The sequence below is a fragment of the Pteropus medius genome, unplaced genomic scaffold (genome assembly GCF_902729225.1).
Source record: "Pteropus medius unplaced genomic scaffold, Ma_sr-lr_union100, whole genome shotgun sequence".
Classification (NCBI taxonomy): Eukaryota; Metazoa; Chordata; class Mammalia; order Chiroptera; family Pteropodidae; genus Pteropus; species Pteropus medius.
In genome coordinates, this window is record NW_024355205.1 from 3,447,849 (window position 1) to 3,519,937 (window position 72,089).

At 34.0% G+C, this 72,089-nt stretch overlaps 1 protein-coding gene across 1 annotated transcript; it reads right to left on the minus strand.

Annotated features, from left to right (window-relative positions):
• Positions 1 to 4,868: 4,868 nt before the first annotated feature.
• Positions 4,869 to 37,887, minus strand: TMEM170B (transmembrane protein 170B). Its single transcript, XM_039858079.1, has 3 exons — positions 37,235 to 37,887; positions 19,690 to 19,860; positions 4,869 to 13,180 (listed from the first exon to the last, which is right to left on the minus strand). The coding sequence occupies exons 1-3, from the start codon at positions 37,545 to 37,547 to the stop codon at positions 13,050 to 13,052; spliced, it is 615 nt and encodes a 204-aa protein (XP_039714013.1). The 5' UTR covers positions 37,548 to 37,887; the 3' UTR covers positions 4,869 to 13,049.
• Between the last annotated feature and the right edge of the window lie 34,202 nt (positions 37,888 to 72,089).

Sequence of the window (72,089 nt, forward strand, 5' to 3'; positions counted from 1 at the left end):
CCACAGAATTCTTTGAGGTGCACATCATGAAACTGGAACCCTATCAAATGATTTGATATATTTCTCAAGTTGACATCTAATATTTTCCAATATTAAAAACACTGAATAGGTATTTAAGAAAAAAACAATTTTTAGTTATTAACTTGATTGTCCTCATATTAGCTTATGGAAAAAGCCCTGCTTTTGTGACAGAACCTATTTCAAGTGCTTATTTTTTTAACTTTTGGAAACATTCTTTTGAAAAAATCTTATCTACTTGATCCATCTCGATTCTCTACTCTGCATGTAAAGAAATCCTTCAGCACTTGACCACTTTTGCCTCCTTACAGGTATGGTGAGTGAAGACAAAGTTTATATATATTTCAGAAAGAAATGCTTTAAAATATAAAGCGATATTTAGAAGGGGTATAAATTTCAATGTCAGAAAAAAATTCTCTTGGGGTTATTCACCAATTTATTATCTCTGCCTTTTGTCTCTTCCATTGTGGAGGGGTTGACACAATGTTGACCTGGTCTTTATTTATGGGCACTGTTGTAATCTAAATTTTGTTTCAAGCTTTTAATAGTTTCCCCAATATAGTTTCTAATGCCACAGATTTCTGATGTCATGGGTGGATATGTTTTAACTTGATCCTGATTCTGAAGTTAATCAACATGTTATTCATTTTTTCAATCATAGCCAACCAACCTGCTGCTGACATACTGCAGGCCCTAGTCTACAGATGTTGCTAAAACACTGCTTCCTATTTCTATGATACCCAAATTACACTTTTTTTCTTTCAACCACTTTGGACTCAAAATGTCCAGGAACTGTTAAATGTCTTCTTTGACTTGGTAACTTTTCCTGTCCAGATGATTGGTGGCGTGCATTGAACCAGTTAAGATGAAACTAGAATCTCTGAAAATCATGCTGTTTTATTTATGAAAGAAATAATCTGCTTAGTTAAGCTAATCTTGGAAAACGTTAATTAAATATGGTGGCGTTTCTATTGATATGAGCATTCTATCGACACTGGCATATAATTCTTACGACTGAAGACATCCATGACAAGTAAAATATTCCTGATAGAAGAGAACAGGTTAATTCCCCAATAAGATCTTGCGAGAACACATTTGGGCCTCTCTGTGTCCTTTCTTAAAGATTCTTAAGTCAAAGCATTATGTCAGGACAATCGGTTAGTCATGGGTTACCCAGGAAGCAATCAGTTTCCAAGGGTAGCTCTTCAGGCCTCTGGGAATTACCTGAGTCCAGGCAACTAGGCTGCTGTGGCCATTTCAGGTCTATTCTTAATTATTAGCATGTGTCCAAACAGTTGTTCAGGTCTCATAAAAGACCCGTGTTTAATCAGGTATAATGCTTCGATTTTTTTTTTCAAGGCATTTTACATTTTCCCCAAATAAGTACAAATTGTGAGGATAAAATGAAATTATTGATGTGAAAATGGTTTGAGGGTAAAAGTTGAATACTAACATTACCTATTTCCTAAAGATACTAATAAAAAACAGAAGTTATGGTTTAGATTTGAAATTTTCATGCCTTTCATTCATCTTGCAAAAAGTCCCCAAGTTAAACAAGCTTCAAGTAAGAAATCTGAAGATGGACTAAAACCGAGAACTATAAAGAATATGGCAAATGTCAAGTTTATGATGCCAAACTGGTCCTGCTCTAGGAAAGTCCAAGAATAATAGACCTATATTGATGTTGTCCCATTAAGTTTCAACCTACATTTAAGAGAAGACAAAAGGAGCTAATCCATTTCCATATTTATTGCAGAATAAATTGGCATATGGGGTCTCATGCACACCAGGGATCAGAACAAGAGAGAAGACCCAGGTCTGATCCCTTCTTCACTCAGCAAACATGCACAGGGTTTTAAAAAGTCTGAAGTCTTCAAAATTGTTCCGTTAACCCTATGTCTCCCACCCATCTCTGTACCTTCTCTTATTTTCTACATCAAAGATAACACAAGTGTCTTCTTGTATTACACCTTAAGAGTCACCTACCAACACCAAATCACACACACACACACACACACACACACACACACACACACACAATAAAAATAAGCAAAAGGAACAAGAGAGGAGTTATGAAAAATCTGTCTTCTCTGATCTCTTAAGTTCAGCCTTGATGTAAGACTTAGAGTTCATGGGCATGTTTGCTTCCATGGCTGCCATAGACCATGCTGTGTAATGAGACTTGTGCTTTTAAGGTCAGAAACTCTGGAGCTGAAAAGACCAACACTTCTCTGAATTTGAACTATCGGCTGTCTCCCAAGAACAAAAAACAAAACCAAGAAACCCACTTGCAACAGGATCTGAGCTGGTTGATGACTGTACACAGCTGACAGGCGAGTCACGACCATATTTTGGGGGATTTAATTTACGCTGGCTGTTTTGGCTTCCTCATCTTGGACATATTAGGTTTAGAGAATGCAAAGAATTTGCTAGCCGAGCAAATTTATCCATTCTGTTTTCTAACCAGCTCTTTCCCGCTGAGGTATGTTTGTAAAAAGTTCCCTCAGCAGACTTTGCTGCCAAAGCAGCATACAATTCAATGGGACAGTTTAAACCTGAAATAAATCCTCTCTGAAAATGCACTGTGTGCTGTATGGAAACAGAATCTGGCTCTTTGAAATAGAGGTGTCTAAACTTAGTACCAAAATATATGGCAAAATCCAGAACTACATCATCCTCCCATGGCCACACAACACAGAGGAAGAAGTCAATGAGATAAAAAAAAAAAAAAAAAGAGGATATGCTGAGTACTCATTACATGTGACATATTAACCCATTTACTGATGAGAAAACTGATGATCACAGAAGTAAAATAATTTAGTCAAGTTCAAATCCTAAATGGCAGAACAGGAATAAAACTGTCTCAAGATGCAACAAAGCTGTGTTATGTTGTCTTATTTCCTTTTTTCTTAACAAGTTGATGCAAATGTGTAACAATGTTACTAAAGTATAAACTATTTAACTAGATAAAACCCACTCCACTATTCATTAAGAATTCGAATGACAGATTTAAGAAAAAACATATAAATCAAGGTCCGGATTAATGACTTACCAAAATCATACAATTAATGTTATTTTCTAATTCACAAACAAACCTTGAACACTGTATTTTAACATTCTTTGGGAAGTTAAATTTGTTAGTGATAACATGTAGAAAGTTTTGATTTTTCTTGAATTTCATTTCCTCATGCATATTTTATTAGAAAACATTAACATTACATATATCAGAATATATATGTAATATATAACATTACATATTCTGTACATTACAGAAATGAAGTACAAACTGAGTTAAGGATTTTAGCTAAGAATGACCAAGACAAAAGGGGTGAAAAAAATAGAACCACTACACCATCTAGTGATGAAACTCTTGCTTTGCAAGAAAAGCATCTGAGTCAATTCAATTTTGCAAATTAGTCTGAGCCTGAAGAATATTCATGAAATAGGCCAAAAGAAAGAAGTCTGATAACAATGAACAAAGGAAAATTAAGGGCAGATAAACAGGAACAGTGGAATGGGATCAATCTCTGTCAACATTCCATTAGAAGCTGGATGTGAACCCAAATTCTGCTCCTCAAAGATGTCTTAAGTCGCTTTTTGCTCGGTACTCTAAAACTTTAGGTACTATTTTATGAATTAACAAGGGTTCTATTTCAAAACATAGATAAGTATCTATTCAGTAAGTCTGAGATATTCTTCTTCCACAAGTCAAACTAGGAATCATTCTCCACCATAAAGCCAGTGTTAAGACCCGAGCATCTTTCTTCTTGATTTCATTTCCCTCTGGTCTTGATCTACCTAAGTGGAAATAAATCTGAAATTCAATGCTTTCTTTCAGTGCCCAGTATCAAAATACCCAAAGATAGCTTACCTATTACAAAGACATATAGAAGTATTACTTGAAGAGCCAAAGATAATACAATCAAAATAGAACATTTCTTTTTAATCTCAAGATTTACATTTTGTTCAAGAACTTTTTCAGAATCATGGTCAGGAAGGAAACATATTTAAAAATTTTATAATTCTATGGTTAAAACACCCACCCAGAAAGAAATACATTTCAACTTAGTAATTACATAAAATATGTCAGTGTATGTGAAAAAAAAATGTTTACTTCCATTTTGCTTGCACAATTTTTAAAGTGAGGCTAGTTTTTATTCCGGCAGGGTTGTAATACATTGATTGGTTCTGTCAGTTCCAATCTTTTCTCAGGCAGGAGAATAGTTAAGCTTAGTTGTACCATTCCTTAGAAATCCCTAACAAAAATTCAAAATATGATAAATATGACAATACAAATCCTGAGTTGATAATTCTTTAAATCTCCCTAATGCCAACCTATCTTCAATAATAAGATCTCATCTCATTACAGGTTAAGAGCTCCCAGAATATGCTGTAGAAACCAACATTGCATGGTAAGAACACAGTAAGAGAGTAAGAAAATCCCAGCTCAGGTCAGCACTATTGGCTATGTGACCTTAATAAGTTTCTCATCTTCTCTGAACCTCAAATTCTTCATCTCTAAAGTGAGGATAAAACACTTAACTTTAAGGATTACCATAAGTACTAAAGAATACATATGAAGTGTAATGAACACTCAATAAGTGGTAGTCATTTTTTATTAAAAGAGACAGTATACATTTTAAAACAGTAACTCTTAGAAGTGGATGATTATGTGGCCTAGGACTGGTCCAAGGTAAAACTATAAACCAAGCCAAGTTTACCTTTTCAGCACTACCTCCAAAATTGATATGCAAAACTGGTCCAGAAGAACTGATAAAAGGGTCAGAAAATATTTGAGTCTACAGTGAATGAGCTGAAAAGACATGTCATCAAGAATCAAACACCCCATAAAGCTTTTAAAGACAGGTTTATTTATATATAAGTGCATGAAATTGAATACAGAAACTTTATTAAAATACTGTATATTACAAATTTTTAATCCAATAAATTCTGTGTAATGACATTTAAGTGCTGGATTCACTTTTAACAGTTGTTTATGTATCAGTAAAGAGTTCACCCTGTATGTTACAAAGAGGAGAGACACACATGGACCTCAGAAACGGTCCTGTGATTAGACAGAAGATGATGTGAGTTGTGTATCTTTTTTTGAAGCAATAAATGGGAACCTAGATCTTGTCTTTGCATACCAACTTTCCATAATCAAAAATAACTTGCATATGTTTATTGCTGCCCATTTAAACAAAATGAGTGGTAAAAATAATTTAAAACAAAGATCAACATCTCTAAGACTAACCTGATGCTTACTACAATTAAAGTAATTAAAATCCACTGCAAAATTTGTTCTCCAGGAAATTATGCTATATACACAATGAGATTTATACATGAATTGGGAAATTATAAAATTGCTTATATAAAATTAAAAATCAATAGTATACAATATTTACAGCTTGTTAGGTATTATACATAAACATAGTTTTTAAAAAATAATCCTTCAAAATTAAACTGTATTATGTAAACATGCAGTACACATACTCATACAGTGTAGTTTATAATCTTAACAGAAGGGGGAAATTGTGTTCACATAACGCAGGGTACTTCATCGGATATACCTTTGTTTTTGTGCGTTATCCCTCCAACGTTTATTCTTCCTGTCTTTTAAGCTTCACAGTACGTTAAATATTTCAATAGTAAAAATAAATCCCTGATGGTAAACATATTTCTAAAGGTTACATCGTGTGTCTGCCCTTGTACTACAATATAAAACTAACATTGTTCACACTAGAATCTCTACAACAAAAGTAAATTTTAAAATCCCACATTTGTCTTGACTACATTTTTCCATTTCTAACTTACTTGAAAAAAAAAAGACAAATACATCATGAAAATGTAATGAAATTGTCATCTGTCATTGTCAATGGCAACATATCTGATTTTTATTAAATCATGAGGAGCTAATTCAATTACACCATTCCTAAACTCTGAATCCTAAATAACAGATGTACCAATCCTGAATCACACTAAATTCACTTTGCAAAAGTATCTTAACTTCCAAGGCATCAAGACATCACTTAGCTTTTAAAAACTGTACTGTGGGTAACTAAATGATTCATCAGTGGTCTGAGAGTTAACATAATTTGAAAGTGAGTCCTTTAATACCTATCTGGTAAACTATGTTTTTGATATTTAAATAAATACATCTTAGTAGATTAATTTTGAGATAAAGTTGATCCCCTAATCCCAGGATGACTAGATTCAGGGGTTAATACTTTATGGTAGAATGATATACATTTTACCAAGTTATATGACTGAAATGAAAAATACTGTGGCATCTGATATTGTTCATCTAAATGTGTAGAGCTTGTGTGTGTGTGTGTGTGTGTGTAGAGGGCAAAAATTTAAAATTCCTCCATAGTAAATGCATCCGATATCACAAAGTACTAAGAAAGTGTCAACAGTCAGACTATCAACTCATCCAGTATTGAAAGTCAATTACTTTTATTATTATTCAAACACATGCCTCTATTTTCCTTTCTTTAAAAACTTTAAAATGTTCTTTCTCACAGATACTTAGTGATGATGTGTAAATACTTTAAAAACAAAGGAAACTTTTCATCATCAGTAGTACTATAAAGTTAACATTCATTTATACAAGGCGCTAAAAAAAAGTGATGCTTTTTAGAAATAACCGATATATAACATATTTTGGAGAAAAGGTGTTACTGTTACAGTAATTATGCATTAGAGTTCTTCCTATATATTTATATTATACTGCTTTCCAGTTTCAGTTCCATATCTAAATGCATTCCCAAAAAGGGGGCAGTCATGTTGTCACTGAGGGGAGATTCATGTGGGTACAGTATAGAATCTAAAAAAACATGTAAGAGGTTCATGCTCTCTTGACTTGCCTATAGTATTTATTTTTCAGTAAGATTATAGTTGCATAACCATAAGGTGTTAAGAACATTCTCTTCTAAACTAGGACTTCTGATTCTATCAACAAACTGTACATATGTTTAAACTATAACATATGACATCTGAATGGAAGGGGGAGAGAGATTTTTAAGAAAATGCTAAATTAGTTCTCAAAATCAAAAAAGGGCTATTATAAGTAACTTCAACATATGTGCAATAAATGTAAAGAATATGAAAATGAGTCCCCAAAACTCAAGGGAAAAGATGGTTACAGTTCATAGCTCAGTTCACTCAGAAATTTGGGTGTTTCCACTAATTTAATAAAGTATTAACTGGTACATCTCCACATTTATTGAAAATAATTTATATATTAAGCACTACTTCCTCCAAACATTCACAGATACAGTTTTAGATAATTTACTCAGCAACCTCCTCAAAAACATTATATTGCCTATACTAAACAGAGATCCTTAAGTTAGAAAGGCAAACCTACCACCACACACACACACAAATGTAATACGATTTCGAAATGCTTTGTGGTAAGTTATGTCTCACATATAAAAAAAAACACAGCATTTTGTAAACATGCAGTACACATATTCATACAGTGTAGTTTATAGTCTTAATGGAAGGGGGGAAACTGTTCACATAATGTAGGGTCCTTCCATCAACTATGCCTGTATGTTTTTGTGATACCCCTCCAATATTTCTTCCTGTCTTTAAACTTAAATCTACTACAAAATGCTACCACATGTTTAAAAATTTTTATCATTTTTAATCAAACAATGTCCTTTTTACCCCGGAGAGTCTCCCATAAGACGTTATAAAAAGGACTGAAAACTGCCAGCACTTGTCTGGGAGAAAGCCACCCTTCCAGCCCTCGCCCTGAAGCCAGACAGTTTCGTTCCTCCCCTTGTGTCCCTGGCACCTTTCAAGCTGCTGCCCCAGCACTGGAGCTCAGAGTGAGTGAGTCCGTTAGTGAGCACAAATGGCACCTCAAGAAAACTTAAGAGCAGTTAAGAGAATAGTAATGCTTCAATAACAAGTGAAATGGAACTCAGAATTAAAGATCTGGAATCTGAACTTCCCAAAATAAAAACTCAGGAAGATTCTAATAAAATAGAAATAGGAAAATATAAGCAACTCTACCTAGAGGAATTAAAAGTTAAAACATCGCTGGAAATAAAACAAGAATAAACGTAGGATAACAGAGATCAGTACCGATGTCTAGTGAAGAAACAGCAGAACAGATCTTTACTCAGCACTCATTAGGTGGTCTTATTATTGACCATTTCCTCTAGGATCTATTGATGAGTCAAGTCGATATCAAGATCTAGTTTTGAAACCAGGACAAGTTTTTACTATTTTAGAAATAATAAAAATTTATATGCTGTACTCTTTACATAACATTTTAATTGTTTTTTATTAAACCTGACATGTAAAAATCATTATTAAAGGAAAATATTGTGTAAAACAAAGGAGAGGTAAGGGAAATTATGAGACCGTTTAATTGCTAGTTAGTTTTAACTACTGAGATTCTCACTCCAATTATTAAAAGAAATAGCAATTATTAAAAGAAATAGCAATTTACCCAAGCGTTGCCAAACTTCTCTGCAATCGAGGTCTATTAGAATTTCTTCAGTAACTTGCCACATTCTTCACATTTTAAAAATGACTCTTTGAAGAGATTCTGAATAAGACGTTCTGAGAGAATTTGTAATAGCTAAGTGAAGTACTTTGAAAATATTTCAGAAAGTACTCTTAGCATCTTGTTATTTCTTGAATTGTAAAATGTACATAAATTTAAAATAACATTATTTCTTTTAAGTTAAAAAAAAAAAAACCACACAACCAAACAAACAGCAACTAGAGCTTAAGCACCTTGGTCCATGGAAAGAAGGACCTGGTAGACACTGAAGCTCAGCTTTATTTCCCTAAAAATTTACACTACATTGTGAAACCAAAATCCAAGGTGTGGAAGAGAGGTGGACATATGGAGAAGACACTTCTCCAAACATTAAACAAGGATAATGAGCTGCATGTAGTAGAGATTCAATGAATGTTGGCTGAATGAATCTAAGAGAAGTAGCAGGATAAGGTAAAGGAGTAAATGCTGGCTACTTCTACCTTTTTCCTATTTTGACCAGTGGTAAGCACAAACTGTAATTTAATCCTGTTTGTTCTGGCCATTTCCACCACCACCAACTCCCAAAAGTGCTCTTAGATAAATATCTACTGATTAAAAAAAAAAAGAGGTGGAGAAAAGTAAAGGAAACAAGATTATAAGAGAAATATTTTAGTTTTCTCTTCTTAAAATATATGGAGAGAAATGTGGAAATGGAAGAAAATAGACAAATTTTATAAAACAACTTATCAATATAATGATTGGTATTGTAAAATATAATTTTAAAAAATTCTAATGACTATTGATCATTTACTGTCAAACATATACTGCTTTGCCATTCATAAACAAAAAGGTCAACAAGTGACGGTGCCTGGATTCAAATTTATGCGTCTGGCTTAGATTCTAGTATTCTCTTTACTATGTCACAGCAATGCTATCTCAGTTACTGAAACTCCATTTGGTGAATAAACTGGGAAAATCAGAACTTGGTGGGAAAAAAACAGGACTTGAACTCTCAACTAGAATCAGAAAGCAAAATGTTGTCCCAATCTTTTTAAGATTTAAAATCATCTTGCTAGCTCTTGGTGGACTCAAGGGCAGGAATCCTATCTTAGTCATTCTTGTACTTCCTACAGGAAATACTTGGTACAACGCTTTGTACACAGTAGATCCATCAAAAATGTTTAAAAAATTGAATTAGTTGGTTTGTTGATTATCATTGTGGGCATGGTAACATGTCAGCTCCACTCTCATCTAAATTAAAGCTCTCTGAAGACCTTTTCCAACAATGTTCTTTGATTTCAAATTATCCCTGTTCTTTATATCATACATACAGGGCAGCTCATTTCTTTCTCATTTACAGTATAAACAAAACCCTTTTATAGAGTAGTGGAAATATATGCTACAAATACTAAGACAGTACATTGGGTAACAAACTATATATTTTTGGTAAACATTAAGATCTAAAGTAAGAATAAATAAGCTGCACGCATTGAACACAGTTGCCATTTAGGACTTTCCGTGTTCTAGGCAACCAATGGAATCATTCCGTGGGACAAATTACTTCACCTCCTCCATTTAAAGGTTCTAAGCATTATTTGTAGCTTAAATGAGGCCCCCTGACTAAACTCTGATCTATGGACTTCTAACCAGCATGTTAAATAATAATTAGTTTGGGGAATCTTTTCTTTGGAGAACTGATTTCACTGTCAGCAATATCTAACTAAACATTTTTTTAAAGTGAAGAAGTGTTAACTGCAGAGGATTCCCCCTGTCTTTTCTGCATTTATCACAAAAAAAAAAAAAATTACTGCTAAATCACATACACATTTTAAGAAGGTGTAACACAAATATATCAATAAGGGCTTTTGTCATAGCACAAACAAGGGTTTCCAGCACTATTAAACCAAGAAAAATCTCTCCAAATTAAAAAAAAATCTCAAACATCCTCAAAACTATTTAAAAGATTCTTCAAATAAACAAATTCTCCACTAGAACAAAAGCTTTCCAATTAGACTGCATTCATATATAGCAGCTTTATATATCTGTATATAATGATATATATGTGTGTAGATATATATCATTAAACGTTTCTTGTCTCTATAGGAAAACCATCAACTTTTAAAAACATCTCAGCATAGAAATAGCTATTCAGATAATTTCATCAATTCACACTATTTAACTGTATTTCAAAACATCGAATGAGTGACAGTTGTACAAAATCTCAATGGAAATAACTTCGCTGAAAACAGTGAAGAAACCAAAAAATTCCCCCAAAAGTTAAAAGTACACACGTACGTGCACACACACACACACACACACACACACATTCACAATTCATAACAGAAAGCAACTTGATAATGAGATTAGGACATTCTACAAACTAATTATACTTCCATTCTAGAGTAAAAACAGAAATTTAAATCTCTTTGGTCCATGCACTCAAACACTTAATGCATCCATGCTATTTTCTGGTTAATTCTGGATTCTGAATCATGTATTCCATATTACCTTATCATGATAATTTCCTTAAATCATGACATAACCATATGTTAAAATAAATATTCATTTTGTAGATCTTCAACATATTATTCTTAATAATATCTTGAACACTGTTATTAACAGAATAGCCAAAAAGAAGAACACAATTCAAGTCTAACAAAAAAGGAGAAATCAAACTGATTTAGAAAATTAATGCCTAAATTTAATTTGGGAAAACATCAAGCATATAAAAACACACAAAAATAATTTCAGGGTTATATATAATAAAAAAAAATCAATTTTAAGGTTTAATTCAAAGATCTCTAAGAATGCATAGCTGCTAATTGTTTTTCCTTAAAACAAATTTCCAAGCCACAGCATTAGAATACCCCACACACACCAAATTGGCTTTTCCTCACTCTTCACTGTTGAGTTGTTGATATAATCTGCTTTTTAGTGAAGGAAAAGCGGTGCGGGTAACAGAGGTCTTAAATTTGAATGAGACTGAACAGAAACCTACTTTTTTTTTTTAATTTTTTACCAAATCAGGTTATAAAACAGTGTGCTAGAGTGTACAGATTATTTTTCTGGATTGTCCTTAACTTTATATTCTCTGTGGTGGCTCTTCTAGTTATAATTGTACCTGGTCCTAAAAAGATCTCGGTAAGAGATAAGTTCAACCAGGTTCTATTTCCCTTACTTCCTGTACTCCTAAAAACAAGTATATATTGCCAAAACCTCTTAAAATATTTTATACTAAGGACTTTTTCATTTCTAATAAATGTTGTCACACATTCTAAAAAACTTAAATAACAGCATAAATCAAGAACTGAACAACTAAAATGAATCACTCAAATATATATTCAGTACTGTTTTGATACACTGAGCTGTGTTGTCAAATTTTAAAATTATTTACTAAATTCCCCAATTTTTACTTAGTGAAATTATGTTACTGCATGCCCAATGTAAGATAGTTTTTATTACTCTTCCTATATGACTTACTTATCTACAAACGAGGCTTTTTGTTTTCACAGCCTAATTTAGGCCACTCTTTAAATATAGTTAAAACTCCAGAATGAAAGATTGTTTACATTTTGTCAAAAGTCAAGAAATATTCAACAGGTAATATAATCCCACTGAGATACTAGTTATAAAGATGTTTTCTTCATGAGATACATGACAAAAACTTTCTTTAGAAGGGTCAAAGAATGCAACATGCATTTTAGACTTCTTTTCTAACAAAATTTATCAGAAAATTTTCAAATTACATTTTTATGACTCACAAACTATCATCAATGTGTGTGACCCATAAAGTTTTTGAATTCATATCAATAGAACATTTATGTATGAGGGAAATTATTAAAAGAGTGTTATTTAAGTGAAAAGGATGCACCCTATAGATCTACTTTGAGTCCTTAAGAGTTTAGCTAGTTTTCCATTAAGTATTATTTTCCACATCAATTAAATAACAATAATGCCTAAACGTATTAAAGCCCTAATCCCAAAAACATTCAACATCAAAAATCAAATAATTTATCTCATATTAAATGATTCGGTATTCAGCACTCATACAGGATTTAGCGTTACCAAACAAAAATCTCACTATATTACCTGAATTCATGTCAAACATGTTCACAGCACTCATCTAAATCTACACTTGCAAATATTCACATGATCAATTTATAAAAAAAGAAGAGAGTTTGGCACATATTATCAATTCCTCAAAACATCCCTGTAACTTAACACAATACTGTTAAAAACAATGATTCAACACCAATGTTAACCTGATTTGGCAGCTAAACAAGGTGCTTTTTCTTGTAGCTTTTCATAGTGTAATTCGCCTTGCCTGGGACAGAGGCACATAAGGTGCAGTGCGGTAGTGCAATCACTTGAACACCAGAGGGCAATCTTTCCACACAGCTCAAGGCCTTATGTTCTGACCTGCTCCTTCCAAATTCTTGGACAATTTCATGCCTGCTTGTTAACAATGCCATTTTCAGAGAATCTGTACATCTGTTTCCTTATGTGAAGTTAAGACATTCCCACAGAAACCTCAAAGTGTGGCGAGTATCCTTGAAAAGGAGATGATTAATGTCAGTACAGTCTGTCCAACACCCCATACCAGCGCTTCCAGAGGCGCCATGTTCTTCCCTGCTACTCTGTAAATGCCCGCTACTGCTGCACCTGGATGAGAAACGAGGGAGAGAAACAATAACATGTTCATTCATTTTATAATACACTGCATAGTCGTAACTTAAGAAAACAGATTTCATTTTATAAATTTTCTAAGCAGTTTCTATATAATTGGTAAAAGTTATACTTTACCATACATTTACCCACTAAATTGAAAAACAGCATTTTCCATTCAACCACAATATACATAGTATATGTTGCTTGCTTGATATCAAATATGTTCATTAAAAAATGAGTAATTCGTTATTTTATGTAATCTCGCCTGGGCATTAAACTGACCAGAATTCAACAGCATTTTTATAAATATATGATACACTGATAATTATAAATAATAATACAGAAAATTACATTTAATGTAATTTCTAAATGATTCTTCCAGTAAATTTTTAAATGTCATATAAACTATCAGAATACTGGATAAATTCATTTCATAATGTAGCATGTAAAATAGTTTATTAAGCTTTTTAAAAACATTTTTATTAAAATATAGCTAACATACAATACTATATTCATTTCAGGTATACGGCAGAGTTATTCAACATCTATATACCTAAAGAAGTGATCACCATGGTAAGTCCAGCAACCATCTGACATCGTATAATGCTATCACAATATTATTGACTATATTCCCTATGCTGTACATTGCACCTCCATTACTTATTTGTTTTACACCTGGAAATTTGAATCTCTTACTCCCTTTCACTTTTTACTCCCTTTAAAAGTTTTTTTCAATTACAATTGACATTCAATATTATTTTATATTAGTTTCAGGTGTACCACAGAGTGGTTAGACATTTTATTAAGCTTTTTAATAAAGCATAAACTGTAAGGTTATTTGGAGACTACTATTATGGCATCTAATAAAAATGGAAGATGAACTTGACCTCTATTTTAGGAAAAACATTTTAGATAATGTGCACTTTTGAGAGTGAGCAGCTCTCAGAGCTACAAGAAGCCTCAGAGCCCATCTGATTCAAGTCTTCTTATTAATACAGCATACACAGTGGTGTGGTATTCAGGTGGCTAATTTTAAAAGTATATTCAGAAATCATAAAGGAAGAAACATTTAAATTATAGTATTCCACCTCACAGCCTGAGATGGCCTTAAAACTTTTTCTAGGAAAAAAATGTCTACATATCCTAGAATGGTCAAACATATAGAATTAAGAACAGAAATGAATTATTCAAAGGCACTGTATTGACAATTATTTAAGAAATCTATTCATAAAAATTATCTAAGGATTCTATAATTCGCTTAAAATCTCCTAAATCAAAATTATTATATTCCTCTATAATAGCTATAAATGAAAAAACTAAATTATTAACTAAGCCAAGGGCCTTCATATGTGTATTTTAAGAAAATTAAAAATGAATAGTGTATTTACTGTACACTATGTGTCTTAATAGGAACTTTAATATTATCCTATTGAAATATCATACCACCCCTGAGTATTATTACTTAATTTAAAGATGAAAAAAAGGAAGTTTGGAGAGGTTCAAATACTAGCCTAAGGAAATATAGTAAGTACAAGAGCTTGAATTTCAATCCAAGTTAGTCTGTACATAAATCCCCCATTCCACCATTTCATATTTATACCAAGTAAAAAAGAGCACAAGGAATTCAGATAATAATAAAGTAACTGATAATCATCTCGACATTAAATAAAACTTCTACTGGCACCAATAAGCTTCACTTATATAACTGCTCATACCCTCAAATTTTAGAATTGGATGACATTCTTCAAAAAATTCAAAGATCTCATGCTTTCTTTTTTATCAGATATTATGCTAAAATAAACCTGAGAAAATACTGTTTTTATTCAGATTTACCCTACATTTCCCTGACTACCTTCAATTTTAAAAATCACAATTTGTTCTCCATCTCTCCAAGTTCTCCAGCTCTAAGTTTTAAAAGATGATCCAAGAAGTAGAAAATCTAAGCGATTACTAGCTCAGGCTGCCTGAGAAATGACAAACAAATTTATCAGTTCAAACATCTCATGCTTATACAAGGTTAAAAGCATGGGTTTTGGATTAAAACCCAAGCTCCACTACTTAGCTGTTATATTAGGCAATCACTTAACCAACTGTGAAATGGGTGCTTCACTTCATCAACTGTGAAATGGGTGGGTGTGAAAATTAAGAGATAATACTTGGAAAGTGCTTAGAATAATGTCTAGTCCTACTATGTACTCCAAATTTTGGTTAGTAGTTGTCATAGTAGAAAATGATATAGGAATTTCCAATCAGTGATTCACCATTCAATAAATGGTGTTAGAACAACTGGTAGTCATTTGGAAGAAGTAAATTTAGGTCCTTCATACCATTGCTCAAAATAAATTTCAGAGGAATTAAAGAACTAAATGTTAAAAATAAAACTACGATTTTAAACTTTAAAATATAATGTTTATGATCTAGGAAAGGAGGTCAGCTTAAGGCCACCAAAAAAAAAAAAAAAAAAAGCAAAGCCATAATGGTTTGAATACAAGAGATAGGCTAGAAAAATACTTGCTACATGTATAACAAACTGATGATTAGTACCAAGAATATAAACACACATATACATGGACAGACATATATATAATAATGCAGCATTATTTGTAATAGCTAGAGAAATAAAAACACAAAAACCCCAATGTCCATTAGTCAGTAATGGCCAAACTATACTGAAATCCATACCATGGAACCTGTACAATTTCGAAAGAAAAGCACAGATCTATATGAACAAAGAAAAAACTTAAAACATATCATTTAGGCATAAAAGAAAAATAAAACTATATTCTCTACTAGCACGTAATACATATGTATGTGTGTGTACATATGCAATCACGTATATATGTATGTATGACTAACGTACTGCAGAAACAAAAATCTGGGGGATGCACAACCAAAATGAAAATAGGATTACATTTGAGAAGAACACTAGTTTGGGAGCACTAATCAAAAGGAACTCTTGCCTTATCCATAATGTTTTAAGTTTTACATGAAGAACACAGTTCCATACAGTAGTTCCCCTTATCTGCAGTTTGACTTTCTGTGGTTTTAGTTATGCTTGGTCAACTGTGCTTCTGAAAATATTAAATGGAAAATTCCAGGTATAAACAATTCACAAGTTTTAAACTGCACGCCCTTCTGAGCAGCATGATGAAATCTTGTGCCATCCTGCCTGGGACGTGAATCCCTTTATCCGGCATCTCTACACTGTAGATGCTCCCCAACCATTAGTCATTTTGAAGCCTGCTCGGTTATCAGACCCACTGACACAGTATCATGATGCTTGTGTTCAAGGAATCCTTATTTTACTTAACAATGGCCTCAAAGCACAAGAGTAGTGATGCTGGCAATTCAGATATGCCAAAGAGTAGCTGTAAAGTGCCTCCTTTAGGTGAAAGGTATGTATATATAGGAAAAAACATAATATGTATAGGGTTGGGTACTACCCTTAGTTTCTGGCGTCCATTGGAAATCTGATAGATAAGGGGAGAACTACTGTGTTGATTATGTAATTAAAATTAATTTTAATAATCTTACTTAATTTCTACATCAACTTGCGTAAACTTCCCTACAATTCCAAGAAACTGTCATTTTAAAGGCCAGAATTACTTTTCAATACTATTTTTCAAACAACAATACTTGTATACAATGACAATGTTCACTACACTCTTAATTTAAAATAGCAGAGAATAAGTGCAACTTAATCCAGGTAGCAAGTGCTTGTGGAAAAGGAAAAACTATACATACTAAATGTCAAATGTTTTCTATGTGACTAAAAGACATATATTTATATTTATTATTTTTGTTTCTGTTAAGTTTCAGAGTTAGGGCTTAAATATTTTTGGCTCACTTAAATATTTGAGGACCCAAGAAATCAGTTTAGGGACATCTCCTATATAGGTTTAGAATTTTACTGGAAGTCAGAAGCCATGGAAAGCACAGGAAAAAAAATGAAACAAGAGATGTGACGAGGAAATAACAAGAGTTTCAAGGAACAGACGAGTGAGTACTGAAAACCTTTCTACTTCACTGTCATCTCCTTTTCCAAATAAGCTGACTCCTTTATTTAGTATATAGGTGTTCTGGCAGGGATAAAGTGGATTTTACTTTGGATGGGCCCTACTGTTGAGGAAAAAGACCAAAAAAAAAAAAAAACCTACTGAGTAATCCACTTTTCTTTATAATCTTTCAAGGAACAGAAGACAAGACCTTCGAATGTAGCCTATAATGATGAGGGGAGAAAAAGAAATTTAAAAGAAGAAAGACCACTATGAACTCCAGAGTTTCCACAATCAAGGGAGACATTTAAAACCAATTGCCATTTTCTTTCCAGGGGATAATCAGTTAGGAACCAATTTGTTAGTCACAACTTCCCTCCAAAAAAAGTAGATCTATAAAAGTTCCCACTGCATTCTATCATCTCCCAAGCCAGAGGCAGCAATCAGAAAACACTCTCCCAGTGGAACTCTTAAAGATCTGAAAGAAAATAATTGTGTGTGCCTATTAAATGATTTTTAAAACACTCATATTAGTGAGCAGATATGAAAGAGTATTTATAAAAATATACATATATTATGAAATAACAAATTCCCAAGTGGTACTCATCATCCAGAGGAAGAACAGAATATTACTATTTCCTTTGAAGTTCCCACAGGCCTTCCTCAGTTGCATCCCATTCCCTCCCTGAATTCTGTTTTTATCATTATTTTGCTTTTCTTCAGCTGCTGATATTAGTAAGAATATATATTATTTGATTTTTTAAATAAATGAATTTTATATATATCGATACTGTAAATATTCTATAATTTTGTGCTCAATATTTATGTCTGAAATTATCCATATTGTTGTATATATCTACAATTCAAATTCAATTTAGTTAATACTTCTTAATTCCTCTTCCTTTCCTTTTTTCTCCTTTCTTCCTTACCCTTTCTTCCTTCCTATCTTCCACTGTTCCTCCCTTACTACATCCATCCATCGACCAATATTTATTGAGTATCTATTATATTCTAGGCAGTGTTTTATTGTTGGGGATACAGCAATGATGAAGACAGACAAGGTCCCTGCTCTTTCAGAGTTTTCTCTTGGTTCTTCACATATATTCTATAATCAGCTATAAAATACATTTTCCAAGTGAATTGCTTTGCCCCTTGCCAACCCCATTCAAAAATATGTTTGTTTTCCACAGACTGCAGAATAAAAGTCCAAACTTTCCAGCTGGCCTTCCAAGATTCTCTATGATTTGCCTCCATTCTATCTTTCCAACAGAATATCCTACCACTTCACTATGCACATCCTATGCTTCAGCTAAACCTGAAACAAGTTTAAAACTTGTTTTAAACCTTATCCATGACAAAATGGATGAGGTACCATAAGATAAAGTTATAGGTTGAATGGAACAACAAAAGCCAACAACAAAAACCTAACATAACATGGAAAACCCAAACAGTAAATAAAGGGTGAGAAAACAGACTACTCACTACTTCCCACAACTGTTTTATGATTGTCTTATCAGTGCCACAAGACATAACCAGAGACATGGGAAGAGCTTTCCTCTCAAGGTAAGGTATGCCAATCACTCTGGGAAAAGATGATCGTGGGACACAAAAGGAGAGGCCTTAGAAGAAAAGGACTTCCTCTTACTTCGGGGCTAAGAACTAGAAAGGAAAAAGTCCTTCTTGGAGAGTTTCAAAACAGATCCAATGGTAGCAGTGAGCCACCCCAGACATTTGGAAGCAGGCCAGAAGCAAACAGTAATATAAGCCTGTTATTCAGTGGCAGTGACAGAATCAACAGCAGCATAAAGCAGCAGCCAGTTTCTGGCAGGACCACATTAAGGAAGCAACTGTGGCCACCTCCAGTCTAAACAAGATGCATCTAAATTCTGGCTCAACTGGCAAAGCAGAAACCAGAACTCTTTGAACTCAAGGCTGAAGTTGGGGCTTGTTGACAGTGTTAAGAGAAGGCCAGAAGGAATGAACCTGAGGACTTGTATGAAATGCACATGAGGCAACACAGCATAAAACCTGCAAATAGCTAGAGCATCCTCCAAAGGGGCTAATTTCTAGTAAGCCAGGGGAGATTTATATCATAATTTGTATGTGTCTAAGAAGTGCAATTTTACCTCACAGTCACAGGCAGATGACATATTTTCACTTTTTTCATGACAATTATCACCACCATATTTGTGTGCCTTTCTCCCTTATGAGTTGGTGAGCTCCATTAAAGCAGAAACTACATCCACTATAAGATAAATTTTCCCATGAATTACTTTACCCTTTGCCAATTTTTGCGAGTTTTTGTATTCCCCACAAAACTTTTCATGGTGAGTCTTCATAGTAGAAGTACCAAAACTATTTCACAAATAGACTAATCGTTGCCTTCTAGGTAAAGTGCCATTGGTGCTAAAAATAATATTCTACATAAAAGATTACACTCATGTTACATTTATAATAACCGTAATAGTATATAAAATTCTGTCCTTAAACAAAACAAAATCAACTTACTAGTAATCATTGCTCCAGTTACAGAAGCCAGAAATCCGATGCTGACTGCAATGACAGAGATTACTCTCCCCTGCCTATGCCTCTGTAGCATCACAAACATCAACACTCCTGCAGCACCATGGACAAATAGAGAGGAGAAGAGAGCCCAGAGAAAGATCCAGTACCACATCTCTGAAAGGAAAAGCAAAGTGTTAATAATCCTGTTGAAAAACACCTTAGAAAATTCAATTTAACAAATTGTGGGCACCCATGATTTGGGGAAGGTTAAATGAGGTAATAGATATAAAAATGCCTAGCACGCTTCCTGTCACATAGTAGTACTAAATAAATTTCAATGATTAACATCATCACTAATGCTTGATAGAAAAATAATTCCTTCCATGATGTCAGAAGGTTAAGGCTACACTCTAATCTCCTCTAAATGTCTCCATCATATAGCTACAATAAATCAATTTGTCTAAAATAACCTTAATATATTTTTAAAACTCCTCTGAAATTACATAATTTATTGCTGTTTAATACACAATTTTCTATTTTCCACACAAATAGCAGTGTTAAGATATTTAAAAATCTACCCCTTACTTCAAACCATTCCAGAAATTAGTAATTTTATCTTTCATGATTTTAAGAATTTCAGGCAGTTCCCCTCTTGATTCTCAACTTTATATCCACTACTAAACCATCAGAAATATTTTTTATTTTATTAAGAATTCTTTGCCTCAGGTCATTTTAATAGTCTTTACTGGAAACTTTTCAAGCTCCATTATTCTTCAATACAGCCTCAATTACTACTAATTTATAGAGAGTTGATGAGTACACCTTTCATTCTGTCTCTCTAGTATTCATTCCCTTTCTTTCTGGCAAACTGCTGCCTCCCAGTCGATCCATATTGCCCCCAAGGAGAGTGTTAGTCCTTGCATTAACTCTATCTTCCTAATCATGCTTGCAGTTAGGTAGATGAGGGCAGGCAATTGATCCCAGACACACCAGCCATTCCCTTCCCCTGGGAATTCTGGATTGGGACCAACTGAGTACCTCAGTCTTTGGGTGGCTGAAGCTGAAGGATTCAGGATTTGTCAACAGTCATTTCATAATCACACGATGAAAGCCATGACAGACAATGAAAGAAAAACAGATCCATCAAAGAGACAACTAAGTCCCATTTCAATGATTTTTAAGGCCTGCCACATTACTATCTTTAGATTCAAACTCAATTTCCTTGTAATAAAATTATTCTCTTTATTTAAACTAGTTCAGGTAAGCTTTCTGTTATTTATAACTAAAAGAGCTGACTCTAAAATGTTTAGATGTCATCTTGAAAAGCATCTTTGCTATGCAAACATTCTATAATGCAAAATATCTCATCTGCTATTTGTGCTAGTAATCACTATTAGGTGTAAAAGAAAAGTCAACAATGGTCATAAAATAAGACAGATGAATTACAAGTAGATGAATTAAAACTTATTCAAATATCGTTAGTGTATAGTTATACACTATTGATGGTAATGTAAAATGGTATAGCTGTTATGGAAAACAGTGTGGAGTTTCTTCAAAAAATTAAAAATACAACTACCATATGATCCAGCAATTCTACTTCCAGGTATAGATCCAAAAGAACTGATAGCAGGATTATGAAGAGATATTTGCACATCCATGTTCACAGCAGTATCATTCACAATAGTCAAGAGGTGGAAGCAATTTAAGTGTCCATTGACAGATGAATGAATGAAAAAAAAATGCAGTATATACATAAAATGTAATATTACTGAGATTTAAAAAGGAAATTCTGTCACATGCTACATGAACCTTGATGACTTTATGCTAAGTAAGATGTCAGTCACTGCTTGATTTCACATATATGAAGTCCCTAAAGAAGTCAAATTCACAGAAACAGAAAACGGAATGGTGGCTGCCATCAGCCTGGGAAGAGGGAGATGGGGAGTTGTTGTTTGACCCATTTCCCTTTTACCCCGAGAATACTCGCCAGAGGCACTTGCGGCTGCAGCATTTACCCCAAAATAACTCATGGATTAAGGTCCTAACCTTATCCCCAAAGTCTACCAAGGAATATCTCACTTTTATTATTATTTTTTGTATCACTCTAGTATATCAATAGTCTTTGGAAACAAATGACATCATTCTATTTATAGCATTCTGTTTTTAGTAGTGGTATTTCCATTTACAAAATACAGTAATTCTCGATTGCTGAAAATGTCAAATCCTTGATGTTCCGATTTGTGTTGTGCCATGCTTTGAAATTTACATGAAAAAAAATTATTAAATACTGATCATCATATACATTTGTTATATTAGGATTAGAGACAAGTTCTACTTAGAAATAACTCCAAGAAGTTTTTATATTTTATTTTCACATTGAAAATCATTCAGATTTGCTTCATTCAGCCTCAAAGAGCGTATTTGTGTAAAATTAAATTAACGCTGGCAGCCAGCTGCACTTTTTTTTTCTAAACGGGAAATGAGTTAATGGTTAGAGTTTCAGTGTTGCAAGATGAAGAAGAAATCTGTTACACAACAATGTGAATGTATGGACAGAAATTTAAAAGAATTGTTTTGAGATCATAAATGACGCGGCATTTAAAAACAAAACGAATAAAAATTCTCTTGAGAAAGGAAGGAAGGTGTGGTTATAAAAGGGTAACACTGGGGATCTTTGCAGCAATGAAACTGTTCTTTGACTGTGATGGTGGACACATATACAAGTGATAAAACTGTAAAGAACTAAATTCACACACACAAATTAGTACAAGCATACAAGCAGTATTGCTAAAATCTGAATCAGGTTGGTGGATTGTATCAATGTCAATATCCTAGTTTTGATATACTGTGGTTTTTTTCCAAAGTGTTCTCACTAGGTAAAGTGGATAGAGAGTCCATGGGCTATGTCTGTATTATTTCTTGCAACCGCATGTGAATCTACAGTCATCTCAAATTAAAAAGTTAAATTAAAAGAAAAAGGAAAGGGGATACCAAATTCTTGAGAATTGACCCTTAGGATGAACTCAGATCATTCAAATTCATTTCATTTCATATCTCGCATATTTTCCAATGTATGTTAAAAGTACCATGCATGCTTCCCAATGACCTAAGAGACAGATGTTGGTCATTAAGGAAAAATAGACAAAGTTTGCCTTTTAAAACGTTTTTCTCTTCCAGTTTTCTGGGAAATAGTTTTCATGCTATGGCTCCCAAACAAATGGCTTCGACTTATAATACATACATTAAAGACAAAAAGGCTTAACTTGCTCAGTAAATATTTGTATTATAAAAGATGTAATTTTCCAAATGAACCTAATTTAGAGTATCAGGGAGTAATAATGTGGGGGAGAGCATTTTCATCAAGGGAGCTCTAACACAAGGAAAGGCTCTGCAACACCTAATCCTAACAAGATAAGGCAACAATTTGCCTTGTGTCCTAAGACCACTTCTGATAGCTTATCAGATCTACCTCCCAAAAACATTTTTTTTTTTTTTGCTGTCCTGGTTATACAAGTAGAATGAAAAATTTCTTTACTATATTTAACACTATGAATAAGGGATTATTTGAAATTATAAGTAATGTTCATTGCCAACTACATAGCTATGGACCTCAACAATAAATTTACCTAAGAATTAGGAAAAGTAAATTTTAAGTTTAATGTTTTATAAAACCCCAACGTATCAAAGAATTATACAACTAAAATGGAATTTTAAATGGTCCTTTAATGACCAGTCCAGAATTATCCCTTAAGCAGACTGAGCACACTACAAACTCAGATTGCTACTTTTCTTTAAAAAAAAAAAAAACACACACACATACTATTTATCATGGAAAAAATTAAATTCCACTGAAAATATCTACAACTAATTTAGGTTTCATGTTATTACTATTATTTTGAATTACCTGATTAACACAACCCTGTCAATGAACGGGGCCTCTAAAGACCTTGATCTACTCCAGATAAATGTCTAAGGTTCTACTCACTATTGGAAAACATAGGAAATCTACTGGGTAAGTTCAGGTGAAGAGAATTGCAGGATCCTAGGAGTAGAGCAAAAACAAACACCCAAGAGCCCTAGAGGAAGAACAAGTATTAAGAGAACAGGATTGGAACATCACCATCTTTTCTTAAACTGTCTAGGTCCTACAGCTAACATGAACACCCAGAGGCCCAGTTTTTACTTTTCGTCCCCACTCCACCCAATCCAAGCTCATAGCAACTAAACAACAAGGAAAGGAAGAAGCCAGAGGGAGACCACACTAATGCTAAACCAAATACAAATTTTAAAAATACAATGTACAAAACAGAAACTGAAGCATTTCATCCATACAATCACTTTAATTCAATGGAAGAAATATCCCTTCTTCCTGGGCACGTCTTTGGTTATTTTTCCCTATTAAAAGTTGTCCATAATCTTCATCTTAATCTAGTTTCACCTGGATTTTTGCATTGTTTACTTTTTAGGGGGATAAGTGACAGGAGAGTTGTTATTTGTTCCAGTCTACAAACAACACTAGACATAGATCTGCTCTGAATCTGTATCTCTCATTACCCCTGGTTGCCAAGTCACTCAAAAATTATATTCTGTGCTTTTGTTTTTAATCCTTGGGAAAATTATTTATGAGAAATGAATTGCTCTAAATGTCTAGAATGTATTAACTGAGTAAAAACAAATCAAAGAATGGTGCATACTGTCTGATCCTATTTGTTTAAAAAATTGTATATGTATATAAAATGTATAAATCAAAGATTTAACAATGGCTTAACGAAACACTTTTAAAGACAGGAAGTGAATGACATTTTATATATTCTTTACTGCGCTTATTTTTTAACAATCTGCCTGATATATTTTAAAATTTTTTACTACAAATATACTGCCTTTAAAAAATAGTTTATTATTCCATAATTGATCAAAGCCAATGGTTCTCAAGCCACGGTGCTCATGAGAATTACCTACAGAGCAACTAAAACTCTCTGGAACCAAATTACTATATTTTTATCAACTTTTACTGAATGATCATGACATGCAATAGAAACAGAAATCACTACTCTAGGCTAAAGGTATTTATTTAAAAAATCCAAAAGTCATAAAAATAAGGAAACCTATCTCATTAGACAAACACTAAATATGTATTTTTAATCCTCTATAGAGTATGTAAACGTTTAATATAATTAGCAAGTAGACACTTGAAAACTTACTATGTAATCAATATACTCTAAGCCTCAAGCTGAAAATACCATACCAGTAAAATTTTATTTGGGGGCTGTTCATAATTTCCTACCATCTCTATAGAAATGGTTAACATTATACGTGTAAATAATCTGTGATCAAATTAGGTTCTCAATATCTCAACTTTTTGTCATTCTACAAATCTAAGGGGTGGAACTTGCTCTCCTTAGTTTCTAACAGCAGTGATTTTTCAGTTTGGGGCTATGTCTCACACAGGGACTTGTTTATTAGACTCTCAGGAAGATGATGCATTTATATCTGAAAAATTCTCCAGATCAGGGGTCAGCCTCAGATACGGACCATGAGCCATGTCTGGCCCACCACCAGTTTCTGTATAGTCTGTGAACTAAAATAGTTTTTATATTTTAAAAGAACATTTATTTAAATGAACATATATTTCTTTTATTTAAAAGAACATATTTTTAAAAGAACAATTTTTTGAAACACAAAAATTACACAAAATTTAAATTTAACTGTTCATAATGTTTTATGGGCACATAGACATGTTCATTCATATTGTCTATAGCTATTTTCATGCTACAATGGCAGAGTCGGGTAGTTGTGACAGAGACCAAGTGGCCTGCAAAGCCGAAAGTATTCACTGCAGTTACAATATTGAGTATGTTGAGTACTAGCCCTTTACAGAAAAAGTTGCTGATTTCTGGTCTAGATGATTTGACATGTGTCCCAGGGAGTTGGGTTGTCCCACACCCCTTTGAAAATTACTATTATGGTATTTTCATATATTATCAAGAGCTGATACAGTGTTTAATTAATGATACATTGAGGTTAGATACAACATTAATTAATGATATCTCAGTGGTATTTTCTTTCCGACCATACCCCACCTATTCCAAGTTTCTAATACCTCAGGTTCTTCAATACATAGCATGCAGCTGATACCATTGGACAGCAGTCCCCAATCTTTTTGGCACCAGGGACCAGTGCTCCTATGAGAACCTAATGCCTGATGATCTAAGGTGAAGCTGACGCGGTGATGCTAGCACTGGGGAGCGGCTGCAAATACATATGAAGCTTCGCTAGCTCACCTGCCGCTCATCTCCTGCTGTGCAGGCCAGTTCCTAACAGGCCACGAACTGGTACCAGCCCGCAGCCCGGGGGCTGGGGACCCCTGCCATAGGGTACATAGCCCTGAACAAGGGGGAAGAATGTCAAGGACGATCACAAGAGAATACACTGCTACAACTGAATTATAAAAAATAAACAGGATTAATCAAATTATAAACATGTTCGAAATGGAATGAGAGTGAAGAGTGGGGAGCAGAGCATTCTAAGCCAATGGTTCCCAGACTTCGCTATATGTTGGAGTCACTTGAGAGAGCCTAGAAGAAATACCATCCCCAAAAATTCTGATTTAATTGAGAAAGAATTTTTTAAAGTTCCCCAATTGACTCTCATGCAGTTAAGAATGAGAAACAACTGCTCTAAGACATAATGGTCGAATTGTGGAATTATATGCATTAGAAACATGAAACTGCAAAACTCTGGTCAAGAGAGGTACCAAGAAGCAGGCAGAGTTATCAGATACAAAGAAGAGTGTGGCTACTATGATTCAGAAAGGCAAAAATACTGACAGCCCCACCCCAGAGACCCTAATACACAGAGCATGCCAAAGACTAAAACTGGACCAAAACAGCAGAAAAACCCTGCCCCTATCATGAGCCTAACACTAGGTAACAAGCAAAGTCTGCTACTGGGGGAAAGCAAGTATGTGGACAAACAACCTTCCTGTGGCACAGGCATGCAGAGATGGCTAAAACTTGACAACGGTACACTGACACTGAGAATAACCCTGCAGCACCTAGTCCCCACCCTAAGCACAAGGCAACAAGAGCAATTTCTAGAGAATGTGAAACCTATGGTACACTGACGGTAACCATGATAACAAAAAAACTCAAACTCAGCTTACTTCTGAGTAGATTAAATCAACTCTTCACACTACTGGCTGAACAAAAGCTACCCATTTCCTGGCATAAATCTATATACTTCAATCTTTACTATTATATATACAAAGTACTGCATTTGATAAAAATTTATAACACACTCAAAAACAGGAAAAACAATTCACTGTTAAAAAATAAAATAATCAATAGAACCAGACCCAGAGATGATCCAGATTTTAGAACAACTAGATGGGGACTTTAAAATAACTATAATTAACATGTTAAAGGCTCTCATGAAAAAGGTAAACAACTCACATGAACAGATGAAAAATTTCAGCAGAGATAGAAACTACAAGAAAAAGTCAAATGAAAATGCTAGAAGTTAAAAAAAAAGACTCAAGCACAAAAAAAGTGGTATCAGCGATGAAGAATTCTTTTAATGAGCTAATAGACTTGACAAAGTTAAGCAAAGGATCAGTGAATTTATAGACCTTGAATAGAAATTATTCAAACTGAAATATAACAGAGGAAAAAAAGAAATCATCTAAGAGCTATGGACCAATTGCAAATGGTTTAACATACATATAACTAGAGTCCCAGAAGGAAAAGAGACAATGGAAAAGAAAAATATTTGAAAAGAGTGGCTGAAAATTTTCTAAAATAACAAAAGATATCGAACCACAAATCTAAGACTTTCAAAGAATCTCAAGCAAGATAAAGACCTCTCAAAAGAAGACATTTCAAAAATAAACCATACACACACAACTAGATCTATCACAGCGAAATGACTGAAAACCAAAGATAAAGGGAAATAATGAAGGTAGCCAGAGGGAAAAAAAAGACATCTTACACACAGGAACAAAAGCAAAAAGTACAGCAAACTTCTCAACAGACACTATCAAACCAGAAAACAATACAGTCACGTTTTTAAAAGACTGAAAAGGAAAAAAAGTGTAAAGCTAGAAATCCATATTCAAGAGAAATACCTTTCAAAACTGAAGGTGAAATGAAGACTTTTTTCCAGAAAGAATAAAGCTCACAGAATCGTGCTTAAGACACATTAAAGCACTTTCTTCAGAGAGGAGTATACTACTAGGTGGAAACTTAACTCTATACATAAAGAAATAAGCAACAAAGAAAGTTAAAATGAAGGTAAACATAATAGACATGTTTCCTTATTTTTAATCACTCTAACATTTTCATCGGATTTAAAAATAAGTTGCTGTATTTACACATGAAAACTCATTTAACGTAGAAGTTAAAGTTATTGTAGATATTTAATAGTTGTCTGCTTCTGCTTCTTGAAAACACTAGTTTTTAAATTTAATTGTGACACCTTCAAGAGCTACTTTAATACATTGCCTCTCTCAAAAGCTTATGGCAATACTGTTTATTACCCACTTAAACTAAATTACCCTTTTACTAGCTAATTATATAATTTCAATCTGTAAATTACAGTACTCATCACTGAACAGTAAAATTCTTAGAAAAACAGGTTTTTAATTTAAAACAATCTGAATATCATTTGCTTTAAAGAAATCAGGTTAAGCTATTTAAAACAGTTCAAAAACTGCTCTATATTTAAGCTACACTGCTATCTTCCTAAAAGATGCTATTCAATTTGTTCTTCCTCATAACTGATTATTTAATTATAAAAGTATAGGGTTTAGAAATCAACATCTGAATCTATTATAAAATTATAATATACAAGTTTCAATTATTATTACTTGTATGCCCTCAAGCATCTTAAATTATGCCAACAATACATTTGTTTGATTCAGTCACTGACTAAAAAAATCTCAGTAAATGATAAGCTTTACAATCTCATGATACAGTATTTCCAAGGGATATTTACACTGAATACTGAAAAATGAACTTTTTACATCAGTGAGCATAACTTATAATGAAACTCTCAATATACAATTACTAAAATTAAATCTAAATAAGAGACCGAATGAATGACAGATGAGAAAATAAAAGTACAACTAGGAAAACTTAGCAAGTAATGCACAAGCACTGTCAAGAACAATCACATCTTAAATATTATTGACAGTAATCCTGAGAGAGCAGTTATACCACACTGGGATTAAAACGAACAAACAAAAAACCTGGATAATTTCAGAAGTGGAAGGGATCTTGAATCCAGTTGCCTAAACCAAATTTAAAGAAGGCTCAACTCTAAGAGCTATTAAATGATATTCAGAGAACAAAGATTTTCTAGGTCCTAAACCTCAACCTACAAAACAGTATATTAAAGATCTGAAGAAGACTCCATTTAAAAAAAAAAAAAAAGATTAAAGAAACAAGTTTATATGCAAACATAAATGTTTTTTTTAACTCAGTAAAAATCTCTAAGCTTTTTTCTTGTTAGTTTCTAAATCAGCTTCCCCTTAAATCAATATGAAAATTGTTGGCATTAGATTGTATTATGAATGAGAACATCCAGCTCTTGGAAATATGTGGCTCATCTAAAATACAAAATCCAAATATTAGCATTTAAGGATAAAACTCAGTTTCTTGACTTATAAATTCAAGAATCCTAGTGGTTATTGAGACTCTATTTGCATACAGAAATCTAGCAGAACCCAAATTATACTAGGGGGAAAATTCCAATAACTGCTCATTACATAAGTATTTACATAAATACTGTTAATGTTTAATTCTCCCCTATACTTTGATTTAATATGAAAAAGTAGAATTTTTAAAACACTATTATTTAATAGCAATTATTCTCTATAGCTAATAGCTCAAATAAATAAAACATTTTTAAAGGATAAATTCTAATATGATACTAATGTTAAGAGTCACTTAAAAAACTGGATTATAACATCCTTTTGGAAATAAAGAAGTCATTTATATTAAAATTTTAATAAGTTTTAAACTAAATACTTCATATTAACAGTTATTATATATCTTAACATAGCTACAAATTGATCACAAAAAAACCTTGTTTTCAAAATCAGGTAGTCCCAATCCTTGAGCTCTCAATAACAAAATCATCCTAACAGCTAGTTAAAAATGTATTTTCCATTAGGCTCTGTTCTCAAAGATCCTAATATCACAATATACACTGAGGCCCTGGATCTGAACCCTTGACCAGCGCTGATAAGTAGCAAATTTAGAAACCATGTCAGATTAAAGTAATTCATGGTAGGGAATGGGAGAGGTGGAGAATTTTATAATGAAAATCTAGTTTCACATTATCGATGAAAACATCTTAGCTAGACACAGATATTCAGGAGCAGTGTAATACTTTTAAACTTAACAAGTCCTGCAGTATTCCGGGGCCATCCCACAAGCAATTCACCTCTCCTCTCCGAGATCCTATAAACGGGTTCTTTCTCTACTCTCTACCTCTTCTGTTGTCTTCTAAATCCCACTACCTCGTTCTCTCTGAACTCGACAAGTCTACTTAACCTGAAGGTTAGTCAGCATCTCTAGACCATGAGATCCTTATGGATAATGATTGGCATTTTCATGATCAGTGTTGACCACAGAGACTGACACAAAACTTTTATGATCAAGAAATATCCAACAAAATTAGCCCTTGAAAGTGATAGACATGTTCTTTAGTATAATTCTTCAGTGTATGAAGATGGTTTGTTTTTTCTAGTCACCTGTTTCTCTTAAAGATCCTCAACCCCTTACCTACTATGTTAGCCCTAGTCTTCTTTTTCAGAACTTCATTCCCTTCTCCCCATACCTACCTTTAGTCTGTGACAGCTAGGCTCTAGGAGGCCCCCAATAATCCTCACCTGGTATTCACGCCCTGGTACAGTTCCCTTGACAACGAACCAGAGTTGGTCTATGTGACTAAGTATAGCAGAAATGATGGTATATCGCTTCCAAGATTAAGATTATAAGAGACCCTGTGGCTTTTGTTTTAGTTTCTGTCTCTTTCTCTGACCACTGGATAAGGGGAAAGCTATGTTGTGAACAGCCCCATACAGAGGCCTACGTGGAGAGGAATCACACCTCATCCCGACAGTCACATGAACATGCCTGGAAGTCAGCTGACCCTTCAGCACCAGTCTTGACTGTTACGCTGTAAGAACCAGCAAAACCATTCCCAGATTCCTGAGCATTAAAAATTGTGAGAAAATTAATCTCTCGTTTTAAGCCACTAAATTTGGAGGTTTTAAGCCGTTAAATTTGTTACTCAGCAATAACCAATACAAAGATTTGTATATTCATACTCACTAGAATATAAGCTTCTTGAAAACAGTCATGATGTTATTTACCTTTGAATCTCTGACAGCACCAAATCCATTGTAGTTATTCAAATGTTTGCTAAATGGATTGATTGATAATTTTTCAAGTCCTGGCTTACGTGCTTTGTAAACAGGGGCAAGATATCATCTATGTCTGTTTATTTTCAAAAATGGTGTTAATGGTCCATACCTCCTGGGATTATTACAAGAAGCAAATAAAATTATATATGTAACATTCTTAGAACAATGCCCAGCACACTAAAAAGTATTAAATGTTAACTACTAAATGTAAAGTTTCTTAAAAAGGAAATATATCACTCTTTCCTTAGTATTGAAATCCTGGATATGAATTTTTTACTGTAAGGTTTAAGAGCCATACAAGGATTATGAAATAAATTTAGAAAACTGATTTATATTCAAGAATTCAGATAGCATATCAAATGAAAGGTGATATTGGATGTGTTAATAAGCTAATAATGTTAACTGATCTAGCAATCTACATCCCTCAAAATTATTTTCATTTTTCCCAGTCCTACTAAAATAAGCACATAACATGTTCCTAGATTATATTCCAAGATATATATTATAAGAACACAAGCAATTAGATCCAAGTAAAAGTTTGATTCTTTCCACTTGCATGAAGTTTGGTGAAAAAATCTCTTTCTCTTTCAAGGATTAATCTACTTATCTAAGGTCATTGGGATTTAATAGTCTAATGAGACCTCCTTCAAATGTGTTTCTACTGCCACTGATCATTCTATGATTAATTTTGATTCCTAAAAGACTTAGTCATTAAAAATACATAATTAGCCTATCACACCTGAACAAAGATAAATTTATATTCTGATAATTATTAAAAAGTCAAAGTCATAGCTTACACAGTCCCAAGACTTATCCAAAAATTGCTTTAGACTTAAAACATGTCATCTGGACCTTAGAGTTGGTGTTGCCAGAGGACATGGATGTATGATTCAAGATAATGAAATGGGAATTTAAAAAACCTTAAGATGACAATTCTGACTTTTGAAAAATTACAGTAGCTTCATTCTCTACATATACTGATAAGCTTTCCAAAAGGTAAACTCTTATAAAGTACAAGTCATACCAGCACTTATTAATTGGCTCTGTACCACAAAAAAGTATGGGATTTTTTCACAGGTATTTCAGAAATACTAAATTTTGGGGTCCAGCACAAATACTGAAAAGTAACATGTCTTTAAGGCTACATATACAAAACATAAACACCTATAAGTAGACATCTGACATAACTTTATAAACATAAACTCACCACCTATAACACATAAACTCACCACCTATAACACAGCATTCAGGAAGAGGAATTGAACCTAATGATAAACTAGGATACTAAGTAACATCGAGAGAAGAAAATTTGTTTGGGAGCATTGCTAAAGGTGCTAGTGATACCAGCATGATGTACAAACAATTCTAAATGTATATAGCAGATAGCAACATTTTCCCCTTTTTCTCCTTCCTTCCTTCCTCTTTCCCTTCTCTTCCCTTCCTTCAGTCTTTCCTTCCTTCTTTTCTTTTTTGCTGACAGTATTAACACTAAAGTGGCTTAGTAACTGTAAAGTCCAAAACAGAACTATAATAAAGTGTATGTATATTGTAAAATTAAGCATATATATGTTTTATATAGACACACACAGAGATGGTTGACCTTCATTCCAGTTTGAATTCCCAGCCTCCTAATGCTTATTACTAATAGAGGGGAGCACCTACCCCCACATTTGCTGCTGACACTGAGAGAGGAGCCAGCCTAAAGCCAGTCTGCCATTTCTCCCAGGGATCAATTATCCCTTCCCCAGCACTAGCCCGGATCTATGTTTATCCAGGGGATTAGGGATCCTGCCTATTTTTATGTAAAAAATTCTTCTTTAAACCCTTAACAACCAAATTAGCTTCAGAACACAATGCTGGGAGCCAAAGTAGTTGAAGAAAATAAAGGTAAAGCAAAAGAATACATTTCAGTGTAGGTCATTAAAAAAAAAAAAAAAGTCAAGTTACCCATAAAACTGAATGAGTATATACATGCTGACTCTAATTTTTGATCGAGGGGTCAGAGTATTTAGAACAATTCAGAGAAAGATAAACTATTTGAGACAGAAAGGAAGCCATTTACCTCTAGTAAGGTGAAGAAGCGTATAATCCACATACACAGCTAACAATTTAGGAATCCTGTGAATCACCCACTTTGGGAAGTGATGGATACAGAAGAGAACTTTGGTAATAGACAGAGATGAGGTCTCCAGATATTAATCTGCTCTATATGGAGTCCCCATCCTAGTGTCTTCCAGGAGGAAGAAACAATAAATAGCACACCAAACTTGGTAGGATTTCTAAAACTGGATATGTAATAAATATGAATCACTAACTTTTACATAGGCAACGGCAACTTAAAATTATAGAAAACATTATTATTCAATAACATCTTGCGTTTTCTAATATCTTTTATCTGCTAGACAAAAATTAGTTCCATTCACACATTCTTGGGCTCACTAGGACAAATACTTACCAGGCTATTCTTAAGAACATTAAGATTTATCATCTAACCCAGACCTGCCTGAGTTAAAAGGCTATGTGGAATAAAAGAAAAAGGCACAGAACTAGGGTTAAGAAAGGTTAATTTCAGTCCTGCCTCTATCGTTAAATAACTGTTTAATCCTTGCCATGTCACTTCACTTCAATGATGTGACATTCGGTATTTCTTAAACGGAGTTAAATTACAAAATTTCTAGCTTTAAATGTTAAGCTAGTTCTCATTATCACTTTTTAAACATCTATTTCTATCAAAGTAATAAATACACAACACTACTTTCTAAAGGTGAATCTCTAAGATAAAAAGGTCAATATAAATGTCCTGCTTTACCTATGGGATAAGCTACAAAGAGAAGAATAATACCTGTTAGTTTGTACAAAGAAAAAAAAATAGAGATGAGTGCTTTCTCCCTTTGTTTTTTTAATTAACCAGAATTCCTATGAACCAGATTTCTGCAAATCCAGTTAATTTTTAAATCCAAATCAGACTGTTTCTACATTATGCTCCCTACAATTAGCTGTTTCACTACAAGTTTGTTATGATGACAAAATGCCTTCTGACTTAACAATGTTATCGTAATTTGAAAAAAGGTAATTTTTCTCTTAATAGCTCTCAGATTTAAGCAAGTTACTCTTTGCTTCAATGTCTGAATTTGTAAAATAAGGATAAACGATCTGTCCGTGATTGTTGAAAAGATTTAAAAAAAAAATGAAAGTATGGTTAACTTGTATAAAAAATTTATTCAATAAACATTTGTATTTTAAAGGTATGACATTTACAAATATATGGTAGCTGAAGGAAACTGGACTTTTGGTGGTAAACACACAAGAGAATAAAAAATAAAGGCATGACATTTACAAAAGTTACTAAAATGACCCATTCCTTATTAGTAGCACTTTCACTCCAAAAGACCTAGCTGAAAAATAAGACAAGTAGATGTTTAAATCATGCAACTGTCAAGTATTATTTTAAAAATTCCACTCAAATATGTATTGAGCATTTACTATGTACTAAAAATTCCACTCAAATATGTATTGAGCATTTACAAGTACGATAACGCTAGCATTCCAGAATTCAGTGATTAAGACATTACCCCACCCTCAAAAAGCTCAGTCTAGCAAAGATAAATAAAAATTGTAATGTAATTGAAAAATATAATTTAAAAAGCATGTATAAGGAGAAGTAGCAGGATGAAGCAAGTAATTCATTCTGCCCAAAGAGAGTAAAAAGGAAGTAGCTAAAGCATTCTGAAAAAGGAGAAAAGGAAGTCCTGCAGGCAAGAACTAGGGTTTAAAGACTAATGCAGTCATTTACTAGCTATATGATTTGGGGGCAACTTAATTTACCTCTCTGAGCTTTGAAAATCTACTCTGGAGAGTTAATTCTGAAGATTAGAAATAATATATGTAAAGTGCCTGATACATAGTAGGAATTCAATAAATGGGAGTTGTCTTTAGGAGCTGTGTTTGTTTTTAACAGACCAAATTCTAAATGGCACTGTAAGCAGCATCTTGACTAATGATTATGGTACATACGGGATCAAAGGTCACCAGCATGGAGAAGGCTGTAATGAACCACATCGGAATGTTACAATTTCCAAAGTCTACTTTTTAGAAGTGATGTGGTTCCTAACGTGGTACACTTACTTGCTGGTGAACCATATTTCTAATCTATTTCTTTATTCATTTTTACTCTGACAAACAGAATTTTGCATACTCACTCTAGTTATTTCCTAGAAGAGGTTCCTGCTGTTCCTCAGTCTCACTTCAGTTCTAGTTTGGGATGTTCTGCTTACCCTTTATTAAATGGCAAAGTCCGATAAAAAAAAACTGATGATTATTAAGATTCTATTAGGAGATACCTTGGGTTGAAACTACTATTATTAACCTAATAGATGACCTGTGGAACTGGAAGCCAGTATATAATGATTAGAATCTTAAAGGTAAATCTTAAAGTTAAAATATTGTTAAATCTGGCCAAGAAGTAAGTTACATTTACATTTATCTTATGTATCCCAAAGCTAATTTTTTTCTAAATATTCAATGATATTTGAATATTTACATGCTATATATGTTATATGTTAATGACATATGTACATGTCATTAACATATAACGATATATACCTATTCTTAAGTCTTTATTTTCATTTTATTCAAATACACATAATTGATACATTTGAACAATTAAGATAAAGCAGTCTATCTCTAAATTCAATTGAATCATGAAATGGTCTTTATGCCGATGTAGTTTTTCAGAACTAAGAACATGTTCCTGACATAAAACCATCATGTAAGGTCAGTTTGTTCCAAGTTAAACAACCACATATTAAAAGTGAGGACATCATGAATCAATCCAGAATCTACGTTAATTTTATAGTTTCCACATTCAAGGAAATCAGTGTCTTTAAAGTCATTCTTGTGGTATGTAATTCCAAAAAAAAATTCTCTATGAATATCTGAATTTCATATCATGCCAGATTTTAAGATATATTTATATTATATATACACATATATGTGTATGCATCCTGTCAAGTTACATTTGTAATGTACTCTTCCTACTCATAATCAGTTTGACATAATGCATTTTGAAATACTAATGTTCTATGAAAATTAGCTGCCTTGTATATTTTCAAGAATTAAATCCCGAGTATGTTTTTGTCTTTTCTCTAAGGAGCAGGCACTGAGGATTCACCAAACTGCAAACGAATCTCTTTCTTGTAACACTAATCTTTAGAGGGTATTTTTAAATTCAGAACTCAGTATAATATATAAGCATTTCCACATTTACAAAACCATAAGTTCCTTCACAAAGCAAACCTACAAATTTGACAAAAGTGTGTATTATTGCTCACTTTTACAACTAGAAATTGATGTTAATTATTATAACGTAGTCCAATTCCCTCCTGATAGCCTGGACAAATGAAGGGAAATAAACAAAATTATCAAATGTCACAGAAGTGGCGCTGGAGGCCAGAGGGAGAGCAACAGACAGACAAAAGGAAATTGGGAGAGGGAAGAGATATATAGCTAAAACTAAAATGCTTAGAATGCACTAGACCTTGGCCTGGCCCCTGACCCACTATAATCTACTTAATTTGCCATCTATATTTCCAAAATAATTTAACAGCTGAAGCAAATTGATCACTGCGAGCAGGAAATTTAAGTCCTGCACTTAGTTTGAGATCCGCCAGAAATAAAAAGAAGTAAACAGAAAAAGATCAAATAGCAATAAGTGGGGTGTGTGTGTGTGTATGTGTGTATGTGCACGCGTGGGGCTGTGGGGAGGGTTAAATTAAAGCTAACTATGCTCAAGCCTCAGCACTAACGCTATTTCGCGCGTACTACAAAAGGCAGGGCCCTCTGGAGCCTCCCCGGTGCCCGGCAAGAGGCGGGGGTGATGGATTCTCCTCCCGTGATTGAGAAGCCTCAGAGCGGAGGGAACGGGTGGCGGGCATCTGCGCCCCCGAAAGCGGCGCAGAGTGGATCCAATTAACACTTTCCTCGCCAAGACTTGGGACCGTGAACTCCCGAGAGGGCGCACACGGGGGTGGGGCAGCGAGGTGGGCTTCCACTCCTTCGGAGGGAGAAGCGAGATGAGGGGCAGCACTGCATCCCCGTCCCCATGCCAGGCGCAACAATTACCCGTGAGGTTCCTCAGCACCGTCCCGTGGGCCCAGAGGCTCAGGACCTGCTGCACCGACAGGTTGATCATGGAGTGGTCGCCCCCCTCCGCCTTCATCTTCCCCGGGGGGCGCCCGCCGCCCTCTCCTCCGGCGCCGGGTGGCGGCGGCGGCTGCGAGGCTCCGGGGGCAGCGGTGGGTACGCGGCTCCTCCAGGCCGCCGCGGGGCAAGGCTGCTGGACGCCGGGCTGGGCGCTGCTGCTGCGGCCGACGGGCCTCCGGGGGGGGCCGCTCAGCGCGTCTCCCAGGCAGCCCCCTCCCCGCCGGGGAGACATTGAGGACAGCGAACGGGGGAGGGGAGGGGGCCAGGCGCTCTCCCCGCGCGGCCCCCGAGCGCGGACTCGGGGCGGAAGAGGCCGCTGCCGCTGCCGCTCAGGAGCAGCACCGCGCCGCGGGGATCGGGCACGCGAGGAGGCCGAGGTCACTGTGGGAGGCTCGTAGTGATGGGCAGCTGGCAGGTGCAGCCCCAGACGGAGTACAGCTCATCACCGTGGGAGGACGAGGAGCCCCGGACCCCGAGGAGGCTGCGGCGGCAGCCTCGGCGGCACCTGCCGCCAGCCTACCCACCCTCCGGCCGCGGACACTCGAGGAACCGCCCCCTCCACCCGCGGCCGCCGGCGGGCCTCTCGTGCGCGCGCGCACGGGTCTCCTCCTTCCCCTCCCTCCTTCCCCGGAGCCGCTGCGCATGCTCACTTTCCCGCGACCCACCGCCCTCCGACAGCCGGCGGGCCCCAAAGCTCTCCCCCTCCACCTCCCCGCGCGCGGAGCTCGCGAGGCTGGCGGCTCCGAGAGTCCTCCCGCAGTGGGGCGGAGGGAAGCGCAGCTTACGTTACTAGCGCCACCGCCGGGTCTCGCCGCTGATTGGGTACTCCAAGGGAACCACCTCCACACCCTCCCCGCCCCCAGACCCCGGGCACGCGCCCTGGGAGAGCTAGAACCTCCTACCTGGAGCTGCGCTGGCCTCGCGGGCTCGCTGGGTGTCAGCCTGCGCAGAAGCCCTAATTTGAGGGGCGACCTTTGACCCACTGTTGGGGGAACCAAGGGATGCTAAACTCCGTGAAATAGATTCAGTGACAGTTCAGATCTTTGGCATCTAATGAAATACTTTTGATAAAGATGTTCACATCTTTTTTTGAAAGACGTAAATATCTCAACATTTTAGACTTATTAATTTGATGAGGTTTTTTTGTCTGAGTAAGTCTGGTGTCACAGATAGCTCAGTACTTGCAGAATACATCTGAAGCTGCTGAAACAGAAATAATCGACCCCCTTTCTCATTCATCCAGTCTTTTCCACAGTAAGAATTTGGGCCTCCTGTGGTTCCAAGATCCAAAATACCTATTGACATAGGGGTCGATGGTAACCTAGTCAACGCCATCCCCTGATCTAGCTCTTATTTTCATTTCAGTATTCATTTTATCTATATTGTAAAAAGTCTCCGTTAGTTTTCCCCCCTAGGGCTTAAACCAGATCTTTCTTCTCACGGTTTGCTGCTTTTCTTCATTTCTAACGTTAGCCCCAGGAACTATCTAAAATCCAGCTATAACAAATTCAGCTCCTCCTTGAAGTTTGAAACCTACCTTTCAATTTGAAAAACATAAATTAAGTTTTGGCCATAACATAAATATGCACTAGCCACCACCACCCCAACTTTGTCCTTTTTCAACTCCTTTGCCATCTGTAAAGAAAATTTGCAAAAGGAAGTGAAGAAACTCATGATGTAGCTAAATCAACTATATTTGGCAAAACCAGAAGGATTGAATTACCTGTAAGACGGTACTTTCGATGACCACTTTAAAAAAATAATTACATATGTACATATGTATATGTGTGTAGCCAATGTATTGTTTGTTTGCCATCACAACACAAGAAAGGGAAATTTTTACATCACTAGTAGAAATTGAGTTAAAACTCAATGTAGAGTTTATCTACCTCCTAGAATTTAGATTTTAATTAATTAACAATTATGGAACAACAGACTTAAAAGAGGCTTTAATATTTTTTAATTAATTTTATTTCACAGATAGGGAAACTGATTCTGCAGAATTAAGTGACCAAATAGAGGCGACACTACTTCAGAACCCAATTTCTGAATTTCTGTTCTATTATTTCTAGCAACCACACTGTTTCTTGACTCACGATTCACTTAAGGTCTGGACAAGGAGGTGCAGGTTACTTAACAGTGGTGTTAAGAGTTGACATTAAGGGATAAGCGATGTTAGAGAATTAAACACATTTCAATGAAAGGTTCATAGCACACTCTGAGCAACAGCTCATTAAACTCTCACATCAGGAACTTTTAGTTAGTTTACATGGAATTAATTGGGATTCTTAGTATTACACATTGTTATTTAAAAGAACATGTGTTTAAAATACTAAGAACCGAGGACAGTGCCTAGCATATGGTGTTCAATAAATATTCGTTGAACGAATACTTAAATGAACTTCATAGCAAGTCATAATTTTTCTTGTGGATAATGTGCTTTGACAACTCAACAATTTCCCCTCTGCTTTTCAGTTCAATTTAATAAGCATTTATTTGGCATCTACTATTCGTAATTTTCCATACTACACATTATCTATAGTATTTAAAGATTAATAAGTTCTCTATTCTCTCAGCTAATTCATTGCATTTAACTTGTGTTTGCCTTGATAGAGCTGATACTCACTGTGTTGGAAGCCTATATTCTTAAGAGAATTGAACATTTTCCCAATAGCCAGAGTTATGAAACCCAAAAGTGAGTTCATGGAAATGAAAGTTGTGTGATTTCTTTCCTTGCAGATTTTTTATATTGAATTTAATACACCAATCAAAGAATGGTTTAGTCACATCCCTGCCAGAAATCAGAGAACACCCCTAAATGAGTTCTAGAGATCTCTTTCAATCCTCTGCCCTTGAGTGTGAAATAAACAATTCATAATTTCTGCTTTATTTCTTACACTTGAGTGAGGGAATACCCATAAGTCTTAGCCATTCTATTACATGTCCAAACAGAGCCCAGAATAAAGCTTTTAAAATCAATTAGGTTATAAAATGATATTGATCCTTTGAGAAAAATATTATCAAGGACTTTTTTTTCTCCACTTTATTGTCTTTCTTGCCGTATGGTACTGTATCATAGAGTCACATGACATAGACGATCTGATTTCATCTTGTTACACATTTCAGAGTTCCAAACCCTGGTGGTAAAGTGGGTTCAATAAATTCATTATATGGAAAAAATGGTTTAAACACTGGCTCTAACACTGGCTCTAAAACAGGAGAAATAATAGTATCTCTCTTCAGATTTTTCATGTTCTTTAAATAATAGTAATAATCAACAGAGAGCTTCTTCTTCACATTGGGTTTGTGCCAAGTACTATATATTAGCTCATTTAATTTTCACAAGGATGGGTTATAATTTGACAACACTTTTCAACTGATTTTTTTCAGATATCGTACATGCAACCACACTTCAGCCGGAATCTAGTTTGTGTACAGAGAGAGAGAGACAGAGACAGAGACAGAGATAGACAGACAGAGACAGACAGACAGAGACAGAGAGAGAGGGAGGGAAAGTGAGAAATGAGAGCACTGTTGGTTGTTTTTGAAAAAGAAAATCAAATTCAGTTGGGAGAAATGACAGAAATGAGAGGAAGAAAGAGCCATGCATATTATTCTAAAATATGTACTACACTGAAATTTACATGTTGAAATGTTTCTCAGAACACCTATTAGAACACCTATTTCTACCAAAGTAAATCAGAGAAACAAAGTAAAGAATATTTTTCTTTTATGAAAGCTCTAATTCTAAAAACAATATTGCAAAATGACATTTTAGGAACCCTCATTCCAAGTGTAGTCTACTTACCAAAATTAGAATCATTCCAAATTGCCCACCTAGGCAATATAAAAAGCCGAAATTTCTGGGACCAGGAACTACAAAGAAATCTCCTGTTTTGTCTCTCCAGTAAGATATGATACACTTAGGGGACTAGGCTACCATTATGGGTCTGCTTGGGGATCCAGCCCTGCCTGGAAAAGGGAGGCAAGCTGCTCCATATTTGCAGTAGGATATGAACTCCTACAGTCATTGAGAGTCAGGGGCATGTTTGAGAAGGAAAGACAGGTAACTGCCAGTTCCTCTAACTCTATTTTCCACTTTTTCCTCCACCTCTCGTTCAAATCATCGACCTTTCTATTTCTCCAAACTACTTCCTGCCACAGTGTAGCTCCTTGTTTATTATCCCAAGTCTTTGAAGCTTGAATGTGAGCATAGGAAGAAAAAGACTGTTAAAATCATACATACTCTCACGTGCACGTGCGCACACACACATGCACACACACAGAGGCACACACATACCTACATTTGGCAATGTTACAAGACTCATTACCCTGTATGCAATCTAGTCATATTATGGATGGAAGACCAAATATAAACCATATAAAATAGAGTGTTTTATTAAATGCCACCTGTAGATTCACAGTACATAATCCACATTAGATTCGATTCTTAAATTATTTAATTGTTGAGCTAAACATAAGAAAACATGTTATACCCAGAACAAAATGGTGAAAATGGTATTTCATTGTATTTTAATTAGTGTTTTTCTCAGACTTTAACTGAGGTTACATTTTTTTTCATGTGTGTGGGAACATCTGAATTCCTTTTTCTAGATACTTTTCCCTATTTTTTCTTTTGGGTAATTTATCTTTAAAAATTATATGTAGGAGCTTTTATATATTTAATAAATTAGCCATTGGTAATATGTGTTGCATATCTTTTCCAGTTTGTCCATTGCCTTTTAATTTTAACAAACTTTGTCATGCAGAAATTTCTGATATTTACATTGTCAGTCTTTCCTTTTATGGTATCTGCCTTCTACCATGCTTTAAAAAGTCTTCCTCACTCTCAGATTTTATTTTTAAACTCTCATAACTTTTCTAAAAATTATATGGGTGTTTTTGTTTATACCTTTGACCCACTTGGAATATTTTTAATGTAAGAAGTTTAGAAGAGATCCAGTTTTTTTCTAGATGGCTATCCAAGATGTCTGAAAACATATATTGAATAATCCATCATTTTTCCCACTGACCTAAAATACCAGCTTTACCATATACAAAATTTTTATACATACTTGGATTTACTTCTGGTCTTTCATTTCTGTTCCATTTATTTGTTCATGTGTCAGCACCATGCTATTTTTATTTTCATTAACTATATAATATACTTCAGAATTTGCTAATTTCTCCCTTTTTTATTCTTCATTTTCAATTTTTTCCAATTAATCTTCAATTTGTATTATTCCAGAAGAACTTTAAAATCGGCTTTCTAATTCTAAAAATATTACTGATATATTTTCATTGGAATCATGTTAAATTCGTAAATAAATATAGGGAAATTGAGAAATTTAAATGTCTTATTTAATTAAGATTTTTGATGTCAAAAGATTGTTAAATATGTCTTTTTAACATCTACGGATATGGCCATGTGATTCTTCCTTTGGTTTTATATCCATGGAAATTATATTAATATATATATTTTTAATATATTTTCTAATACGTTTTCTTTGAATTCCTGGAATTATACTATTTGATCATGATCTCCCATTCTTTTAATATACTACTTAATTCCACATCTTAATCTTTTATTAGAATTGTGTCATCAGTGTTATAAATGAGACTAATCTGTAGTTTTCTGTTTAGAGTCATGTTGAATTTAGGGTTTTTTTTTTTCTAATTTATGTTGTGATGGCTTTATACAGAACAATTAGAAGCTCTTTTTATTTGAATTTATCTTTTCCTTAAATATTTGGTGGAATGTAAACAAATATTAAACTATTGTTGACACTTTGGGGAAGCAGCTCTTTGTCAATTTTTCTTATTTAGTATTTTTTTCACTATGGCAATTAATCTTAGTCTATTTAGATATTTTTTCTCTTCCTGTTTTATTTAAATAATTTTTGGCTTATTTTTAGATATCTAATACAATTTTAAAAAATAATTTGCAGAGTTAATCAATAGTTCTTGTAATTCTTTTATCTTCTCTAACACGTTACTTATTCTGAGAATTTATACTTTTCTAATTTTATCTTAATTATGTTCGCTAATCATTTAACTAGGTCTTAGATATTTATCAGTTCTCTTTATTTCAGTATATTAATTAACATTTTGTTCCTTTTATCATTATCAGTTTCTTCTGCTTTCTTTTGGATTGTTTTGTTATTTTTTAAAATTTTATGTTAATTACTTGCTTTATTTATTTTTGTTTTTTCTTGTTTTTTACTATAGGTGCTCCTCTACTTAAAATGGGGTTACCTTCCAATAAATCCATCATTAGTTGAAAACATAGTAAGTTGAAAATGTATTTAATACTCCTAACCTACCTAACATCATAGCTTAGCCTAGCCCACCCTTAAACATGCTCAGAACACTTACATTAGCTTACAGCTGGGCACAATTATCAAACACAGTGACTACACTATAGGATATCTGTAGTTTACTCATAACTGTGTGGCTGAAAGAGAGCTGCGGCTATCTACCACCACATTATGGGAGAGTATCATATGACATATTATTAGCCTAGGAAAAGATCAAAATTCAAAATTTGAAGTACGATTTCTACTAAATGCGTATCACTTTTACACCATTATAAAGTCGAAATATCGTAAGTCAAACTATCATAAGTCCAGACCATCTGTATTAGTATTTATGTTTGAATATGCACTGAGTACTGCTTTAGTTGTATCGCATAGCTTTTGATACATAGCGTTCTATTAACACTTTCTATTGTTATCCTGTAGAAAATTCTGCCATTTTAGTCTTTATTTCTAGTTTGAAGTTATTTAAAAGAGATATTCTTTTGAAATTTCAGCTTTCAGGGGAAGGAGGTTCTATATTTGTTAGCAGTTCATAGTTTAATTACAGTGTAGTCAAAAATGTTATCTATACCATTTTGCTTTGGGGGATTTATTGGTGTTTTCTTTGTGGCCCAGTATATGGTTAATTTGGGGAAGTACACTAAAAAAGTGAATTCTCTGTTTTTAGGGAATAGTGTGGTGTACATGAATAAGATCTACCAAATTTATTCTGTAACTGAAGGTCTGCTATAATCTTAGTTATTTTTGTCCACTAGATTTGCCATAGTCTGTACATTAGGTTTCACTAACCCCATGCTGCATAAGAAACTCAAAATCTCATTGATTTAATAAGTAAATCTTATTTCCTATTCACGTCGCATGAGAACTACAGATCAGTTGCTATTCACCTGGAATTTGCTTGGATCTGTTCAATCCAGCTCCACAAGTCTTCTTATTTCAGATGTAGGGCTGAAGGATAGCTCCTCTCTGGGATCATGCTGTTCTCATGGTATAGGGCAGGAACCAGGGCCACAAGTGGGGCACTTGCTGTGCATGTACAATTCAAGAGGACTTCAAAAAACTCAGTGTTCAAGATAATATTCTAATACAATATTTTTAAAAATCAAAATTAATACAAAAATCCATGGTGAACAAAATATCAAAATTTGAAAATAAAAGCAATCTGATCCTACTTTTACAGGACTCTGCCTCACCCACCTCATCCTGATCCCAGTCCCGGCAGGAACAAGAGAGGCAGGGCCAAAGCATACACGTGCATTTGAAATTTATGCTCAGATATGGTCCATATCACATATTCTCATATTCCTTTGGTCAAAGTAGGAATGGTCAAGCCCAGAGTGAATAAGATAAAGAAGTATATTCTGCCTACAGGGAAGGATGGCAAAGGTGGGTGGGTGGAAGCAACAAATAATTGGAACAGATAATGCAATCTAAAACAAGCTGAGTGAGGTCAGTCTCCTACAAATAATATATTTCTGCTTATTTCTCTTTTTTTTTACAGTTTGAGCTTTATGAATTTTGATTCTATATTTTTTGGTTCACAGATATACAAGTATGTTAGATTTTAATTATGATTTTACTTTTTAAATTTAAAATGCCAATTTGTATTATAGAATGCTTTTAAATTTTAATTTGATCTTGCCTAATGTTAAGGTCATGACTTTAGAATATTAACTTTCTTTTTGTTTGCATTTGCCGAGTATATCATTGTCCATTCTTTTCCAACCTTTCCGAATCACTTTGACTTGTAATACGATGTGAAATTCCTATTTTAATAGAATTTAAACATTTCTATCTGTTGATATAATAGGTATGTAGTATTAGTTGTGTAATGGTTTTATTATTCTTTCTATTTTTGTTGTTTCTTTTTTAAAAAGTCTTTAATTGGTATGATTCGTATTGCTTTTGTTTTGTTTATGTGTTCCTTATAGTTTAAGGAACTTTTTTTATGGTAATGTCTATCATCATAACTGACATATACTTCATCCTCTAAACAGAGTGTAGTTATTTACCCACTCTAAGAAATCCAAAAACTATATATCTCTCTGTCCTCACACCTGCTCTTCCTCCTCTTCCCCATCAATTATAGTAGATTATGTATTTTTCTACCCTTTATTTCTACTGCTAAATTATCTGGGTCTAATCCTGCTTTGGCTGCTTTACCAGATATGAACATTAGGCAAGTTACTTAACATCGCTGATCTTCAGTTCTGTAAAGTGGGAAATCATATAAACATATATTTCATATATATATTTCATTTATATATTATATATTAGAATAGAGTTCTGAAGCTATAAATATTCAATAAATATTAGCTTTTATTATTGTTTCATTTAAATATTAATAGTTTTTAAAACTACATAGGAATGTCAAACTTCTAAAGAATATTTCTGCTAAAGAACAAATAAAAAAGAGTTGTGAAGGATTCTCTTGATGAGCAAGCATCTACTTCTATTTTCTCATGGTTTTTTTTTAACATAATATATTCACATGACTGAAAACTATTCATATGAAGTGTGCTCAATGAAAAATCCCCCTTTACTCCTGCTCCCCGTCCACTTAGGGCTCTTCAGGCAACCAACGTTATCAGTTTTTCTGTGGGTTCTGTGGGTTCTGAATTTTAGCTACTTAACATATTTTTTTAACCCAAACTATAAAAGATTAGAAAATTGGCATATTTAAACTTCCTCCACTTTCTCCTTTCCCTCCCAACTGCTGTCAGTTACACAATATTATTTCGTCATTGACATTAAGATGCTTATGGAAACTATGGTATAATCTTTAAAGTCTTTTATTGTTGCTTTTTTATTTGAATGAAAATTTTAGCAAGTATAAAATTAATAAGTCTGGGTCAAGTTCAGGGTAAGATGGAATAAACATTCTTCACCCAGTGTCTCCTACGAAATGTAGCTACTAAACTTAGCATGCAGGGAAGAATTTAAAAAGTAAAGAAGAGCAGGTGGATTAAGGAAGAGGATGAGAATTTGAAGTGCCATCAAATAGGCCATTAGTTTACCATATCTTTTCCTCTGTGTCCTCTGGCTTGCATTCAGGACAGCATACAACATGGACATGGACATAGGTGCCAACAGAAAGAGCTCCAGGAGAAGTCCCCTCTTTTTGGCTTGAAGAGAAGGAAAATGTTTCCCAACACTCAGAAAGAGTGGAGGGTGGAGAATCCCTCTTTCTTTTCCTTTTCTTCGTGCTCTCTCTCAACCCCTAAGGTGCTGTAGCTTCGGCAGCTGCAATGGCAATCTTTGAGGGACTGCAAGAGGATGAAACTCAGAGAATTTCTTCTCCGGTTGAAAGAACTATGGGCCCAAGAGAATGGGACAAACCCTGCCAAGGTCACCTGGCCTAGTGCCATCTGGCTCCAGATCCATAAAACCTATCTGCTACTCCCCTAAATTGCTCCCTTACTTTAGTAAGACTTCTGAGGCTCAAAATTTACAAAGGCTATTGAAGAAGATCTGCTTGTTGAATAACTTTTGTGGCAGAAACTTTAGCTGTTCACCAAACTCTCTTCTTCCCTCCTTCCTGAGCATCTAACCAGAAATGCTTTCCAGCCTCCATTGTAGTTAGATATGGCCATGGAATGTGCCCAGATGTAATGTGCCCCACTTTCTAGCCCGATATATAAAAACCTCATACAACTGTTCCTTCATACTCTTTCACTTTTCTGATAAAAAGTGGGATAGTGTTATACAAGTATCCTTGAAAGCCACATGTTGAAGATGTCAAAGCTGCCATCAGCCTAGGTTCTTGAAAGGGTGAACAGAACCAAGCACAGAGCACCCCTGGTGATCTATAACCCACATGGAACTTTCTCAGTGTTGAGCCATTGTATTTTGAAACTTTGGTTTCAGCAGTGTAGCTAACCTAATTAATATTTCAATACTGCTCTGATAGGAATACATTATTTTGTATTGGTGTTTCCAGCAATCCTATTTCCTGGAAGTCTATTGTTGAATTAAATTTAGTAATCAAATCTAGGTGATCCAAATTTTCTATCAGATCCAAACAATTCTAGTTGATCTTGTTTACCCACAAAATCCTGCTACCCAAGAAAAAATCTTGCAGCTAGAGAAAGCTATTTCTTGGAGAACTCATCTAGACCACCTTCCTTCACTCACTGTGTCTAATTTTTTCATCTCACGTACAGAATAAATGTTACTCTACAACTCTATCTTAAAAGTTCTGTCCAATTAAGTTACATAACCAATCTATCAAAGATTGAATTCAATTGGAAATATTTCGTTGCATTAAGAAAATAAAACTCTGAACATACATTTTTTTCAATGACCATTTTTGATGCCATCTTAGATAATAACTTTTTCAGGTTCATAGAGTACGTATCCGCAGTAACTGGAAATAAAATAAGAACATATGGCCCATTTTAAGAGTATGAGGTTGAACCTAAGTTTATAATTTCCGACATTTTTTTATTATACTAATCATATGTATTAAATAGAAGATATTGTTCCTATTCTTGAAGACTTGAACATCAGTTTAAAGGAGAATAAAACATACATTAGAAACAATAAGAAAACAGGTAATAGACAACCTATGACTGAGTACATACTAGCATTATATATATATTATATATACATACATCATATGCACATATGATATATGTATAATTTATGTATCGTTATATATAATATATATTGTATTATATATGTAATATATAACAATACATATATGTAAAATATATATTATACAATATGTGTATACTCAGTAAATATTATTACATTATTTACATATTATTACTGTAAGTAATAATGTATATGTATTTTGGCGGGGACACTATAAGTAAATATTACTTACATTATTACGTATATAATGTAAGTGTGTTCTCAGTTACAGATATATGTATATATTTCATAAATGCTGAGGGAATTATAAGAATAGAATAGGCTGAATCAGGGCCTTCCTCATAACCAAGGTCATGTGACCCAGTTCCGAGTTTGAGAAATGGTTATATCAACTAAGACACTCAGCTCCCTCTTTTAGTTTCTTCATCTTTCCTGATGACCAAAGGAATTGAAGACAGTATCTTAAAATCAAATTAGCAGATACTGGTTGAGCAAGGCACTGAGTTGGGCAATGGTTAAATACCATCTCTTAGAATTAGGTCAAGGGTTCTGTGGTACCAACGAGTTGCACAACAAAATGCAACTTCCTCTCTGCAGCCAGAGAACATTTCTTACTTCTCAGAGTTTGGCTTCTAAAGGAGGCTCTTCTTTTGTTTCAAACTCCTTATATTTGTTCTGGATTTCCAAGCTCAAAAAAGTACAGTTTAGCATTTTACTGTGAAATATTATGTATAAGTACAGTCAAAGATGAATAAAGAATTTCATTTACTCCAGGTAAAGTGAAAAATTCTTGGCCCATGTGTTCTGAGAGGCCCATTTAAAACTATCTTATTTCAAACAAAGTAACTTTTTGGTAACGATCCTTTTCTTTCTGTCCACAATCTCTGGGAAAGTTACTTAAAGTGGGAAAAGTTAAAAGAAGACACTTTTGCCTTTTGCTTGTCCTCCTTTCTGAAATTCTGAACATGATATAGATTATTAAGCATTTTGAAATCATTGTTTATTTCTTTCTATTCTTTATAAGCCTTTGAAAAATAAAACCTTTCCTCCTCATGCATACTAAAGTCTAAGATACGAGGAGAATATAAATCCATGTATTTATATTTACTTACTTTGAAATTAATGAGTGAGTGTCAATTGGAAATACACCACTGAAAATTTTGTCAGTGAGTAGCCATTTAGTTATCTGGGAAAAGATTGATATATATCACATACTTTTAGAAAGTTATGTCAAAAAGCTTCCCTTGTTTAAGCCATCAAGCGTTTATACCAACAAGATTGATATTCTATTTGATTTTGGAATGTTTTCTTTCACATTTGGGCATTTAACACTAACTTTGATAAATATTTGGCACACTTTTTAAAAATGCCCTCAATCGTGCTAATGTTTATAATTTGAGGGTGGATTCGGTGTTTGGAAATAGTCAGAAATAGTCATGTTTGGGTCATGTCAGTTGAATGAACAGCCTGGGAAAATATTTCTTTTCATCAAAACTGAGGTGTGGCATGGGTGATGAAACCTTTGTCTGTGTAGTCCGGAACTACCTGGTTTGAAAGAAAATTAAAAAATATTTGAAGGAATGCTAATGTCATTAGAATAAAAATCCAACCTTCCAGAGTGTCTTCTCTGATGGGTAATATTAGTTTGGAATTATAAATGATAGTAAATCATTAAAGTATGTAGTCTATTACTTTATAGTCACATCTTTTGAAATCTTTCATTTGCACTGGATTTGGTTTTTGATGAAGATTTATATCATCTTCATATTGTTTAGTCTATCCTTCTCTCTGAAGATTTTATTTATTTTCTGTGTTTAAATAGCACACATAACTCTTACTGAGAATGAAACAAAAACATTTACTTTACCATACACACAGTTTATCTAGGATTACTTTTTCTTTACTTCCACACGAAATTGTTCAAAGAATAACATGATATATGGCAGCATGTAACTAAGCTTTTCCTATAGAATAGATGTTGTGTTAAGCATTATTTCATGTCATATTGCTGACTGTCTCTTAAAGTGTTAGTATTCTCACTTTAAGGATAAGGTAACTGAATGTATTAGTTTGCTAGGGCTGCCATAGCTAAGTACCACAAACTGGGTGGCTCAACACAACAGAAATGTATTTTCTCACAATTCTGGAAGCTAGAAGTTCAAAATCAAGGTGTCAGCAGGGTCATATTCTGTCAAGGTTCTAAGGAAGAATCTGTTTTGTTCCTTTCTTTTGGCTTCTGGCATTGCCAGTAATTCTTGGCTTTCCTTGGCTTGCAGCTGCATAACTCCAGTCTGCCTCTGTCTTAACATGTTCATCATCTCTATGTGTGTGTCTCTTTGTGTCCTTTCTTCTCATAAGAACATCAGTCACAATGGATTAAGAGCCCACCCTACTGCAGTATAACCTCACCTGTACTAGTTAAATCTGCAATGACCTTATTTCCAAATAAGGTCACATTCTGGGAGTCTGGGAAGGACATGAATTTTGGCGGGGACACTACTCAACCGAGTGCATGGAGACATGGGTAAACTTCTGCATGTTAAGTAGCCCAGTCTAGATGAAGCCAGGATTCAGATAGAGGGTCCATCAGAGTCTGTCCTACCTGCTCCATTATCCTATCCATGTTCATTACTCCATTCCCTCATTGCTTCTTCCCTCCCTTATCTATGTGATCTTGTTTCCAGTCCCAGATCACTATTGAAACTCTTCTCCCAAACAACCTCAACTTCGTAATCAGTTAGCCTTTTCCAGCACTGGTGATGACATCCTCCTCCCTAACCACTCTGCTCTCATAATTCTTTGGCAACACTGTTTGAGTCTCACTTACATCACAGGCCACCTGTTCTCTCTTGCACCTTCTCATCTTACTTGTTCTATGTCCTAAATGTGAGTGCTTCCCAACTCAACATTTCTCTATTCTTCCCTTCGCATTCCTTCTTTTAGAAATCTCCCTCATTCTCTTGGCTTCAGCTGTAACTCCTATGCCATTGAATACTAAATCTACGTCAGTCTATTTCCTATGCTGTCCTCTTCACTAAGCTCTAGTCTCATACCTCCCAACCTATTTTAGACAAGAAGTTTTACCATTATCTCTAACTCAGCTTGCTCAAAATCATGTTTTCTTTCTTGAAAAGTTCTTGTTCATCCTCCCTATGTGCAGTGACACTACCCCAGTCCAAGTCTTCATTGCCTCATGGAAAGATTACTATAGCAATGCCCTAATTATCAAGCTCCAGTCTCTACCCTTCCAGTGTATCTTTCATAACATTTCCCAACTAATATTGCCAAATTCAATTTTCATCTTGTCATTCCTTTACTCAGTGATTCCCTATGTTCTTCATATTTAAAATCCTGACTTTGGATTATATTGTTCACTTAGCCATTCATACTTTCAAAGCTCATCTCTTCCTTCAGGACCCAAATAAAAATCTCACATCTCTAAAAAGTTCTTTCTGAGCATTTCAGCTTCAGTTCATTTCAGTGGAGTCCCAAGAAGGGAATTACAGAAAAGTTGTCAGAAATGAGAGATGTACTTTATCTATATTCTCTGTTCTTAGCTTCTGTGTTTACATTTTCCCCCATTTCTCCTCAATCTCAGAGCATAGGCCACTTCTTATCTTTTTTCTCTAACATCTAATATTTATTGAATAACTTTTGCTTGATTCACTTGTTTAAAAAGTTTCACAATCATTTGAGTGTGGGTTTCTTATAGAAGTGCAAAAAAACCAAGTTTCCAAAACCTAAGATGCTATACAAACTGTTTTTCAAAGCTAAAAATATTTCACCCTAGTCTGCAATATGAATTGTAAAGGTAATTTTCTCAATCATGTGTGGTAAAATTAGTTTTCAGGATATTTTTGGGTTGTGTTAATTCTCTGCTATATTTGGTTTTCTAGACGTTAGAGCTACACAAACCAATAAAAATTATATTGGTTGTACTGGAAAATTTTTATTTAGCAATATGAGTGTATGTCACTCTTTTTGCCTTAATCACTAAAAATATGACATGTAAATTTATGCTTGACTCAAGGCAAATTTCTGAAAACAGACATCATTGATGTGTAGAAGCCAAAAAAAACTTATGGGCTTCATTCTCACAGTATTGAAATTATTGACTACATTAGAAATAATAGTAAGGCAAATAAAACTTTATTTTCTTTCCAAATACAACACAAAGGTATTAGAATTAAAAACTAATTTAAGAGTGTCACTGAATACCAAATCTATATAATTTCTGACAATATACTCTCTCAAATCAGGAAAATATACATAAAAGCTTGACATCAAATCCTCAAAAGAGCAAATATAATCTGGGGAACTCTACATTCAGCACCTTAGCAAGTGACCTGGGAACACTGTAAGTTTACAGCTAACATGGACCCTTATATTGAGTGAATAGACTGGAGAAGGGCCCTTTTCCATAGGCAAAGCCAAAGAATATAATGATCATGAACAGAGTTGGTTGTTTATGGAGGAAGACCTCTGACAAGCCATATTCATTTTTGTATTATTTGGGCCTCTTTAACAGAATTTTATTTGACAGAAATATAAGGAGTTGTACATTATAATGACAGAAGTTTCACAGAATTTAAAGGCAGGAATCCAACTAGAGTCTTGGAAGAAAGTAAAACCAGCAACTAACCGCTGACAGACTCCAGTAAGCACTCTTGCTCCCTATCTGCTTCCCTTTTTGCATTTCCTTCTGTTTTCTTTCTCTCTGAAGACTTCCTTTCTCTGTTTTAAGTCCAAAAACTGGGCTATAATTGCAGGCCTCATAAAGAGGCACACTTAAACCTTGGACTTAATTTTAAAATTCCTGGGTGAGAGCATAATTGGCCCATTCAGTTCAGATTTTGAGAACTTTTAACAATCAATTATGGCCATGGAACAGATTATCTACTGTTACATTGGCTTCCTGGAGACAGCTTCTGTGGTTTTCTTGTAATAGGACCCTTAAACATAATTTTGAAATGCTGTTTTGTGACCTCTTCCAAATTTCATCAGGGGCAAAAGAAGAACTAAGCATATAAAATAAATTTAAAATAACATAAGATAAAAATAAATTTGTTCCATGATTATTTCCCTGTGTGTACTGTTCAACGGTAAAGTTACATTTTGGATAGGTAATTGTGAAATGGGCAATTTCCATAGAAGAATCATTTTGAATTTGGTAGATACTCCAGAAATAAATGTCTATTGGAAGTGAAATTTTGATAAAGCTTGCAGTTAAAATTTGTCTTAGGAAATGCAATTACAAATGTCATGAAAATATGTTGAAGTGAAAGCTAATGTCATATTACATGCAAACAAAAAATTTCAGAATCTTGAAAAAAATTTTCATGGAAAATAATACTAGGTTAAAAAAATGAATTATACATATTTAGGATATCAAATATAGAAAATTAAAAAGACCACCCCAAAATGTCAATTTTGGTGATTTTGTGGTTGTGTGATTATGAGTAATTTTTGTTTACTTTATACTTTTATAATTCAAAAAGTTTATTTTTATAAAAAGAATACCCCTGTAGTAAGACTATTACCATAATAGTGGAAACAATACTTTGATTAGCTGATACTATATTACTAATGAAGAAATAAAAAAACACAGATTGCTGTTTTAAACAAGAGTAATGCTGAAGAACATTCAGCTTCTTTTTAGACCATCTTTTTCCAATTGACTATCCAATTGTTCCAGCATCTTTCATTGAAAAGATTTTCCTTGTCCTCAAATGAACTGCTTTGGTACCTTGTTGAAAATTAATTGATTGTATAAGTGTGAGTCAAATTCTGGGCTCTCTATTCAATCCCATTGATATTTGTCAGTTTTTATGCTAGTATCACACTGTCTTGATTAAGGTTACTTTAGTAAATTTTGAATTTAGGTAGTATAAATCATCCAACTTCATTCTTTTTTTTCAAATTACTCATGTCTTCTAATCCATTAATATGGTGTATATGTCCATTTATTTGCTTTTCCTTCATTTCTGTCAGTAACGTTTTATAATTTTAGTGCTTTTTGTTCGGTTTATTTTTATTTAATTTATTTAATTTGTTCAATTTATTAAAGTATTTCATGTTTTTCTAATTGCTCTTATAAATGGATTTTTAAAATTAACAGCAAACCAATTGTTTTGCTGCTAGTTCATAAAAAAATTGATTTTGGAATATGGACAGTGTATCCTGCAACATTTAAAAATTTGCTTATTAGTTTTAGCAGCTTCATATAGGTTCCCTAGAATTTTCTACACAAACATATCCTCTTTGCTTCATTTTCTTGCCCTATTCCATTGGGTAGGGCTTCCACTAAAATATTAAGATGGGCTATCTTTGCCCTGTGTCCAGTCTTAGAGAAAAAACAGTCTTTTACCACTGGGTACTATATTAACCATAAGATTTTCACAAATATACTTTATCAGATAGAGGAAGTTTTCTTCTATTTAGTTTGCTTATAGTTTTTTTTTTAATATCATGAATGAGTTTTTAATTTTGTCAAGTATTTCTAATGCATCTATCGAGAAGATTCTGTGATTTTTTTCCTTTATTCAGTCAATACGATTGATAATATTGATTGGCTTTTTAATGTAAAACCAACTTTGCATTCCTGCAATACTCTGCTTGTCATGGTGTATATTATTTTAATGTATTGCTGGATTCAATTTGCTGACATTTTGTTAAGGAATTTTGCATCTATGATTATGAAAAATATTTCTTCACAATTTTTTTTTAAAAAATTGTATTTTTTTAGATTAAATCACACACAAAATTTATTTTCCTCACCTAAAATAACAGCAATAATTTGAATTATTTCAATAAAAACAAAATTTCTATTTTTTTCAGGTAGTTCTTATAAATCAAGATAAGGCAGTGAATATGATCATGGAAAGAAAAGTCAAATGGATGATCAGTATACTTGACCTCTGATTCTGTTTTGACCTTGAAACAGAAATGTTCAATGTACAGCTACTAGAAAGCTTATGACTCAGTTAAGGTATAAATTCAACAAATGAATGTAAATAACCAAGAAGCTCTGGATTACATATATAGTTTGATATATGTGTCTGCCGTTTTATTAAGATCATACTTTATATCAATATTTACATTAAGCAAACCTAAGTTATTTGACTTCTGGTCTGTTAAAGTGTTTCTTGTTTATGCTTGAGATGTTTTCATCTAATATCATAGCTCTCATTCTCAAACTTTATCAAGGAAAAATATACAGAAACTTTCAGCAATGCATAGATATTAAGAAAACATGTGAAGTGAGACAGACAGGGAGCTTCGTACATGTAGATGGAAGCTCTGTGTCTTCTGTGTTTTGGCTTACTCTTCTGACAATGAAGATTGGCAGGTAGATAGTGTGTTGGGTCTGGATACATCACATTGGTACATGTTGGCATAGTGTTGAGTGTGAGCTGTGCTATGACTTAGTTTACCAGAGATAAGCATTTAAGGACTATGAAGTGCTATTCTAAGAAAATATCTTTAAGATGCTGAATAATGTGCTTCTTTGTTGAAACACTGAGTATTTCTTTATAATTCTCAATGGTTAGTTGAGATCCTTGATTATCTTGCTCAGCCTGAGTGATTTCCCAGGAAACTTCATTTAAATATCAAGTTTGGTGCCAAATCCATGGCTTTCTCAAATCAAAATTTGTGCTAAACATAAATATTTTCCATCTTTTCATGTAATTCAACTCTGTAATCAAGCTGCCAGCTGCAAAAAAGACATTGATAGTGTGGTCCTGGAGATTTTTTCCAAAGGCTCTTTTTAAAAATAGGACAGTTTTATGAATAGCAATGCAATAATTAAAAGAAAAACTGTTAATGCACTACAGAGAACAAAAGCTCAACCAGCTATAAAGTTATTCCAGCTAACATTTATATCATTATTTAAACCATCTAAACATAAAATCACAATCTTCAGAAGTTCGAAACTTATTTCAAAAGTATCATACCTGCCTGTACATAGAGGCAAATTTCCTTCAGTTAGTTTGCCTTTTTTCTGTCATTTTTCTGAAATAAAACAGAAATTATATCATTGAGTTATAAAGTGATGTGATCAACAGAAAAAAAGAACAAACATCTTTAATTGCTCCCAAAGTCACAGATACTCCCACAACAAAAACTGCTTTGACAACTATGCATTCAAGGCTGAGGAAGAGCAAAATGTGTAGATAGATATCTTGGGATTGTTTCTCTAAAAGTCTAGTTACCATGACTTGTGTTTAGGGAGAAAGTCCACTAGACATAATTTAAGAGAGACTACATCAGTGCTTCCTGTTTATTCCCTACTTGTTAGTTACTGTATTGTGAAATTTCACAGCCAAAATTTCTGCATCAGATTCAGAAGGTAGGAAGCCCACACCTCCTTCTCTGGTCTTGAGATTCATGGATGAATCTCACCAATACCGGTGATTACCCTCCCTGCTATGTCTACCATATCATTGGTGATAGTGGAAAAAGGTGAGTCTCTCATTTCCTTATTCCTTCTCAATGGAGCTCTCGCAGATCTGTAACAGCTGTCTCTTCTGTGTTTTCAAATAGATTGATGTGTTCGCTGCTATTGTCTCAAAGCACTTTCTCAAAACTGCCTCAGCAGAGTGTACACTGCACTCCAGCAGTGCTTGACAGACAGTATCAGAAGAAAAGAGACCTTTAGAGATTTTGTCAGCCTCATGTTCATCCAGACATATGTTTTATGAGAATCAAACTTCAATAAAGATTTTTGTAAATGTCATTTTTATTCTCTTCAAAGTTTAAGGATAAAATGTCTTCATCGTTTTTTTTACCTTCTTCTTCTGCATTGGAGTTCTGACTATTGCTGTTGTCCATTTTTTAGTTTGTTCCTCTTTAGAAGTTCTATTATTTTTTCCTATTTGTGTTATGATTCTATCACTCGATTATTTTTATTCATTTTCAATGTCTGCCACATGGATTGTTAAGATGACTGGTAAAGTCAACTATTGTTGGCACAGCTTGGTCTTTAAGAACTCTCCTGTAAGTACTAGTCCTACAAATCATAGAGTTCTCAATTTTCTTGGCGGTAATGTTTACTTTGCTAATTAAGCATTTTATCTTCTAAGTTAGTTTTCCTACATTTCTTTACCCGATTCTGGCTTCTGTACAGATCTTGTATAATCTAAAGATAATCAATTTGGATTACATTGTCTTCCATGTTTGCTTAGGGCCTGGGTAAAAGTTTGATATTGTAGACCACTAGTCAGCCTGCTCTTCTCTCCCCTCCCTCAAATTCAGGGCAACTTGCCTGCCTGTTGGTAGTGGGGAAAGAAAACTAAATTTGGTAGCTAACTTGACACGACTACTGTTTTAATTTTCTTTTTTTTGAAATGTCTTTGTCAAATTTAGTACCAGGGTCACGGTGGCCTTATAAAACACCTTGGGAAGTGTTTCTTCCTCTTTTGTTTGTGTATTTGTGTAAATTGATATCTTTTCTTACATAAATGAGTCTACCAGTGAAACCATCTGATCCTGATGCTGTAACTGAGCAAAGATTTTTGATAATAAATCCAATTCCTTTAACAGATATAGAGCTAATAACATTTTCTATTTCATCTCGTGTCCATTTTGGTTTGCATTGTTAAATTTATCAGCAGAAAGTTGTTCTTAATATCTGTAATGCCTATAGTATATTCACACATTTTTTCCTGATGTTGGTAATTTCTCTCAATTTTTTTCTTCATCGGTCTAGCTAGGGTTTGTCGATTTTGTTATCTTTTCAAAAAAAAAACTTTTATATGTGTCAATTTTATCTATCATTTATGTTTTCTATTTTATTGAATTATCCTTTTTCTTGTTTCCTTTCTCTAGTTACTGTGGATTTATTTTCCTCTTCTTTCTTTAAGTCTTACTGTAGAACCTTAGGTGATTGCATTTATTCCTTTATTCATTCCTTCCCCAGGCATTTAAAAGCTACAAATTCCCTCTAAGCACTGCTTTAGCTGTATGTTACGAATTTCGATGTTATATTCTCATTATAATTCAATTCAAAATATTTTTTAATTTAATTTTTTCTTTGATTTATGGGTTATTAAGTGTTGTTTAATTTCCAAATATTTGAGTTTTATCCCCCTACATATCTTGTTATTGATTTCTAATTAAATGCCATTGTGGTCAGAAAAATATAGTCCATTATTTCAATCACTTTAAATGTATTAAGGCTTGTTTTATAGCCCAGCATATGGTTTATCTTGGTGAACATGCCATGTATACTTGAAAAGAACATTTATTCTGCAATTATTGGATGTAACGTTCTATAAATGTCAATTAAATAAAGGAGGTTGATAATGTTATTCAGATCTTTTGTCTATTTTTTTCTACCGATTGCCGAGATAACACTCCAATTATCATTTTTGATTTGTCCCTTTCTTTAATTTTATGTTACTTTATTATCTAATGTATTTCGAACCTCTTTTATTAGGCACATACTAACATGTGCCTGTATATGATTTGTATGTCTTTTTGTATATTTATTTTATTTTTCTAATATGTCTCTGCTTATCTCTGGTAATACTCTTTGTCTTAGCATCTATTGTATATCATGTTAATATAGACAGACATTCTACCTTTCTTTGATTTATTGTTTGCATGATATCTCTTTTACTATCATTTACTTTCAATCCATCTGTATTTTTATGTATAAAGTTCATCTCTTGTGGAGAGACTATGTTAGGTCTTGCTCTTTTATCTGTTTTGAGAATTTCTGACGTCTAATTGGAATATGTAGCCCATTTACATTTAACCCAGTTATTGATGTTTGGACCAGCCATTTTACTAGTCATTTTCCATTGGTCCCACCTGTTGTGTGTGTGTGTGTGTGTGTGTGTGTGTGTGTGTGTGTGTGTGTGTGTTTGGATTTGGATTTTCTGTTTCTACTTTCTTACTTTATTTAATTTAATCTTTTTGAGAGTTCTTTTTTAATGGGTTATGTCATTTTGCATAGTTTCAAGTGGCTGCTCTAGGAACCACAATTACATCCTTAATTTTTCACAGTCTACTTAGATTTAATGAATCATTTCATATAAAAAAATAATAATCTTTCAAAAAATAAAGATTTTAAAAACTCCTTTGTTTTTTAGCTGTTATAAATCCAAAAATAATACTTTATAATTTTTGCTGTAAACAGTCATGCATATTTCTAAAATATTAGGAAGGAGACAATGATCTTTTATATTTAGCCACAGATTTGTCATTTTTGATATTTTATTCTTTTTTGAAGATTTGAGTATCCGCCCCCACTCAGTATCAATTCTTCTCACCCAAAGAACTTCTTTTGCGTTTTTTGTACTGAAAGTTTGCTGATAAAAATCTTCTTAGTTTTCATCTATCTGAAAATGTCTTTATTTTGCCTTCATTCTTGAAGGTTATTTTTTCACTGTACTGAGTTGGCTTTTTTTTCTTTCAGTATTTTAGAGATGTCATTCCACTATCTTTTTGTGTCCATTGTTTCTGACAAGAAATCATTGTGAATTCATATTATTCCACTGCATGCAATAATTTAATATGTGGTTTATCTGTGGTTACTTTCAAGAGTTTCTTTTAAACTGTGGTTTCCAGAAGTTTGACTCTGATGTACCTAGATGTAGTTTCTTTGTATTGTTCCTGTTTGGGGTCCAACTGGACTTGCTATATGTGTAAATTTATGCTTTTCACCAAATTTGGGGAATTATTACAATTATTTGCTCAAATATTTGTTCTCTTCTTTTATTCTGAGACTGCCAGTATACATATATTAGAACTTTCCTCAGTGCCCTCATAGCTCACTAAGATGCTTCATTATTTCAATCTTTTGTTCTTTCAGCTTAGTTTGTACTGATTTATCTTCAAACCTACTCATTCTTTTCTCATGTCAGTATGCTGTTAAAAATCACTTTGCAAATTTTTAATTTCAAATACTGTATTTTTCATTTTTAGAATTTTCATTTGGTTCTCTTTTTTATTTTAATTTTCTACTAATATTTTCTATTTGTTAATTCATTACAGCATGTTTTCTTCTAAATATTTGAGATGGTCGTAACAGCTGTTTTAAAATCTTTATATGCTAATTTTATTTATTTTTTATTTTTTATGTGTTAATTTTAATATCTAGGTCACCCCAAAGTCACTTATTGCCTTTTGTCTCAAGGTTAAATCACATTTTTTTTTGTTTCTTCATAAATCTAATCATTTTGAATAACTTGGGCATTGTGAATAATACATTGCAGAGATACTGAAAAGTGTCTCTTTGAAGAGTATGTTTTCATTGTTTGTTTGTTTGTTTTTTTAATTGGGCAGTTAATTTGACCTCAGCTCAAATACTAACCCTGTTTTACCTACAGTGGAATAACCATTTTAGTTCTAGACTTAATTAGATTATTGGGAGTCTATCCCATGTTGTAGTTCAAGAATCAACCCAAGATTTTGGCCATGTTTATATACAGAATCCCTCTCTCCTCATTATGCCTATGGCTTTTACCTTCTCAAGATTTCCCTCTTTACCTTTTAGCTGTGTGATTTCCCAAACTCTGTTTCATGGCCCTCCAAGCTAGTAAGACTATGGATTCCTATTAGAATTTTAGCCAACCAGCAGTTAAGGCCTATCCTCAAGCAAAAAGTTGTATCAAAACAGAAAAGTTACCCTGTGCCATTAACTTTTTTCAAATATAAATTTATTTCCATTTTTTTTGGAGAGGTGGGGGGGGTTCCTCTAGAGTGACTTCATATTATTTATTTTATATTTTAGATAGAGTTTGTAGTTGTTATCTGAGAATAGGTTGACCTAACAGAAGTTACTATCCATTATGGGTAACCTATTTGCGTTAACTTTTTATTCACGAAGAAATTAGTTTATAAATTAGTTTCCCCAGTACCTCCATGTTATAGTTGCCTGGTATTTGTGGTGGGTAGAATTTTCCCCACTGTACCACTGTAAAATATTTTATTTATTCTTTGATTTATTTATTTGTTTACTCTCCACATATTTATTGAGGACCTACTATGTTCTATGTATTGGATATATAAAATGAATAAAATATAGACTCTAATGCTATATTGTCTATTATAGTAGTTACTAACACACATATGGAATATTTGCATCATCCAAAGAGTTCTAATGAACTGTGTCAGTGTAGTGGAAAAGAAAAATATGAAAATCCATGAATAAAATATAGTATGATAAGTATCAGAATGAAGTTTTATACAAGGTATGGCAGCTGAACAGAAGTGATAATTCTTTATTGATATTACAGAACTTGAAAGGGGAGATGATGTTTAAACTGAAGTTGTAATGATTAGAAAGATTCGATCAATCATTCCAGGGAATACAAACAGCATGTTAATAAGCTATGAAGACTTGAAATAGATGAGGAAACTATAAGAAAACTCCTGACTCTCACATATTTATTTTGATGTTTGGATGACTGATATAAGGACCATAGATAGAACATATTTAACATAAAGGTAATAAGTTTGGTTAAGGTCATGACAATTTTAAATGCCTATAGGACACTCAAGGAAGTTGGATGTATAGCTCTTGGGCTTAAAGAAGGGAGGTTTGAGTTGGAAACTCAGATTTGATGGCATAATACATTTTAGGTGGTTGCTAAATTTGTTAGCATGTTTGAGATGCCCTAGAGAGTGTAGAGGAAGACATGAAAGGCACTAACACATCTTGATTATTTAATATGCACCAAACATTCTGTTAGGCACTATACATGTGTTTGCGAAAAGTACAATTACAATTATTCTTTGGTATTTGATAGACTTGGATTTGAATTCATGTTCTACCACTTTACTAAGTGTAATCATGAGCAAGTTACTTAATTTCTCTAACCTCCAGTTTTCAAAAAACATAACTAAACTTCATAGGGTTTGCTGAGAATTAAATAAAAATAAATAAGAGTCCCTAGTACATGTTTAACTCCCAATAAATATAATCTGCTATTATTATTTTTGTTATCATTGCTATCATCATCATTTTATTTAGCCTTCATAATAAACTTAACAAACATAATAAAAAGTAACTTTATTGCCATCATATATCTAAAATTATTATGACTTACCTAAGGTTTCATGTTGACAAGTAGATGATACATAGCCAGAATTTAGGTGTTCTAATTTTGTTCACTAAATTGTTCTGTATTAATTTCTTGCAGAAATTAGAAACATTTATTATATTAAAAGAGTACATATATTTACTTTTTTCTTTTCTTTTTTTAAGAAAAGGGAGAGCAACTACAGACATGACTTTGAAGCAACTGCATAATCAAATTTCATTTCATGTAGTCTCTCCCTTTGCCAACATAGTTAGTGGTACTGAAATAATTACCCACTGCTATAGACAACTGAAAATAATAAATCTCAGGTGTTAGAATATTAACCAGGAACTTCAAAAATGTCCTCCATTAAATTTTGGGCAGGTAGCCTACATTTACTTTTAAATATTTTGTTAAAACCAAAGGTCTTAACATATAAATATAGCGGTAGTAATTTGTACCACCCACCAATTTCAAGGGTTACATGAATGATTGAAAGAATTCCATGTCTTTGTAAAGAGTTATAAGAGCACAATGATTTATTAGCATTCCAACTGCTGCCTTAGTTTTCCTTTCATGTCTTGACAATTCTTATCATAACTCCCTCAGCTGGTGATTTAGTAAGAGTAGTAAGCAGATCTCAGCTTTAAAATTACATAGCTCCCTTATTTAAAGCTGCATTTGTTCCAATGACAGGTTGCTCGTTTAGCAAATGTTATTGGTACTTTGTTATATATCAGATATTGTTTAGAATTGGGGACCCAAAAATGAAGAAGCATAGACTCTTTAATTGAAAGTTCATAGTTTAGTGAATATATTCTACAGAGACATAATCGTAGAAAGTTTTGTAATAGAGGGATGTTCAAGTTGCATGTGGAGGCTAGCCAAGGCAGTCTTCAAATAAGAGTTTAAATTTCAGTGTGATATTAGCAGTATGTAAATTTTAAAAACTCATTAAATTGAACACTTATGATTTATGCATTAAAATGTACATAAATATTACCTAAAAAATAAAAAACTAAAGAGATATTGAGCTCTAGTTAGTAAGATAGCTTTATACAGGGATATGGGTTCACAATTTTGAGATGTCTTTCTGTGTATTCTAGGCATAATTAAATATATATATATATATGTGAATTAAAGAATGAAAATCAGGATTCTCAGTTGAGAAAAGGATTCCATATAAAAATATGTGGGTGAAATGGCAATTACCTTGTGGTGGTTGATTGCAATAGAATATCATCATAAAATCATGTTTTTTAATAGATATAAAAATAACTATTGATATATGGATATGTATGCATGAGTATACAGCTGTATATAATTGTACATATACATAATACATAAAAATATGTACATTTATGAATGTCTGTGTATACATATATAGATGCACATACATATATACATGATTTCTAACTGTGTCCACTAGGAGGGCCTAGAAGCAATAACACAATAATAGCAATAAGCACATCTAGCACCAAAACCTTGGTCTCTAAATATCATTCTTCATCAAAAAAACAAAAACAAAACAAAACAGAACTTCTTGAGAAAATGGCTTATTATAGGGTTGCAGCAGTGAAAGTTGAAAATAAGCCTGAACATCTTCTTATTCTGGAAAGTAAGAAAATACTCAAACTTAATGGTGACATGTAAAAAGAATACAGAAGCCAGCTTAAAGGGGCTCATGTTGGTCAAATACATCATCTGAGCATCAAAATAAATAATGACGGTAATGAATTATAACCCATTAAATAAAACAATATTCATGAATCAATACTGATATAAATAAAGATGTAAATACATGTATAAATAAATAAAATAATTGAGAGAGATAAGAGTTCTCCTTAAAGTACAGTGTTGAGTTTAGAGAAACATGGCAGAGTGAGAGACTTCTCCAGATTTCTCCCATTGAAACGACAATAGGCTGAACATCTAAAACTCAACAAAAAACACCCAAACTGCACACCAGCATGTCTGAGCATGGGATCTGTGCATAAGAGCTACCGCAGGTCTGAAACCCAGGTGTTGGGCAGTGGACTGAGAGAAATAAAGAAGTTGCCTCTCTCAGCCGCAGGAGCTCCCAGTAGGAGGAGGGGGAGGGGCGAAGGTGTGGTGAGTTCCCTGAATAGCCCTGCTTGGGAGTGCTGTGAGCTCCACGTGGCAAATGGCAGGGCCCAGTCATCAGGGCAGAAAACAGAGAAGCGAGATGGCAGAGAAACAACAGTTGTTTTTTAACAGCTGGGGTTGCAAAACCAGGACTGAGCCACAGCCCCAACTCCCAACACAGAGGGCCCCCCATCCTCTGATACCAATCGTGCAGATCCCCAGAGGAATCTGAACAAATGCTACCAAAGCTGTTGCTAACACTGACAGGGACTGAAACTGAGGGTAGCGAGTATGATCAAATATCTGCAAGAAAATGAAAAGACATTATTAAGGCAGGGATCCAAGGGGCTTAGATGCCACCCACTAGAAACCAAAAATAAAGTACCTTCTTTGCAGCAGGCTAAAGAGATATCTTTATATAATAAACCTTCTTTCTGAAAAAACAGCAGAATACACTTCCATTAATGCCCAGGCAGGAAATAATCCATTAAACAACCATGGTGACAAGGCATCTCAAAAAGAAAGAGAAAAATCTCTGGAAAATAAGTTTGCAGACATAGAAATATGTGAGTTAAATGACAGAGAATTCAGGATGGTACTTCTGAAAAAACTCAGTGAGTTCTGAAATAAGTCATATCGACAATTTCAGGAATAAAAAAAAACAACTAGATGAGCAGAATGAGTTTGTTAGCAAGGAAATTGAAACCCTCAAAAAGAACAGAATAGATCTTCTGGAAATAAAGAATACACTGCAAGAGCTGAAAAATGAAATAGCAAGCTTGGGAAATAGAGTCAACCAAACGGATTTCTCCATTGGGTCAAACCAGTGCTATTGAAGACAGAAATCTAGAAATAAATCAGAAGGAAGAAGAGAGAAAACAAAGAATGAAAAATAATGAAAGAAAAATACAAGAACTAGCTGATACCATCAGAAGAGGAAACATAAGGGACCAGAAAGCATTTTCAAACAAATAGTGGATGAGAATTTCCCAAATCTAAGGAATGAGCTGGAGTTTGGAATTCAAGAAATCAACCTAATTATTTTAACCCCAAAAGGCCTTCACCAAGACATATTGTATTAAAATTATCAAAAATCAATGACAAAGACAGAATTCTCAGTGCAGCCAGAGAGAAGAAAATGGTAACTTATAAAGGAAAAATCATTAGATTATCGTCAGACTCAGCACAAACTTTACAAGCCAGAAAGGAGTGGAATCAAATATTCAAACTATTAAGTGAAAGGAACTACCAGCCTAGAATAGTGTATTCAGCTAAGCTCTCCTTTAGATATGAAGGAGATATTAAGACCTTTCCAACATACAAAAATTGAGAGAATTCTCCACTATGAGGCCTGCACTACAAGAAATGCAGAAAAGGGTCAGCTCACCTAAAACAAAATGACAAAAAAAAAAATACATAATCAGGCGTAAGGTGACTATCAGGCAAATAGAAGCAGAGAAGTGCAACCCTTACTAAGAATAGGGCATATAAGCTTAAATAATAAGAAGAGAATTGCTATAGCAAGTTAGTAATAAATGTTCAGCATACATAAGGACAAAATGAGACCACGATGATTGAAAAGGGGAAGATTCAAAGATCCAAATTTGCAAAAAGGAATGGAGATAAGGCACGCACAGAAGAAAATGGACGACTGTATATATATAACTATGTTTTACATATTCGTAATGGTAACCACGCACCAAAGATTCAGAACAGAAGTATATAACATAAAACAAGAAGAACAAGAGGGAAAACACACAAATGCCAACCAAAATAAAGAAAACAGAAACACAAGGATAAGGAAGCAATGGAAACACCAAGCTCCCAGAAAGCAAAAGATAAAATGCTTATAAGATCTCATATTTCAATAATCACCCTAAATGTAAATAGACTAAACTCATCAATAAAAAGGCACAGAGTTGCACAATGAATCAAAAAACAAAACCCAACCATATGCTGCCCAGGAGACACATCTCAGGTCCAAAGACAAATATAGACTCAAAGTGAAAGTGTGGAAAATGATATTTCAAGCAAATGGCATTCAGAGAAAAGTGAAGTAGTGCTACTAATATCAGACGAAACAGACTTCAAAATAAAAAATGTAAAGAAAGATACTGAGGGACACTTCATAGTGATAAAGGGAATCATGAACCAAGAAGACATAACACTTATTAATCTATGCTCCCAACCGGGAGCCCCAAAATATATAAAGCAATTACTAACAGAACTAAAGGGACAAACAGATTAAAACACTGTTGTAGTAGGGGACCTACATATCCCACTGTCAGATATGGACAGATCATCCAAACAGAAAATCAGTAAGGAAATACCATCCTTAAATGACACATTAGACCAACTGGACATAATTGACATTTACAGAGCCTTCCATCCCAAAACCACTGCTTATACATTCTTCTCTAGTGCACATGGAACATTCTCAAGGATTGACCACATACTGGGACAAAGAGATAGCCTCGACAAATATAAGAGACTTGAAATCATAACAACCATATTCTCTGATCATAAGCCTTGAAACTAGAGATCAACTGCAAAAAGAAAGTGAGAAGAACCACAAATACATGGAGATTAAACAACATACTACTGAAGAATAACTGGGTCAGAGAAGAAATAAAAAGAGATCAAGAGATACATAGAAATGAATAAAAATGATAGTACAACATATCAAAACTTTTGGGACACTGCAAAAGTGGTCATAAGAGGAAAGTTCATATCATTATAAGCCTGTGTCTCCAAAACCAATGAGCCCAAATAAACAACCTAACGCTTCATTGTAAATAAGTGGAAAAGGAAGAACATGAAGCTAAAGTCAGCAGAAGGAAAGAAATCATCAAATTTAGAGCAGAAATAAATGAAATTGAAAACAAAAAATGATAGAAAAAATAAATGCAACAAAGAGCTGATTCTTTGAGAAGTTTAATAAAATTGATAAACCCCTGGCTAGACTCATTAAAGAAAAAAGAGAAAGGCCATAAATAGATAAAATCAGGGATGAAAGAGGGGAAATTATGACAGACACTGCAGAAATACAAAGGATCATGCAAGAATACTATTAAAGAGTATATAACACCAAATTTAATGACTAGGAGAAATGGACCAGTACTTAGAAAAATATAACCTTCCTAGACTGAATCAAGAACTGGAAAATCTAAATGGACTGGTCAGCAGTTTGGAAATTGAAACAATAATCAAAAGCCTACCAAAATATAAAAGTCCAGGACCAGATGGCTTCATTAGTGAATTCTACCAAACATTCAAAGATGAAATACTTATTCTCCTCAAACTCTTCCAAAGAATCGGAGAGGAAGCAATACTTCCCAACTCATTTTATGAAGCCAATATTACCCTGATACCAAAACCTAGTAAAGATAACACAGAAAAGAAAGCTATAGACCGATATCTCTCATGAACACAGATGAAAAAATCCTAAAGAAGATACTAGTGAACTGAATACAGCAACATATTAAAAGATTATACACCACGATTAAGTGGGCTTAATCCCAGAGGCACACGGATGGTTCAACATATGCGAATAGATTAATGCGATACGTCACATAAACCACTTAAAAAATAAGAATCATATGATCATATCAATAGATGTAGAAAAAGGCTTTGACAAGATACAACACCCATTTATGATAAAAATATTTAACAAAATCGATATAGAAGGAAAGTACCTCAACATCATGAAGGTCACCTATGACAAACTTTCAGCCAACATTATACTTAATTATGAAAAACTAAAAAACTTCTTCTAAGATTGGGAATAAGGAAAGGCTGTCCACTATGGCCACTGTTATTCAATATAACATTGGAGATCCTAGCGAGTGCAATCAGACAAGAGAAAGATATAAAAGGCATCCAAACAGGAAACAAAGAAGTCAAACTGTTACTATTTGCAGATGACATGATTCTCTATACAAAAAAATCCTAAAGACTCCACAAGAACACTACTAGAAACAATAAGCGAATATAGTAAAGTTTCTGGATACAAAATCAATGTTCAAAAATCCATAGCGTTCCTATACTCTAATAATGAATTGTCAGAAAAAGAAGTGGAAAAAATAATTCCTTTTGCAATTGCAACACAAAGAATAAAATATCTAGGAATAAATCGAACGAAACATGTAAAGGACCTATATAATGAAAACTATAAGATCCTATTAAAAAAAATAAAACAAGATACAAAGAAATGGAAAGAGATTCCGTGTTCTTGGATTGGAAGAATCAACAGTTAAAACAACCATATTACCTAAAGCATTATACAGATTTAATGCAATCCTCAGCAAAATTCCATTGGCTTTTCTTAAAAGAAATAGAAAAAAATATCGTCAGATTTGTATGGAAGCACAAAAAACCCCAGATTGTCAAAGCCATCCTGAGAAAAAAGAATGAGGCTGGAGGCACACTCTGCCTGACTTCAAATTATACTACAAAGTGACAATAATCAAAATGGCATGGTATTGGCAGCAAAACAAACACAAGGACCAGTGGAAAAGAATTGAGAGTCCAGAAGTAAACCCATATTTGTATGGGCGAATAATTTTTGACCAAAAAGCCAAAAATATACAGTGGAGAAAGGAAAGTCTCTTCAATAAATGGTGCTGGGAAAACTGGAAAGCCACCTGTGAAAGAATGAAACTAGATTGTCTATCACCACACACCAAAATTAACTCGAAATGGATTAAGGACCGGAATATAAGACCTGAAACAATAAAATGCATAGAAGAAAACATAGGAACTAAACTCAACGACCTTGGACTTAAAGAGGATTTTATGAATTTGACCTCAAAAGCAAGGGAAGTAAAAGCAAAAATAAATGAATGGGACTACATCAAACTAAAAGGCTACATCAGCAGAAGAAACTGTCAACAAGGTAAAAAGATAACAACAATGGAAAAATGTCTATTCGGATCCTCTGCCCATTTTTTAAATTAGATTTTTTTTGTCCTTGAGTTTGTAAGAGTTATTTATATTTTTTTGATATTAACTCTGCATCAGATACATGATTTGAAAATATTTTCTCCTATTCAGTAGGTTGCCTTAACATTTTGTTGATGGTTTCCTTTGCTATGCAGAAGCTTTTTAGTTTAATATAGTTCCACTTACTTATTTTTGCTTTTGTTGAATTTGCTTTTGGTGTCAAATCCATAAAAACATCTCCAAGACCAATGAGTTCTATGTGTTCTTCTGGGAGTTTTATGAGGTCTTACAATCAAGTCTTTTATCCATTTTAAGTTAATTTTTGTGTGTGATAATGTTCCAGTTTCATTCTTTTGCATGCAGCTGTCTAGTTTTCCCAACACCGTTAATTGAACAGATTATCCTTTCCCCATTATATATTCTTGGCTCCTTTGTCATTAATTAGTTGACTATATTAGCAGGAGTTTTTTTTGTTTTGTTTTGTTTTGTTTTTCCCTGGGCTCTCAATTCTGTTCCATTGACCTGTGTCTGTTTTTATGCTAATAAAATACTGTTTGGATTACTATATCTTTGTAATATAGTTTGAAACTATGGAGAGTGATACCTCCAGCTTTGTTCTTTTTCAATCTTGCTTTAGCAATTGCAAGCCATTTCTTGAAGGGAGATCTGAGTAGCACCTCTCCATAACTACCATACCTACCCTTTGGAAAGAATTTACTCTCTGCTTTCTACCCAGTAGCTGATGTGTGCTGGGGGGTGGGAGGAGGGAAGACAAAGATTTATTTAATTCTTTAATGGGGAATCAGCATGATGACAAAGATAGTTCAATAAAGGATAGGAGGAACTATTATATCTAGTTAGTGGCTGAAAAGAATGCTGAAATAAGATTGTAAATTAAACTGAAACCGATTGATGCCCTATAAAACAATGAAGCTGTAATCTATAAGAGTTATATTTTCTACTGGACAGAAATAAATTGCAGCATATAGATCTTCTATAAGTTAACATTAACTTTAGAGTCTGATTTTAATAGTAAATAGTCAAATAAAGTTACTTTCTCCTAAAACAATGGTTTTCAACTGGAGGCAAATTTGCCCTCTCTTTGCCCTGGTGTATTTGACAGTGTCTGGAGACATTTTTGGTTATCACAACTGAAGGGAAGAAGGTATGCTAGTGGCATCTGATGGGTAGAGACCAGGAGTACTGCTAAATAGCCTACAATACACAGGACAGCTCCCACAACAAATAATTACCTGACCCAAAATGTCAATAGCTCTGAGACTGAAAATCATGTACAGATAACACTCTAGATGCCTTATTAAACTATGCTCTAGCACGATACTGAAAGTGCATATGAAGCAAATTTTTAATGTCTCTCAACCTCATTCTCTTAACTGTAAAATTGGGATGATCGTACCAACTTCATATAGTTTGCAGGTGAATTAAATTAAACAATTGTGATTGCTTGTATTTTTACAAAGATGGCTACACAAATATATATCCTATCCCAAGTGGGGGTTATGTCCCTACTCTTGAACTTGGATGAATCTCTGTAACTGTCTCTCCCAATAGAACAAAATGGAGGTGACTATATGGGACCAGGTCATAGAAAGCAATAAAGTTTCCTCTTGGCTCTCTTCTTCGGGACACCACCTTGTTCCGTAGCAATAGTCAACCAATACAAAAATACCCACGCTGTCCTTAGTGCAATGCTTGGTTCATAATAAATGCATAATTGGTCACTATTTTCTGCAGTATTCATACTTTGTAGTTTTAGTATTTTTAATGAGTATTTAATTAGTAACTGACATTTAATTTGTTGTTTTACTCCGTTTCTATGCACTAGAGGGCTCTCTATCCATGACAGAAGGCCCTCATACATCAAGTGCAGTTTTCTAACAGAGGCACCAGGTGGAGCCAGTCCCTAATTTTTCACTGTCCCTTTCAGAAGGTGAACTTGACAAAATGGAAAAGGGCTTTAGAATTAATACACTAGTATATGGGAGGAAGATGTGTTAGACAATACTCTGTAAATACATCCTAAAAATCAAGCTTATTTTGATGAATAATGCTGCCCCTACACTAGATGTGCAGACAAAAGTCAAGAACAAGATTTTTATTTTAAATGTGGCAGAGCAGGTGACATTTTCTTTAACCCCCGAAGAGGAGAAGGGATCTGCAAGTCTATGATTTCTAAACAATGCTGTACCTAATCTCTGCCACATCTAGAGACATGGCAAAGCAGTCTTTATGCTGTAGTTAGCTTCTGATGGCCAGAGGATAATTCTGAATACTCTTTTACAAGGTCCTAACATTTGTTCCACTACTTTAACTTAAAATTTTAAAGTTTCCATTTTTTCTAGTACTTTGTTTTGTATACACAGGATATTATGGCCTAGTGACTGAAAACGGGTTGTCATTATGATTTCAGGAAACCTGGTAACCAAATCCCTTAAAATAAATGGCCTGAACCAAATACTTTGTAAGTCTTCTCTTTTCTCAACAAATTCAAAGCAGACTTTACCCATAATCATTCACAGTAACCTGAGAAGATTGGCAGCCTGAAATTATGATGACAGTCTACCAGTCTCCTTGTAACTCTTTAAGGCCGTCCCCTACCCTAAGATGCCTCAAATATAGCTGGGGCTTTAATAGAACAATTGTCTTGAGAATAAAGGGGTTTTTGTGGTCAGCTTATCTGATTAGAGCATTACACTAAAAGGTCAGGACTTTGCAGCCTGGTAGAGTACAAATCAAAGGGGGCCTGAGGTTGGGGAGAATTAA

Bases quoted from the DNA above. Each gene is read 5' to 3' on its own strand.
- TMEM170B (XM_039858079.1), bottom strand. From the start codon at position 37,547: ATGTCTCCCCGGCGGGGAGGGGGCTGCCTGGGAGACGCGCTGAGCGGC. The intron at 19,861-37,234 runs GTAATTGTTGCG...TTTTCCTTTCAG, and splicing joins GGTGCTGAGGAACCTCACGG to AGATGTGGTACTGGATCTTT. The intron at 13,181-19,689 runs GTAAGTTGATTT...TTTCTCATCCAG, and splicing joins AACTGGAGCAATGATTACTA to GTGCAGCAGTAGCGGGCATT.